Source organism: Cupressus sempervirens, chromosome 4 (genome assembly GCF_028749045.1).
Source record: "Cupressus sempervirens isolate cs-2001-9-10 chromosome 4, ASM2874904v1, whole genome shotgun sequence".
In the NCBI taxonomy this organism is placed as follows: domain Eukaryota; kingdom Viridiplantae; phylum Streptophyta; class Pinopsida; order Cupressales; family Cupressaceae; genus Cupressus; species Cupressus sempervirens.
Genome location: NC_143121.1, coordinates 225,040,387 through 225,112,475, shown reverse-complemented (window position 1 = coordinate 225,112,475; position 72,089 = coordinate 225,040,387).

Genomic DNA, 72,089 nt, shown 5'->3' with positions numbered 1-72,089 from the left:
TAGGTTTCACTAATTACAAGCTTTGGGTGCAATTTTATAAAGCATAAAACTAATTGAAAATCCTTTGTAGGGTCTTCTACAACTTTAAAGTAGAGTCAAGGATATAAAATATTTCAAATAAAATAGTGAAGACAAGGGAGTCAGTCATAAGAGATCTAAAATTTGAAGAAATTTTGTCAACCTAGAATGCTAATGCATACTGCAATATAGATGGATTCAAGTTAAAATGCCATCAAGAAAGTATCTTTCTTTAAGCCTAAATTCTCAAATGGATATGGTTATTACAAATGATAAAGAGAGATTGAAAGATACTTCTATTTTCTTAGCAGCTATTGATAGCTAGTTGTGATTTAAGCTTGCCCATCTCTTTCTCATCTAAATCTAAACCACCATCATCCTTTACATACTTGTCTTTCTTTGAACTTTCAATAGTTAGAGATTTCTTAAAATAATTCTCAATTTTAAGTACACTATTATCAATGTTACTTAACTCAAATGCAATCCATCTACTGATGATGACATCAAGAGTGAGAACATTACTAGACATATCTCTGACTTTGTGAATAACAGATACTCTAATAGAATAAATAGGAAATAAGGCTCTCAATAATTTATTAACAACTTTCTTTATTTAGCTACTATATCGAACAAATTTTTTCTCCTTCTTTTATCCTAATGTCATCATACTTCAACCTTAGACTTTTAGGTTTGGCTCATAGTACATTTAGATCACCTTTATGCATGAGCATCAACGCATCCCACATCTCTTTAGTAGTTACAAAGTCTTTGGCATCATTGAATTTAATCTCATTTAGTCCAGAAGCAATCTTAGTCATCATGTTGTTGTGTTCTTTTCATCAAGTAATTTCTTTTGATTTTCTATAATCTTCTTTTTTCAGCCTTAAAGGCTATCTCTTTTGATGTAGAACTATCTTGAATGCTAATTCTTATTTCATAAGTGATTAAGGTTACTTTTAGCTGATGTAAAGTCATTTCAAAAAAAAAATTATTCTCTTCTAATGTAGAAATCTTATTTTCAAATTTTGGTAGACTAGAACTTTTGAAACTATGCCACATTCTTCAATATGTTCTCCTAAACCTTTTCTAGCATTTATTATTTCATCAATTCTCAAACAATAGGTAGATATGTTTTCATCTTCACTCATCTTAAGGATATCAAATTGTGCTTTAAAAGTTAACAATTTTGACTCCTTAACCTTTTCATCTCCTTGATAAGTAGTCTCTAATTTAACCCAAATTACATTTGTAGATTTCCAATACACTACTTTGGCAAGCACATCTTTAGTAAGACCACATAAAACAACATATCTTTCCCTTTTGTCTAATTTATATGTAAGTTTATCATTTGGATCTGTAGGTAATGTTGTTGGAACAATATATTTTGTAATAATGAAATCCCACATTCTAAAATCTAAAGAGTGAATAAAATCTTCCATCATAACTTTCCAAAAAACATAGTCATTGCCATCAAATAATTGAGCCCAATTAAGAGAAGCTCCTTTAGCCTGTACCATTTTACTTCCAAGAAATCTCTAGAATAAATCCTATAGGTAGAACTAAGAAAACTAGGCTTCAATGATACCACTTTTTGGAAGTAATTGAAGTTCTAAGAGTGGGGGGTGAATCAGAACTCTATTTCTAAATCAAAATAATGTGCCTTTTTAACTTGACAATACATAAGTAATGAATGCACAAAATAGCTTATGATAATTAGTATGAAAGATGATAGAGTAAAAATAACAACTCATAGAAAGATAAAGACACAAAATTTGTGTTGAGTGGGAAACCAGAAAAATCATTATAGCTTCACCATAGGGAGAAAATCCACTCCATGAACCTACCATTTTATTGAGTTTCAACTCATTTTTATATCCGCGGCTACAATTGCTCCAAGCTACAACTCTTTTTTTTTACTTTTTTGAATTGTGGTTACAATTTGACATACACATATAACTATATCATCATACACCTATAAATGCAAGTAAACTCATAATAAATCTTTCAAATCAACTTGAATAACTATTACAAAAATTTGTTACTTCAACTGAACCAGTTTAAAGAAGTCATACAAGAACATATTGTTGAAGCAATATTGAGTTTTACAAACAAAACTATTAAAAGAATAACTATCAAGAATCCAGTAAGATTGGTTAATAGTTCTTCCCTTAACTTATTAACAACAAATAGCCATTCTCTCCTTTTAACAAAGTCATACAAGAACTGGACCATCTTTTTTTTCAAAATCCTCAAAAAACAAATAGTGATAATAGAGAGACCTAGTATCATTTTATTCTTTCATAAGAAAAATAGTTTCTCAAATCTAATACCTATAGCAGTGAAGATGCTTTACCTCTTTCTTTATGTGAAGATTTAACAAAATTAACAAACCCTTTTCTTTTCCCTATTCTTCTAGTGTTCTTCAAGATATGAAAAATACACACAATTTTTTTTGAATGAGCATATAAAGAATTAGAAGAGGCATAAAGAATTCATTTCCACTGAGTGTTTATTAGCACTTGATCAACTAAAAATAATACATTAACTTAATGAATATAAGGACTATTGTTTCAAACTTGACTATCATTAACCTTTCAAACTATCAGTGTCATAGAAATTGCCATGATAGAATGCTTGTTTTATGAAAAAAAAAATAGAGACTTCCTTTCGAAAACCAAAATCTAAAAACATAATTTCATAAACCTTTTAATTCTATCATACAATTTTGACACCTGGCATATTATATACTATGTGAACAAACTGACTACTTTCCACGATAAGAGGAGTATTGATAGCTGTCTTTCACATTTACCCTCTATCATAAATGTTAGCTCTTAGCTTTGACTTTTTCAACTATCATAAATGCCACATTCCCATCTGACATAAATGACGTAGCTATGTTTTAACATTCATTGTCAACTTTAAACTTTTGCATGAAGGAAAATATTAGTCAATGCATAATGGTATAACAAAGAGAAGAAATAGAGTTGTAATAGAGGCAACAAGAACTATGATGTTTAAGAATAATGTTTCAAATATATTCTAGAGAGAATCAGCTAATACAATATAATACACCATGAACATAGTACAGATCAGACTAGGCACTGCTTAGGACCCCTATGAACTTTGGTCTGGACATGCAACCTTAGTTAAGGATTTTAGAATCTTTTGAAGTAAGTGTTTCGTTAAAAGAGAAGATGAATCAATATTGGTAAGTTTGATGCAAGAAGTAATGAAAGTATGTTTCTTGATTATTCAGCAAAATGAAAATCATATTGATGTTTCAATCAGAGAACTAAGGCTATTATTGAGAGCACAAATATGAAAGTTGATATGAAGTTTAAAAATCAAGAAAAAATGCTTGATTATAATTCTTATAAAGAGACTTATCCAAGGATAACAAGAAGAATGTTGAGTTTTTTATGAGACTAACACAAATTTTCATAATGACATACAAATTGTGGAATAGAGAGAAGAAGAAAGGAGTGAACCTAGAGATGTAGTTAGAGTTGAGATAATGACACCCAATAAGATTATGATATAGAATCATTCTACTAATAAAATTATTGGAAGAAATAACAAAGGACTAATGACAATGAATAAGGTACAAAGAGAGGAATTATGTTTGATTTGACTAGTTGAAGCTAAAAGATTTGATGAAGCTAGTAAAGATGATTTTTGGATTAAAGCTATGAGAGAAAAACTAGATCATATCAAAAATAATGATACATGAGATTTTTTTCATACACCTAAGGAAAAGAATGTTATTGGTACTAAGTGGGTTTTCAAAAATAAGACAAATGAACGAGATGAGGTAGTGAGAAACAAAGCAAGAATAGATGTAAACACTATTCATAAAAAGAAGGTGTTTATTATGAGGAAACATTTAAAACTATTTCCAAAATAGAGGTAGTTAGAATGTTTTTTGGATATGCATGTAGCAAGGAATTCAAAGTGTATCTGATGGATGTCGAATTAGTGTTTATGAATGAAGAAATTGAAGAAGTTTATACTGAGAAATGTGAAGGTTTTCTTTGAAAGAAAGTATTATATGGATTGAAATAAGCACCTAGAGCATGGTATGGTAGGTCAAATAAGTATTTGGTAAAATTGGGATTTTCCAAAGGTACTACAAACATTAATATGTATTTAAAAGAAATTAAAAATAAGTTACTAATCATTGAAGTATTTTTGGATGATATATGTTGGAAATATTTATTAAAATTTATGTTTCTATTAATGTTACACAGATGTCAATATTAACCAAGAAATGATGAACTTGCAGTATTAACCATGCATATTTAAGTGTTGACTGAGCAATCGAATAATGAAGATCATTTCAACCTTCACTAAGTAGTTAGTTAATGAATGATATCTTGCTTTTAGTGTTGACCAATTGGTTGGGCATCAAAGGAATTCCAATGTTAATCAAGCATTCAATCTCAATATTGAGTAATTGACAACCAAATATAGTTGTCTAATAGTTAAGTGATCGAGGCTGACTATTTGGGTTTTATTTATTTATTTGAAAGGGTATTCAACCTGACTTGTCAAATCTTATGATATATAAGAAAGTTCAACTTGTAAGGATAAAATGTACAAGAGCAATATGGAATAAGATGGATATGTGAGTGAAGGAAAAGAAAGAGTAGGAAAGTGTGGAAGATAAGATAAAAAGAATATTCTGATCAGTAAGGATCTAGAGGTTAAGCCAAAATAGAGATTCAAATCTGCAAAGGAAGCTATTTCATAAACTAGGTTAAATTTCTATTACCTTCTAACAATTTTAGAACCATAGGAATCTCTTAATAGAGTTTATTTAATAATCATTATAAATCCTCTAGCAAGGTGACATTTCAATATCAAAGTGTTTGAAAACCTCTAACTAGGCCACTCCTAATAGAGATTACTTTAGAAGAGATAAAAATATTGTGACTAGTTGCATGGTGGTTTTCTCAAATTAGGTTTCCACATTAAATCTTGGCATCATCTATGTTCATGTTATTTTCTTTATGCTTTATGCTTCTACAACTAAGTTACTAAAGGCTAAAATAGATTAATATTCATAAGATTAATTTGTTAACTGAGCAACAATAATATCTTAGTTATAATTGAGCTCGACAGTATTGCATTATCAATGAAAATTTTTATTTGACATCTAGGGAAAGAGAATTATTTTTGTTGTAACTAATTCACCCATCCCCTCTTAGTTACTCTCTTCATTACAAATAATTGGTATTAGAGAATTTGATGCTTGCAAGAAAGGTTTCAAGCACCTAAGCTAAAGATAAGGATGTCATACAGAAGAGAGATTCCCAAGCTTAATAGAGACAATTTTTTAGTACAGCCAGAGTTGATCAAGCTACACCTATTAACCATTGGAGATGTTGGTCTATTCTACTTGAAAAAAATGTGCCACCGCCTAAACCTATGACTGTGGAATAGACAAGAGAAGCAAAGAATTGCAATATATTGATGATTAATATAGCTTCCTCAACTATTTTGAATTTGATGAGGTTAAATATTATCCTTCTACATATGAAATGTGGAATAAATTGGAAAAAGTCTATGGAGGTGATAAAAATGTGCAAAGAGAAAAGGTAGAAAGTTTGATCAAATGGAAATGAAAGCGAGTGAGAACATTGTCCAATATAGTGAAAGAATCAAAGAAAGTGTGAGTTCAATGAGAGTTGTAGGTGCAGAACTGGTAAAGTATTGGTTAGCAAGGTGCTACAAAATCTTCTTCTTATTTATGGAAATAAAGTTTTAGAAATTCAAGAGATGAGATGCAATCCTAAAAATAATATAACCCTAGATGAACTTGTGGGAAGATTGACTACTTTTGAATTAAATAACTTTGATAACTATACTCCTAGTCCTACCAACTTTGAATCTACATTGAAAGCAAAACTAACTCTTAGTAGAAAAGGAGGAAACTCAGAAGGCAAATGGGTTAATAGTGAAGAAGATGTATCTAATGAAGACCTTGAAGTCATTAAAGCCCTACTTGCAAAAAGAGTATCAAAAGGGAAAGGAAAATCAAGAGTCCAAATTTCATTGGTTTATTTTTCATGTGAAGAAGTTCATCATATTGCTACAAGATGTGCAAATAAAGAAGATAAATATGAAAAAAAGAAATAATTCAAGGCATATAAGGACAACATTTGAAGACAAATGTAAGAAATATTTTTACATTGCTAAAAGATTTGGATAGTAATGATAATGAAGAAGAAGTAGTTTACATTGTTTTTAAGGATGAATCTATTAATGAGGAAAATATAAAGATGACACTTATCTCACATGTTAAAAAAACTAATACATGAATTGAAAAGATAGTGGTTGTTCCAATCACATGACTAGTGATAAAACAAAGTTTAAACATTTAGAACACTATGATTTTGGAAGTGTTATATTAGAAACAATGAACCATGTTATGAAATGGAAAATGAATCATAACATTAATTAAAGGAATCAAATGTGAAAATTCCTACTAGGTTGAAGGATTAAGAAATAATCTAATTAGTGTGGCATAACTGAACAATATAGGATATAAGGTAGAGTTCATGAATGCAGGCAAGGCTAAACTATTGGATGGAAATGGAAACCTCATTAGAATTGGCAATAAGACAAAGGGTAAATTTTCTTACCTAGATCTCATTGGAAGTACATGTTTATTATCTCAAATAGAGGAAAGTTGGCTATGGCTTAAAATGATGTGTCATGTTAACTTTGATAACCTAGTTACCATTAAAAAGAATAAAAAGTTAAGAGGCATAGCTAATCTAAAGAAACTTGAGATGGGCATGTGCAAACAATGTTGAATTGGACAAATGAGGAAAATAAGTTTTAGAAGTAAGTCTTACAATTATGAATAAGTATTGGAACTAGTTCATACATATCTATGTACACCAATAGGTATAGAAAGCTACTATGGAGACATATATTTAATTCTATTTGTTGATGACTATTCTAGGATGATGACTATAATGTTTAAATCTTTCTACTCACAAATTCATAGAATGTGCAAAAGTGAAGATTGATGAGTTGCATAAAGAAGTTAAGAATAGAGTAGCAAGGAACCTAAAGATTATAGAAAGTTTGCTTACTATGAGGAGGAACTTGAGAATTCACCAAAACTAGTTGAATCCAAGCAGTAGCAAAGTGAACCTAGCAAATTACTAGTAGTACAACTTGAGTAATAGGAAATAAAACCTGAGTCATAGGCAATGCAATCGGAGTTGAAATCATAGATAGTGAAACCTGAGTTATAGTCAAATGAACCCAAGTTATAGGCAGATCAACTAGAGGATCCCGAACAAAAGGAAAAAGATCTTGGAGAACCAAGTCAACCAAGTTTAAAATCAAGAAAGAAAGATCCAATACTTTTAAGAAATGTTAGAAGACATCATGCACCTAAATAAATAATTGCAGGAGAGACAGATGTCATACCGACAAGGAACAAATTAAAAGATACATATTTTCTTAGTGAATTTGAACCTAGATTTGTAAAAGATGCTTTAAAAAATGAAGGTTTGATAGATGCAATGAATGAAGAAATTGAGCAAATACAAAAGAATAAAACCTGGTATCTTGTACCTAGATCTAAGGATAAGAATTCAAACAAACATATAAAAATTCATTCTTTCTTAAAAGAGTAATATTGTATTGAAAACTTCATTTGTAGTACATAATAATATAGAAAATATTTAATATGGAAAATGAAAGTTTATTGGAGATTTTAAAAATGAAATTTGACAAGTATAAGACATTATCCACATCAAGTCAAATTGTAATATTTATTAGGGCTCAAGTGAAAATATAAGGAACTATTTATGGAGAAAACATAACAAAGCTTAATAGAATTTTTATAATTTGATGTGTTAATTTTTTTTATTTCATATATATCTTAGTACCAAACTTTGTAAGGTATTTTATTAATAAATAGAAAGCTATGTTGTATTTTAATTTTAATTTATCAATAAATATGGATAAAGATACAAGTTTTTCAACAGCCTCTCATTTTACCAAAATATTTTAAAATAAAATACAAGAACATTATACTAAGTTTTTTAAATTCAATGTATTAATATTATATTTTATATTTTATATTTTTATTGAATATATATATATTAATATAATATTAAAATAAAAAATTATCAAGTAATTTAAAATTAGTAGTTTTGATTATTTTTATAAGTATTATGTAAGATATTTTAACATCTATAAACATTAAAATTTAACTTTTTAATTAATATTAAATTATTTAATATTATTTACTTCAACCTTTTTCTAAATTGTAATTATTTTCACATAAATATTTTTTTAATTTTCAAAATATTAACAAATCCTAATAAAATTGTGGTAGGAACTTTATTTCTATGCAACCTTGTTAACTATGATTTTAACATTGCTAATAATAAATTCTAATAAGTTTTTATTTCAATCTAAATTTTAGATCAGGCTTTAAGATCTATTATAAAAAATATATATAAAATGATTATTTTTTATAATCAATAAATATGATTCTAAATGTCACAAAGTTATACACAATTAACAATAAAAGCATATCTATAAACTAGCAGTCTCTCTACACTGAGTTCATATATGTTATCAAAGTATCCTCATTTAGTCATTCATGCTTTAAAAACATGCACTTGAAAAACATGTTTTCTAATAAAAGACATTAAAAAATCTTAATTTTGAAAAATATGTTTAAATAATTTGTCTTTTCTTGAAATCAATGATTCAACCTCAATAAATAAGGATGACCATTCACACAAAGAAGCTTTGTGCACATAACATAGTATGAAGTCATTTAGTCCTAAAAGCCCCACATATTTGTGAATTTCCTATTGAGCCAAGAAATCTACCATGATACAATTAGATCAGCCAAGAAATGCACTTTAAGAAAAAAAAAATTGACTAGTGCAAATTATTCAAGACATGATCCCTGTGAGCCATCCAACTTCACCAGTAGACCACGGGATCATTGGGGATCATTGACGTTGTATAATAATCTATCAAACATAGTTATTTTGGTATGTTAGACCAATGTTTACAAAATTTAAGATCTCCGACCACTATGCATATATGAGATAGGCAAAAAAACATTGACCAGTGCAAAATATTTTCTACATCAAGTCAATTTATGATATTACTATTAGAATCCAACTTTTGTGACATTGAATGGAATGGTGGATTTTGTGGAAAGTTGTTACACGTTTTTAATAGTTGAGATTAGCAATTATTTTGTTAGTTGCTAAAAATAGATTTGCAAAAAATTAGTTTAATTTTCTTAATCTTCAAATTTATATTTCAAAATCATATTATGATTTATGTAATAATTTTTTTTAAACTATGATTTTAACATTGCTAATAATAATTTTAATAACTTTTTATTTCAATTAGAATTTTGGATCAAAATCTATTATTAAAAAATTAAAATGATCATTTTTATTTAATCACAATTCAAAATATCATAAAAATTATACACAATTAATAATAATAAAATATATATATGTAAACTAAGAAATTTATCTTAATTTTATTTATAATTGTTATCAAAAACTCGTCATTTATGCTTAAAAAGCATCCACTTGAAAAACATATTTACTAAGGAAAAGAAATTGAAAAATATTGCTAAGAAAATCTTAATCTTAAAAAATAGGCTAAAACAATTTGCCCTTATTTGTGGTTACTTGAAATCAATAATTCTACCTAGATTTACAACAAGAAGCTTTGTGCTCTTTCAATCCAAAAGCTTGCATGTTTGTGAATTTCTTATGAGATATTTAGAAGAAATCTACCATGATACAATCAGATCAGCCAAGAAATACAAAATATTATTAGTTAATAAAGATCTATGGGAACATTCACAACTCCTACTAAGGCTTGGAATTTGATGGTGGTATTGGCTAGTTTAGCACATTTGGACCATAAATGAGAGGCTAGAGTTGATAGGTTGAATTTATAGAAAATTGACATTTAAATTTATTACTACATCGTCAATATTTATTAAACACAACTCAAGATTTACTTAATAATGTACTTAATATAATTTTATAATATATATATATATTTATATTAAAAATAAGTTGTTTCTATTTTGATTTATAATAAAATAGAATAAATTCTAATAAAAACTTAGTTTTAGTCATTTATATTAGCATGTAATATATTTATTTTTTATATTATTTGTTATATATTTATATTAATTTAAAGTACTAAATTTAGAAAATTATTTATTTTATTTAATATGTTTTAAATATTACTAATTTAAGTTAACAGGTTCATAAAGATTTTTTATATGCTGCTAATATATTTATTGTTTTTTAATTTATAAGATATTTAAATTTAAAAAGATTTGTCAAACTTTAAACTAAAAAAATTGACAATGAATTTTTTTTGGAAATGTAAAATGAAATAGACCAAACGTTTAGAAAATTTAAAATATACATAAGTGCAAAATATACTTAAAAAATGTATGAGCTATAAAGCAATCTTAGAACCACTTATAAAGGTATCAACTATTTATTGTTAAAGATATAAGCCAAAAAAAACTAAAACAAACTAATGTATAGTGTTAAAAAAATTGGTTTGATAGATATCAATTTTCAACTAATGTTTATTATTTTTCAAATATCCTCAACATTCCTTATATAAAATAAATAAATTTTCAATTAATGTTTATTGTTTTTCAAATTTCTTCAACATTCCCTATGTTACCTACGGTTTTGAAACCCTAATTATTTCCCTCCTACTCAACTATGTGAAAAGGTATTAAAAAAGAAAAAGAAAGCCTTTAAATTAATAATTTATTAATTAATTTTTTTAAATATAATATTTAATACATAAATATAATTTATGTATTATTTGTGTAATACATAAATTTTTTTTTATATATAATATATAATTCCTAAAAGAATTAAATATTAATATATTTAAATGCAAAAAAATAAGTGTCAAATTAATTTTAAAAGAACATTAATTTCTCACATAATTAATTCTACAAGAATTAATTAATTATTATTATGTGAAAAGAAGTGAGTTAGGTGGAGTGGATTAAATTTGAAGAAAAATGTAAAATAATTAATTCTTAATAGAATTAATTATTATTATAATGTGCATAGTGATTTGTGAAATTGGAGTGGGGGATAAAGTAAAGAGATAAAAATTAAATTAGTTTGGAAGAAGTTGGGGGGGGGGGGGGGGGGGGGGGGGGTAGTTGAACTAATTATTTAATAGGTGAAGAAGAATTGTAATGTCTTCTTCTTCTTTTGGGGTTTGGAAATTGTATGCACATTTTTCCATTTTGAGTTTTAAAAAAATGGTAATAGAGAGAGGAGGAGAAATTGTTTATCTTTTTGCAATTTGATTGTACTAGCACTAGTAGGGACAAAATGATTCTATAGTTATTTTGTTATGTTTCTTTGAAATAAAGAGAAATATTCCATATCAGATCTTAAGGTCTGGATGTTTATTTTTCTGATTGAAATCAATTATATAATTGTTGTGTTCTGATTCAAATATACAATCTTGCAGTATTATGTTTGTAAATCAGTTGGTTTGTGAATTTGTATTTTGTGGATCAATTCATATAGCCCCTTCATTTTTCTCTACAATATGGAAGACTTGGTAGATAGTCCTGTGGCTATTTGCTGGTGTTCCATTTATTACTGGCTTATTAATTTGATAATCACATTTGTTTCATGACGATGGATGAATGCTAGAAAATCCTTTGTGTCTTCAGGTTAAAGACATAATCAGTTTGTCACATTCATTGTATATCTTTTACGAGGGAGCTGCACCTCTCAATTTAGAGGAGAGTTATCAATCAATGATAACTCATCCAACTGTCAGTAGTCAAGTTTTGCAATTTATGTGAAAGACGAAACTATTTACCAATAGTTTTTGGCAACTCCATTGGGGAAAGAAAACAAGTTCCAGTGCTTTTCTTTTCTTTGAAATCTGAAGGTACCTCCCCGAGGATGGAGGTTAGCGACTCTAATTCATTTTGGTGAAAGAATTTCAGTGTTATGGATTTGGTTGTAGCCCAGCCATGGGGGCATAATATTGGGTTGTTTTTTAATCTCAATACTCATCCTTACCTTAGAATTCATTAGAATATCTCCCAAAGTTTTCTGGTGATGCAAATCAAGACCCTGATGATCACATTAAAGCAATTATAGTCACCTATGGGATTCTTGGTGCGAGGAAAAGAATGTCTTTGTTAGATTATTTGTGTGAAGCCTCATTGGAAGTGCAGTAGATTACTTCCAGAATTTACCTAATAGTTGCATCACTTGCTGGATTTTGATGTAAAATTTCTACAATTCTTCATTTAAAAGTGCAAACATTGCAAGATACACAAAGGGAAGCTATTGGATTAGATGATGACATGATCATGAGTGGAATGAGGTGTAAAGAAATTGTACAAGAAGAAATTGGTCTCTGTGAGCAACAACAGTATCCGAAGGTAAAGCCTAAACAAAAAGGGCATGTTCTCAAAGCAATAAAATCAGCGCCCACTATTTTGTTTTGTCAAAATCTAACAGTCTTTAATGATGAAGATTTCCTAATCCCTCCTATGTGTGAAATTACTCCTTGTAGCATAGCTAGAGCCTACCATTTACATGTTGAGTCAAAGGATGAATACGTCTCACAATCATCTGAATCAACGAGTGGCCTTGATGTACATCCTAATGAACAAGGGCCACAAGGTGGAAGATTAAATGAAAACCTATCAGATTCAAATGCAGAATTTGATTCTTTCATATTTGGGACTGCTATTGATATTTCATCAAATGATGTTATTCAAGAGGGTATGAAAGATTAACATACACAAGAAAAGATTGAAGCTGATTATGAATTGTCTTTGTTTGATCATATTGAAATGAATCAAGATTCTTTTTAGCCCAAGGCATTCAAAGATATTGAGAAAGATGAGATGAAATTCAAAGGAAACTCTTTTACCCCTAGACCAATTCCATGCACACAACCCAAATTAGAAGTCTTCAGGTTTGACTATGAGGATGGGTTGATGGATTTTGGTCCTATGCTGGAATCTTTTTGTTTTGAGATAGACTTCATAGATAGATTCTTGGAACCTAAATCTTTGAAGGAGGAAGTTGTAGATTTAAATGAGAACTATGTGGGTGATCACTTCAATAATTTTAGGAAAGACTATCACCATAAAGATTCCATTTTATTTGCCAAGAATCTCATGGAAGATGTCAAGAGTGCTAATAAGAAACAACCTATGCAAGAAGACATTGAGGTGCCACAATTGATGAGCTATAATGTTGGGTGGCTTCTTGATTTTAACCTACCATTCAGAAAGCTTATAGCTGTGGATTTTTTCTTTTCAATGGTTGCTCTCCAATTTTTAGGAATGGACTCACTTGCACAGCAACAATTATTTCGCACCAGCACATACTTCTCTCAACTAGTTAATGGTTTTCCATGAACAGCCAAGTACATTCTTCTGAGTATGGGCTACTTGCCCTATTCTTTGTACATAAAGTTTTTGTTGTGGCTAGGTGTAGTTTGCTCTTTAGTTTTGCTTGCTGCTAGTATCCCTTCCCTTGAGTCAATCCATTTTTCAGTCAAATTTTCAGAAATAAAGGCCCTCATGAATTGATTGGAAACACTCTGTAGTCACCTAGTTGTATTGTCCATGTTCAAATCCAGTTTCAATTTTAAACCTCAGCATGCAGTTTTAAAGTTCAGTTTAAAGTTCAAAGATTTGGATGCATGATTCGAGCTTCAGATTCAACTTCAAATTCAGTATAAGTGTGTGTGAATGGGTTTTAGAGTTTCTCTTTGCATTGTATTAAGAAGTTAGGGTTTTCAAAATAATAATAATGATGAGCAGCTTATATAGTAAAGTTGCATTTATCTTTTATGATCAAAAGAAATAATGTGAACCCTCATTTTAGTTAGAAAATGCATTGGATGGAAGAGAGAGATTGGCTGGAAATAACGTCAGTAGAGGGTAGTCACCTGTAATATTGAGCACTTGCAAGACTTCTTGGAAAGACAGGCCAAAACAACAAAACTGCATTACTTTCAGAAGCTTCTATTATATTTATTAAAGGTTTTGACCTTATAATTGATCGGGTGATAGGTAAAAACCTAAATCCTTTAATGACCTATAGTCAAAAGTATAAGGGATCAAGAATTTGGAGGTTTGTTTTGGTGCCAGTCTTGAATACTAATGCCGAGTTACGAGTTGATTTAGAGCATACTTCCAGGTGAGATAGATTGAGCAGCTTGGTTGCTTGTATGATAGAGAGATTGAGCGGCTTGAATATGTTCTCTGTGTTGAATAGGCGATAGCGTGAAGGTGGTCTTCAAGATCAACATGAAGAATAAGAATGTCTTGCTGTTGGAGTGCACGGATCTGTACACATGTTGTCAAGGTACGAGGGTAAGCAATTTGAAATGCTTTAGAAGGTAGCTATGCACAATGGGATTTACGTTTGCTGAAGGAGGTCTTTCTCATTTTCAGAATATCGAATTTATAATCAGATTATCAGATCCATGCGAGAGAAGGACAAATTCACTGCTAGGATTCTTGCGGTTTGCATCTTCTTGGTTACGTTATGTGATAGGATTAGAAAGATGATAGTAGGATGCATGGTTGGATGCTCAACAAGGTCAAAGTAGAGATACTCAGAGAAAATCTGCAGTGGAAACCCAAAGCTAGAGTGCTAAGAAGTTTGCGCATAGGGATATGAAGAAGTCGATGCATATCATCAGAATATGGCAACAATATATATATATAAAAGAAAATAAACAAAATCATCTTTGATTGATGGGTCAGATTAAGACAAATATATTCAACCAGGCTGCCGAGGGGATGTAGCACTCTGTAACTTTGAGGATGGGATTTTGATGCAGAAACATTGGACGTTGCCCATCTCTCTATTGCAATGCATGACACTGTACAGACAATTTGGTTTGCAAATGTGAGAATGAGGAGAACAAATATTTTGAAGATGACATTTTCACGTGTGCAGTACGATGATGCTTCACAAAGTTGTTATTTGAAGATTGGGCTTGAATGGGAAAAATGGCTCAAAATCTTTTCCATTTTTCATCGTTAGTGATGTACTTGAGCCTGAAGGGAGAAATTAGATGAAGAAGAAAATGTGAATGAGTCAGAACCCTACTTCGCTCGAGAAAGCACAAGAGGAGGTTATAAGGAGTACTGCAAGGAAGGAATCTACGATTTGCAGATGAGAGTACAATGATAAATGACTCTAGTGCTCAAGGAATCAAGGCACTCGACAGCAATAGACAGAGATCCCAGAGTTCTCTACACCTTGGCACAGAGTGCAGCCCCAAGAAAGAGCAACTGTTACCTAGGGTTTTGAAATCCTAATTATTTCCCTCCTGCTCAACTATGTGAAAAGTTATTAAAAAAGAAAAAGAAAGCTTTTAAATTAATAATTTATTAATTATTTTTCTTTACATAATATATAATTTCTAAAAGAATTAAATATTAATATATTTAAATGCAAAATAATTAAATGTAAAATTAATTTAAAAAAAATATTAATTTCTAACATAATTAATTATAAAAGAATTAATTAATTATTATTATGTGAAAAGAAGTGAGTTAGTGGGAGTGGATTGAATTTGAAGAAAAATGTAAAATAATTAATTCTTAATAGAATTAATTATTATTGTAATGTGCATAGTAATTTGTGAAATGGGAGTGGGGGATAAAGTAAAGAGATAAAAATTAAATTAGTTAGGAAGAAGTTGGGGGTAGTTGAACTTCTTTGAAATTATTTAATAGGTGAAGAAGAATTGTAACGTCTTCTTGTTCTTCTGGAGTTTGGAAATTGTCTGCATTTTTCAAGACAGGAGAGGGCATTTTGAGTTTTAAAAAATTGGTAACAGAGTGAGGAGGGGAAATTGTTTATCTTTTTGCAATTTGATTGTACTAGTAGGGCCAAAATGATTCTATAGTTATTTTGTTATGTTTCTTTGAAATAAAGAGAAATATTTCATATCAGATCTTGAGGTTTGGATGTTTATTTTTTTGATTGAAACCAATTATATAATTGTTTCTTTCTGATTCAAAGATACAATCTTGTAGTATTATGTTTGTAAATCAGTTGGTTTATAAATTTGTATTTTGCAGATCAATTCATATAGCCCATTCAATTTTCTCTGCAATATGGAAGACTTGGTAGATAGTCCTATGGCTATTTGCTAGTTTTCCATTCATTACTAACTTATTAATTTGATAATCGCATTTGTTCCATGACGATGGATGAATGTCAGAAAATCCTTTGTGTCTTCAAGTTAAAGACGTAATCAGTTTGTCACATTCATTGTATATCTTTAATGAGGGTGTTGTACCTCTCAATTTAGAGGAGAGTCGTCCAATTGTCAGTACATTATGTGAAAGACAAAACTATTTACTAACACCTAGACAGATAAAAAATTAAATATTTAATTTTTTTTTACAATTGTGCTTTAGTTTTTAATGTTCTATAACATTCTATAAATCAAACCCTAAAAAATACTAAATAAAGTCATAAAACATGTGAAGGGGAAAATAAATTCAATTGCTCAGCTAAAATTACCTAAGGCATAGGAAAAACAAGTAAAAGAAAACAAAAACACGAGTGTAATTTGCACTCATAGGGAACAACCATTGAGAGAATGAAATAGATTAACAAACCACTACGAATGCAACTAGAGTCTTGTGCACGGAACATAGCGTCAAATCATTTGATATTTGCAATTATGTACAGATTTATCAACATTGAAGAAAATAGCAAAGAAAGAAAATAGCAAAGAATTTTCCCCAAACTCGCACTATTATTATGAATACTAATTTGAAGAAAAAAAATATAGGCAATCTAACATGGTTTATCTATAGAATGAGAAAGTTAGAAGAAAACAGTGAAGAATTATGCCTAAACTCGCACTATTGTTATTAATAAAGCATAACAAGTGTTGTGTTTTTAGTCAGCACATAGCTCAGTTCTTTCACAAGTTGAAGACGAGAGAATGATCGAACTTGATAGAAATAGAAAATAATAAGTACTTCAATGTGGATAGGTGAGAACCGTGATGCCAAGTTATTGATTCTAATTTTGTAGAATTCAGTAGTTGAAAATATTCAAATGCTCTAGGCACATGAGGGGTAGTGAGGGTACTCAAATTCTAATGTTATACTTTGTTTCAAGAGGGATGAACAATCCTACCAAAGTAGCTTTCTGTACTTGATCAAATACAAGCAACTAGTGTACATCCAAATGCATGGAGAAATTATAAGAAATATTTCGCATTGTTGGGTAATACAAATTTGAGAGAGTAATCATGTATATGTTATTAGTGAGATTAGCATGTGATAATAGCAAGATGTTTAATTCCAAAGAAGCTTTCCCTACTTGATCAGATACAAGCAACTAGTATGCAGCCAAACACATGGAGGTAAATTATAAAAAATACTTACATAAGAAATTCTTTGTATTTATTGAAGCTTCAAAAAATAGGAAATTTAGATATTACTTGGGTCACAGTGGAGTTATGTACAATAGGAAATCATTGTTACTATTGGAGAAATTTAGTTCAAAGTATGTTTATATAGTATACATAAAACAAATATAAGTCAGGATACAAAATACAAGAATAGAGTGGGTTGAACTAGATTCTTTGTGCAAGTAGCTGGTTCAACAAGAAAAAAGAGTGACTTGAACTGGATTCTTTGTGTAGGTAGTTCCTCTTTTCATAGTTTCTATAGCTATGAACAAAATATAAAATGAAGCAATATATTAGAAAGTGAATATTGCAGTTATTGTGGTATAGAATAGGATAGGGCTATGGAGCTTAATTTTTTTGGATCCTTCCCAACCAAGATTATATTGCCATTGAGTGCAAATGAAAATGTACCATGTATGTTGACACCTTTGGCAACAGAAAACTATTGACATATTTTTCTTGTATTGCTCAAATGTTGTCTTTTCTAGTTTAGGAATGTGCTCTTCTAGTAGCTTACCATCCATAGTGAAAGCGTAGTTTCCTCTGTAGTCTCCATTACACATTCTGCATAGTCTGAGTAGTGGAAAGAGGTGGTTGAAAACAAATGGAAGGGTGGTTATGGTTGGTGGCAATTAGTGTAGCATAGTTGATAGGGTTGCAAATGGGCATTTTTGGTTTTAGTGTGCCAGTAACCTGCAAAATCAAACATGTAAAGAGACTTATATTTTCATGTAAATATATTTAGTGGCATATGAATACATGTCACATATCTAGACCAAATTATTTGAAAGTAGGACATGGAGTAATAGAAGTGAAGATATATTAAAGAATTTACCTTGAAGATGGCGAAGAGGAGGTTAGTAAGTGCAACTTGGCTACATTCATCATTTAGCTCATCAATGAAAGTTGCAGATGTGGATTTAAAACTACACTAGTCCTTACCATTGTTCTAAGTGACACTTTTTACAAGGAGTAATGGTGTTCTTGTGTTGGCAAGGAGTTTCTCTAGTCTAGCATATGCTTCTTTGTGGAAGTAGAAAATGTAGAGCAACAAATAAAAACCACATATTAGTGACTATAAATTCAAAGAGTGCATTTTTTTATGAATGAGGGTTTGAATAATATGTAGAGTAGTTAGTGTCTAGTTGCCTTATCTAAAATTTTCTCTCCATCTTGAACATGAAGCTAGTACTCATTTTCTAAATGGTTGTATCCAGTTACAATAACAACACCTAATGAACCGATGGCATAGTTGCTTTGTGAATTCAATGGATTTTTTATTGTTGTGTTGGGAATGAGTTTATGCTTCTTACAACCTCTATCGATAGTGTCAATAATTATGTCTGATCAAAGCTGGATATAGTATGTGACATGTCCTCTTTCAAACTAGGACCATTTCTTTATGAAGAAATTTGTTAACCATGCACTTTTGCCTAGTTTTAGCTTAGGCAGAACTTTCTAAATTAGATTGTTTTTTATGTTTGTAGTAATTATCATCTGACCTTCTCTATCAATCATATCTATGTGTTCTATTTGTGATCATGTGAACTTGGTTGCTCCTTAACAAATGTAGGGTGATATGCAATTAGTATGTCATCTTCGAACAAATTTCTAGATTGGGTTGTTTGAATGTCTAGCACATTTGATATTTGATCTGGTTGAGCCCTTGATCTGTCCATAGAATAGTGAGATTAATTTTTTTCATGGGAAGAACTACAGTTTGTACAATTATGTCATGAGATATAAAGACTACCTTTTTGAGTCTTGCATATCATTGATGTTAGAATGAGGTGCAAGAGAATTTGCATCTTGTGTGCTATAAAAGAAAAGGCATAATTCAGTGTGGTGGTGTACTAAGTATTGTGACATTTACCATAATGATAATATAAGATGGTAAGAAATAGAAATATACATAAGGTGGGCTAATGATGAGAAATTTTGTATTACTTGGTGTCTCGATGGTGTCGTTTTATATTTGCCTCATTGTGTTGCATCTTATCTATCATTTTGTTGCTGCTATAAAGAAATATATCAATATTTTAAGCATTTGAGCATATAATCTATTGCAATGTGGACCTGTACTATGTGCTAACCTATCTTATCTTCTTTAATTAGTGTTTGGTTAGAGGCATATGCATAATTTGGTAGCAACTGAAATTTTGATGAAAGAGTTATCAAAGGAAGAAGTTGTTGTGTTAGATGCAATCTGTTGATTCATATGCGTTGAAATTGTAAGGATACAACATTATGGTCTGTCCAATATGCATCTAGTATGGTGAATTTTGCATGTGAAATTTCAATATTGTGAACCCAGATGTGATCTATTGATCTTCCAACTTCTATTTTTGGCTTGTTAGTGGTCAAATAGAATCTATGGGAATGCATGAACTCAAGTAGGACTCATTGTGAGTTGGTGGGTTTTAACATGTCAATTTTGAAGTCTCCAGAAATGACATTTTCTATAAGGTTAAAAAGCTCTTCAATAGGTGCCATTGGTATCATGTAGTCATTTTCCAACATGCAAGAGAGCAGTGCTTATTGATTCTGAATGTTTTGTTGTAAATATTGTTTTTGTTAAGAAAAATAGGTTTTACATGGATCCTAAAACCCAAAAGTTCTTACATAACAAAGGGTTGTAAAATATTCAAATCAAGTCCTAAAAAAGTACTATGGCCAACCGAAAGGCCAAAACAAAAGATAGGCAAAAAGCCAAAGACAAAAAACTATAGAGACCAGGAAAACCAAAGCCAGTATTGATAAACCTTCACTTTATTGCCTTCCTTTCAAGATCCTACATGGTTTCTGCAACTTGATAGGCTTTCTAAAACTCCTTGCCATTTGCTCCTGGATCTTCACACAGGTCCCATCCAGTTGGCTCTAGGTTATGTCCTCCTCCATTGTGTCTTTTGCTTTGTCCTTTCCCTCATTCTCCTCAACAAAATCCCTGGCTTTTAGCTTACCAACAATGGTCATAATGTTTTCATTAAGAGAGTTCAGAATAGAGATCATATAGTTAGCCATGTTCTAGTTGTAAATTTCAAGATTATGCATCATTTTCTCAACTAACCTAATATGATCCCCATGGTCTATCAAATTCCCTTGCTCAGGCCTCTTCCCCTGGCTTTCCATCTCTCCCATTCTTTCTTTTACCTCCTCCAACTCATGAAAAAGCCATTTAATTGATCTAAAATTATCAATCATGCTATTTTTTGCATTGTTGAGCAAGTTCACTTCCACCTCCATTGCATTGTCAGTAATGGCCACTAGCTCTAGTTCAATTAGTTCCTGCATGTAGATCTTTCCCTCCTTATCCTCTAGGATTTGGGAATTCATGAGCTCTCTCACAATCCCCATCTTTGAGGTTCTGGTGTTGAAATTTTTCCAAGCCATATGCCTATCTTAAATAACCACCTCCCTACTTCCTTCCTCTATTTCCTCCTTTTCTTGCTCCTATGGGGGAATTGGAGAGGGAGGAGACACATAAATCTCTGGACCTAAATTAATTTTCCCTTCTAATGGAAAATCCTCCTCTTTCATCCTCCTCTATTTCTTCTTGGGATTTTTAACTAGCTCCTCTCTATTCTTATCATCCTCTCCCTTATTCTCATCATTTGTATCCATGTCCTCTCCTTCCAATTTATACTCTTCTTCACCCTAACTAGTAGCTTTGAGTCCATGGCCCCTAAGACTTTTCCTGAAAAAAACATTACTTGGTGTTGGAGTATCCTTATCTTTACCCATGGCCTTCTTTCTTGACGAAAGATAATCTTCCTCGTCTAAGCTTATACTCTAAACATCTTCAAAATCTAAGGAGAAGTTAGAGTCCCTCATCTCCCTAGAAGAAACCACAGCATAGAGAGGGAGTTAGTCCTAGATTGACCCTTAAAATGTTTATAGATCAAAAGAAGTAAACCCTCATGCACAATAGGGTTAGCACTAGGCTTTTTCTTGTACGCTAAGATGTTCTTGTTCATGAGAGAATAAAAATAAAAAGGAAAGGAAACCTTAACCCCATAATGAAAATGATTAAGCAAAACAAAATGATGGGTTCTAACCTTATCAAACCTTTTTGTCTCTATAGAACTTTAAACCCTCATGTGGAATCTCAGTGACATGGGTGATGACCTCCATAGTAACTTGATATGAAACCCCATCAATTTTGACCCTACCATCCTTCCAAAAATTTACCATAAGATTTTTAATCACTGGGTCATACCCATGAAGCTTGGAAATGTAGTTTCCAATGCCACCCTTTTCAAGTTTCTCCCAAACTTTTGTCCTCTACTTCCATTTCTTTGCCTCACCAACTGGTTCTTTCCTGCTCCATTCCCCCACCCTCTCAATAACTTGAGTGGTATCCTTTCTCAAAAACATAGTCCTGTCTTTACCTTTATCCACTATATGCTCCATTCAAAATAGCTTTTTCTTTCATCGCTTAGTCTTTCAATTCTAGAAATTTGGTTAAGAAAGTAAAGAACCCATAAAGCATGGCAATTTGACATGGAAAATGTCATATGCCCGTTCCTCTCAAATTTTCCATAAATGCATTGGCTTTTTCACATACTAGCATTAGTTTCCATAATTAACTTGGGATTTCACCTATACTCCCTAGATCCTCTCCTGATATATTAGGCTCTTTGCAATTAACAGTGCTTCGTTGGCAAACCAATCAGCCACCAATTTAGCCTTCCTATTGTCATGGCTAACATGAACACTATCAAATTGTCAAGGAGTTGTATAGATTTCTTCAATTATATTAGAAATTATCCAAGCAAGTTGGAGAACACCAGTTGTACATTTGATGATATTGTTTGAGTCCCCCTCTAGCCATAATTTTTTGACTTCCACTTCCAAGTCTAGTTTAGCAATGTGGAGAGTAGGACTGGCTTTAGCATAATGATTTTTCTAGATTCCCAAGGGGTAGGAAAGAGTTGGAACTCCCCCACCATAACAATTTCTTATTATGCCTCCACATCTCGAAGGACCAGGTTCCCTTTAGTTGATCCATCAAAGTTGGCTTTATGCCAACCCTCAGTTGGTTGTTTCCATTTCACCTCTTGTCTTTTAGTTCTATTTTCCTTTTCCCTTTCCTTACTATTGCCTCCTTCATCAAGATCTCCCCCCTTCCATATTTGGAAATTTTTCTTCATAATGTTATTGATTTTATCCACAAGCACATAAGCAGGTTCCTCCCTCTCTCTAAAAAGTTGACTATTTCTCTCCTTCCATACTCCCTAGTAGAAGTGAGGAAAAGTCCAAATTCTTATACTATGCAAATTTGTGCCTTTATACATATTATTCCATTGACAAAAAATCCAAAATATTACCTAGTTTTCACCAACTAACCCCATAGTTCTTAGTAAGAAAATCCCAAACCTCCATGGAATAAGGGAAATGGATAAAAATATGACTTACCAACTCCAATTGATGCTTGAAAATAATATACCTATTTGGGATATACTAACCTCTCTTAGCCAAATTATCTTGAGTGAGAATTTTATCTTGTAGCATCAGCCAAAAGAAATTGTCAAGTTTAGGGGTAAGGCCAGGCAACTAGGCCTTAGCCCAAAGTGGTTTTTCCCTCAGGCTTGAGAGGGAATTATACCCTAAGGCCATCGAGTAACAACCAATAAGATTACCCTCCCATATTAATTAATCCTCTTTATTATTCAAAATCATTGAATTCAACATCACCATTATTAGGTTTAGGTCATTCAAAATGAAAGATAGGTCTCTCCATCCCTGGTTTGTTTTGTAGTCACTAACTTTCATTCCAAATCTCCTAATATGAGTATCTTCTGAATTGTCATAAATAGGATTGTTGATGGGAGGACCCTGAAACAACTAGTTATCATGGCAGAAGAGGATGTCATCTTCATTTCCCACTTTCCACTTGGTCTTAGAATTGGCCAAGGCTCTTGCCTTAAGAATCCCATTCCGAATGATCGAGCCATTGGGAATATCAGGGTCATTGATCAAAAACCTTAGAGAAGGCCTCCTAATGTCTCTCCACTCCCCCATACAAGTAAAAATGTGCTAGACTTTCTTAGCTTGAAGAGTTTTATTATTATGTCTAAGTTTCTTGATTCCTAGACCTCCATAGCTCTTTGGGAGGTATATATTATCTTAGGCCACGAGAGAGTACTTGTTATGATCCTCAACACTAGACCACAAAAAAACTCTTTGGATCTTTTCCATTTTATTAGAAAATTTGGCTAGGACCCCAAAGAGACTCAATGCATACATTGGAAGATTCTAAAGAGTTGACTTCACCAGAAGACATTTTCTAGCTTGGCTTAGGGTGGTACTTTTCCATTCTACTAGCTTCTTGCTGAACCTATCAATAATGCCATTCCAAAAATAATCTGGCAGCTTAGATCCCAATGGAAGTCCAAGATAGCTAGTAGGTACGTTGCCTACCCCACACCCAAGAATTCCTCCAATCTTGCTTTTTCTATCTACTGGGGTATTAATAAAGAAAATTGAGCTTTTTTCCCAATTAATGAGCTATCTAAAATCCCTGGTATACACATCCAATAATCTCTTCATCTCTTTATCCTTCTAAACTGAAGCTTCCCCTACCATAATAGTATCATCCACAAACTATTGATGAGTAAAAGAAACATGCCTAGAAGAAGGCTTGATTCCTTTCAAGATCCCTTCTTGTCTTTTTCTCTTAATCATTCTACCTTTACACTCAGCCACAAAAATAAAAAGGATGGGCGATAGGGGGTCTCCTTGCCTTAAGCGTCTAAAATGCTTGATGAAATAAAAGGGGCCCCATTAATCATTATAGCAAGAGAAGAAGTAGAAACAAGTTGAGAATTGAGTTTACACACCTCAGGATCAAAGCCAAAAGCCTAGAGAATAGATCTAAGGAAGATCCAATCCACCCAATCATAGGTTTTGGAGGGATCCAACTTGAGGAGAAGACACTCCCTTTTACTAGCTTATAGAAAATGAATGACTTCATGAACCATCATAATAGAATCCAAGATCTGTCTACCAGGGGAAAAACCTATCTACTACTAAGAAAGGATTAGAGGAAGAACTTTAAGGATTCTAGTCATCACAATTTTTGAAATGATCTTGTAGAATAAATTGCAAAGACTTATGGGCCTAAATTGATCCATAGACTTTTCCCTTGGGACTTCAAGAATGAGAACCAACAATGTAGAGTTGAGCTCTTTTAGAAGTGTCCTGGCCATGAAAAATTATTGCACCACCTTGACAACATCCATCATAACCACTTCCCAATAAACCTGGAAGATGGACACAAGAAAACCATCTAGCCTTGGGGCTTTATTAGCTGGAAGAGAAAACATATCTTCTTTAACTTCTTGAGCATTAGGAATCACCCACAACATAATATTATGATGTGGTTGAATTAAATGGGGTAGAGATGAGACAATATCATTTTGATCCTCCACAGATAACATGGGGTTCCAAGAGAGAAGCAAAGAGAAAAAAGTAACTGCTTCAACAAAAATATCATTATCACTTGTCAAAAGAGATTGACCCTTCTTTATTCCCAAGATCCTATTATTAGCTCTATGCTTATGAGTGGAAAGGTGAAAAAATCCAGTATTTTGATCTCCCTCTTTAAGCTAGTTGATTCTGGAGCTTTGTTACAAACATTGTTATTTGTAGTGATATAATTGTTTTTGCATGACATGTCAATAGCCCTTGTATGGACATTGCAAAATAGTAATTGAAATGTATGCTAAGAAGTTGGAGGTGATCTTGTGTCATATGTTTGGTTTCCTAAAGGTAGAGTACAATTCTATTCATTAGATCATGGTCATGGGCTATTTCTTGAGCATGTATTATGAAGCTTTGTGTACTCAAGGAACATATAATGAAGTGGTGTAGTGGTTCAGAGGAAAGGTTGTATTGAGGAGTCCATGTGGCAAAGATTTGGAGCAAGTCCATTTCTTTGTCTACTTTTGGGCATAGTTTGAAGTTTTTATGTTTTGGCTCATGCATAAGGTAGAATCAGTCAATATTTTAGATGTTAGATAGAGAATTATAGGCAAGGCCATGCTAGAAGACTTTATAGGGATTAAGTGCAAGAGAATCCAAATATATTAGAATCAAGATTGAATAACCTATTAAAATTTCCTATGATAACACAAGTATAGTGAGTATGTCTAAGAATCATGTATTGCATTCTAAGACTAAGCATATATCTTTCAAGTATCATGTGTTGAGAGAGAAAATAGTAGAAAAAGAGATCATATCTGAGTATGTAAGTACTAAGGATGAAATTTCAAATGTCTTTATGAAGCCTTTTCCTAAAGATATTTTTGTGTATTTAAGAGGCATGCTTGGGGTTATGCCCTTGCCTACTTTTGAGTAGGTGATGCAGAGAGTGAATCAGTCCAATGGAACAAAGCAATATTATCTGACTAGCCTGAATGTCGATGCTTCCCATATGGGGAGTGTACTAGGTCATTAAGGAATCTTGGTATTTAGTATTTTGGTATTGAACAATGTCTTTGGACACTCAAGTTGGTTGATGACTTGGAGTAGCTGATGTAACAATTGGTATGTAAAAAATGGTTGTAACATTGAGATTGAGACATTCAGCATTGATATCAATGGGAGAAATAATATGCATTAAAAAAATCTCCTAAGGCATGGGGGAGAGTATGCATGAGAAGTATTGATGTTGTTCAGTAGCTGCAATAGAACATTATTTGGTATTCTTGGAACTTGGATGTTTTCCATCTATGTTGCCATCAATGCCAAAGAGTAAGATTGTTAGCAGTAATGTTGATGATACTACATTGAGGGAGTATCCTAAGCATTGGAGAGTACTGATATGTTGCATTCACAATTGGGTAAAAGTACAAACCTGTGTCACCCTTTTGTAAAGGAAAAGGCTAACGAAAATATAACACTTCACCTTCAATGACATAAAATTGGTATTATTATTTTGAAATTGGAAATGAAGTAAACTAGTGAAATGTGTAGAAATGGATGAATTTTAGGATTATAATTGTTAATAATTATTTTTAATAGAAATTCATATATTTTCCTAATTTTTATAGATAATTTTTTAGGTGCTGAAAAATGATGAAAATTAGGGGTCTAGTTCCCACCACAAAACTATATGCAAATAAACTTATTTCCCTTTGATCTCAAACTATGTTATGGATAACATATATATGTAGAACAATCAAAAATAAAAAATAGCTTTAGAACTATATTTTTTGTTTTATAAGGATTGAAATTTCAACTCGCTTGAAATCGATAGTTTTTGTCTCCCATGACATTTATCAAAATAAATCTATTCTAACCAGGAGAAAAATTATACATTCTAGAAGAGGACTACCTCCTCAACACATCATATAATTTTTAGATTTTTTTGATATAATTTAATATTTCTTTCTTTCTCAAAATTGACATCTTTTCAAGTGTTAAAATATATGGTTGTGAAATTTTTTAATTTCAATATACTATATCTAATTAAAACACTATAAACTCTACATGGGAAAATTCTTGACTCTGAGCTTAATAAAATGGTGTTTTAATGTTATTAAAAAAATATCATAAAAAATAGTAGGAATTATTGAAATGCCACTTTTCTAAAATAATTTTATTTCTTAGTAATTAGATACAAATTAGTATAAAACATGCATTCAAAAGATATTTCCAATTGGAAAAGTGCGAGACCATATATAACTTAGCTAGAATCAATTATCTAGATCATATGTTTCTAAAAAAATTGAATTTTAGCTAGAAATACTCAAATTCGGTCATTTTGATAAGTTAGCCTAAAAGGTGACACAGCTTTGTACTTTTACCAGACTATGTTTGTCACTAATATCAACATAGCATTGTTTCTGTAAAGATTAGCAGAATGGTAGAAAGAGATTGTAATGGTACAGACAATGGTTTGATTGTCTAGTGATGCAAAGTCATTGACATGTTTGAGATAGTGTCCTGATGATGTAGTTCAGAGCATAGAACCTAAGTCAAAGATGTACAGAAGTTGTACCTAATTTGCAGAGAGTAATTTAGAGACAAACATTGGGAAAGTAGTTCCTAATGTTTGTTGGCTATATTCCATAGGATATGAAATGAAAAGATGCATAGTCAAGCAATGATAGAAAATAGTTAGATGTTGACATCAGTGAGTACACAAGCATCAACATCACACATGTAAAGTTTTGTATAGACTATGAGCCGACAATGCTATTGTAATTATAATTAATCAATTATCTTATTTTAATTAATTAGGAAAGCCTCAAGACCAACTCAAGGGATTATTATGAAGATATGATATAAAGGAAAGATGTTTTTTCTTTGTTTGTAAGATGCGTTGGAGTGTATCCATCATTGAGAGAAGTGTGAAGGGTGAAAAAGAGAAGAGTAATTGAGAAATGCATGTAAGCAACCCAAGGGATTATTGGATGCACAGTTCATGACCTAGTTACAAGATCAGAAGGAGCAGGGGTCTAGTTGAGAGGACAGAGAAAGCAGAACGAACAATACAATTAAAATTCTATTATTTTGCAATGAATAATGTAGAGATCATTTGGATAGTCAATTCATTGGTCTTTCCCATGAAATTGTTTGGGAAGTGGGTCTAGTTGTCTTCTACAACTCCTAATAGGGTTGGCACAACTCTTATAAGGATTGGAATATCCTAATAGGGATTCATATGTACTAAATGTATTTATAGAATCCTAATAGGGTTTATCCTTCTAGCAAGGAATATTTATATTAGTACAACTTATGGGTACCATACCCACTAGGTTTTTCCCTCTAATCAAGGGTTTCCCTAGTTAACATAATTGGTGTCATTGTGTATGACTATCTTGTTGTGGTTTTAGTCTATATTGCCTATATGGTTAATATTTTTTAAGGCTGACAATTGTGAGTAAATAAAATCCATAATGTATTGGCCAATTTAAAACATTATTATAGGGAGTGAAAACAATCTACATGTAATACCTTAATGATCAATCATTAGTAATAAAGGCAATCTTTTCAGTAATCATCACATGCCTCCAAAAAATGATGGTGCTAAAATTGAAATTAGGATTATTAATTTCTGTACCCTCGTGTGATGCAAACCACATGGTTGATCCTCACAAAATGTCTTGTCAAATTCAAACTGATCTGAACCATGATAATAATAGAAAGGCTACCATATTTTCTTATTCTCCAAATTTGGGTAGTCGTCAAATATACTTTAGAGTAGTCTTTTCCCTATTAATAATGGAATTTATATATTGATGTAACAATTCAATACTCTCCTAGCTTTTTGTGTATACAAAATCACAACCCAACCCTACCAAAGCAACTGCCACCATATTGCCTTCTGTATAAGTGTGTTATAAGTCATAATGGTCAAGGAACATTAGGTATTTTCAAATGTCCCCCCATGATGCAATGAAAATCCCAACTTGGTTTAGCACGCCCTTTGACAATGTCTATGATGAGTTTAGAGTCACCTTCTATAGTTAATTTTTGTACCTTCATTTCCATAGAAAATTTTAGACCCTAAAGTAAGGTAATGGCCTCATCCATGTCATTGGTTCCCTAGCCCATATTCCCCAAGAAGGCTAACAACACATCACACTTTTCATTTTGTAGCACACCTCTTGTTATTTCCAAAACACCATGCATCACACCATTGAAGTTGAATTTGTTAGTGGCCACTATGGGAGGGATCCACCAGGTACTTTTTCTATCCAACAATTGTCAATTGTCAAATTTATGGAAGTTGGGGAGAAGATTCCAAATCCCAAAAATGTTCTCCTCCTTCCTACTTAGGGATTCTTGTGGCACTCTAAACTTAGCCATCATAACATTCTCCATAATGAAATTTATCAACATCTCTCCCACAACCTACTCTCCCCTTTACTTCCCCTGAAAGGCCCAATTATTCCTCTCCTTCTAGACACCCCAACAAACATGTGGGGCAAGGAGATTCCAAAGGATTCTATGATAGTGGTGGTAGAAGGGGCAATTCCAATTTTCCATGAATTGTTCCATGCATCTATTCATGACCCAAGCCAATGGGAACTTTTTCTAGATGTATGACCAAACCTTTAAAGTATAGGGGCATTCAAGAAAGAGGTGCATAATTCTTTCTTCTTCCATCTTGGAAAGGTAGCATCTATTTGTAATCAGTAAGTCTATCCTTCTTAGGTTGTTAGTAGTTAGGATCTTGTTGTGCATGACCATCCACCAGAAGAAATTAACCTTTGGCATCAAATGAATATTCCATATCTTTATCCAGTTGATTGAAGTCTAGTCATTTTCAAAAATAAGCTTGTGGAATGAGTTAACCAAGAACTAACCATTAGTTTTCCTATCCCAAACCACCTCGTAGGGTTGAGAATGCAAAGGAAGTAAATAGTGACTAATTGTTGAGATTATGGGTGTTCCACACAATGCATAATATTATTATATTGTATTATTTTATTTTATTATGTAATGTTTCACCTAGATAGATGTGCAACATGGAAAGATTCACATGAGATAGACTTGATGAGTTGTATTGTAATATTGTGATAATATTTCCTATAATTATTTAATATTGGAGAAAAGAATTAAATTATAATATTAAAAGTGGGGTCAATGGGTTAGGTAGCACATGGTTTTAGCACATTATTTGTGTAATAACACTTGGTGGTTTTGTGGGAACTGCTACAATATAAGCAGCCACAAGGATAGTTATAGTGAAAAAGTGAGAAGAAGAAGGAAAAAGCAGAAAGAGTCAAGCAAGAGAAGGATTGACAGGTTAGCCAAGGGACCATTTGTTAAGGTTTGAAGAATGACATGGGATGTGTGGGTTCATGCTTGTTCACATGGATTGGTTGCTAGTGGCTATGGCTTTGAAGGCTTCCATGGTTGTATTACAATGGTGTTTTTGGCTAAAGACTACATGGTGATGGATGCTTTTGGAGGTTGGGTTTTTCTCTAATGAGGGTTTCCCAAGGTATATCTTGTGTCACAACTTTTGTGGGTATATTGTCTATTCTCTTGCATGTAGATTTTAATTCCATTTTCATTTTCAAATTATGGGTTATGTGGAAATGGTTATATTTTTATGCACGTTTCCATACAAGTGGTATTAGAGCTATGATTGTATTGTTGTAACGTAGATTGAATCCATGGGAATGCATGAGAAGATAAAAGAAAGGGCAAGATATATGAGTTGTTTATTACAGATCTGATGGTTTTGTGTTTGTTGTTATGATGAGATATTGGTAGATTTTGGGCATGTGAAATTGTTAGACAAAAGGGTTTTTTGAATGTTTTATTTAAATGATGGTTTTAAGGGGTAGCTTACATAAATGACCTCCTGGAAAAAAATAGACCTCACTATTGGATCTGGGTCGATGTTTTTGTAAATTTTGATGTATAATATGCCCTAGTTTGGCCATGTTCAGAGTAAATGAGAGATTTTTTTAGTTTCAGCCTATGATGGCCATCAAATTTAATCCCATCAAAAATTTTTTAAAAAAAAAAATCATAGTGAAAATATTAAAATGACTGTCTTAGTAAAATCACCATATCTTTCTCTTAGGATATCAAGTTTCAGACTTCTTATAGGCATTGGAAAGTTGATTCAAAGCACTACAACTTGGTATAGGTTTGGTTCTATGATTTAGAAATTTTGTCTAGTTTTGAAACCCTAAAATTTAGATATTATTTATTTTGAGCACAGATTAGAGCATAACTTGAGCATACAGAGTCATATTTTGGACTTCAAGTAGTCAATGAAAAGCTCTTGAAGAGCTCTACACATTCGTTTAGATTTGGTGTAGTTTTAGCATGATTTATTTGGTGATATATTAATCTGAGTAGTTTATAGTATATATTGAACATGGTAACATTGTGAGTCTATGACATTCTATGTTGGAGATTTAAGATTTGATCTCATTATATACTCAATTCATATATCATATTGGTCTCATGGTGATATATTTATCAGTATTTGGTTTGGATATGTATGATGACTTGTTGGATCTACAAGTCGTGCAGTGTTGTAAGTAGTATATACTTACATGTTGCATTTATGGATTGAATATGGGTTTTCTTTACCCATTGATCTTTCATTATTGATGCATATTCAAATGTGGGACTTGGACTTGGGTTGTCTATGCCCTAAGTCACATGATTTACTATTTTTTTCTTCATATAGAAGGGATGAGATGTTCTTACCAGGTGTAGTCATGGTGGAGGATTATGTTTGACTATTTTATGCAAATGGGTAAAAGCACAAACCTGTGTGACCCTTTTGTAAAGGAAAAGGCTAACAAAAGTGGTATTATTATTTAGATTTTGAAAATGAAGTAGACTAATAAAATATGTAAAAATCGATGAAGTTTACAATTATAATTTTTAATAATTATTTGGAATAATAATTGATATATTTTCCTAATTTTTATAGATAATTTTTTAGTTGGTAAAAAACACTAAAAATTAGGGGTTTAGTTCCCACCACAAAACTATATGGAAAGAAATTTATTTTTATTTGAACTTAGGATATTTTATAGATAACATATATAGCTAGAACAATCAAAAAAAAAAATTGACTTTAGATATATATTTTCTCTATTATAATGATTCAAATTTCAACTCACCTAAAATCGATAGTTTTCATCTCCCACCACATTTTTCAAAAAATATCTACTCTAACTAGAAGAAAAATTATACATTCTAGAAGAAAAATCTATCCTCTAGGACGTGATATAATTTTAAATTTTTTATGATATGATTTAATATTTCTTTCTTTCTAAAATGTGACTATCATGCCCAAAAATATAGGGCAAAAAACAAAACACATTTAATTTTTTCTTTAAAGTAATGATAATTAAATCTACTGAGTTGAAAAGTTTAACTCAGTTAAGACTTATGTACCTTGCAAGATATCGACGAGTGATACCTATCAATACCTTGACATACCAAGAAGGTTTATAAATTAATGTGTAGGATTAGATCGTTAAATTTAAAATTTTGTTATCAAAATGATTTTGACATTTTTTTCATTATATATAAATTTTAAAATAATAAATTTAAAATTATTTAAATTACAATATAAATAAAGATAAATTTAACCATTATTACATAGTATGTTTCATCTCATACTATATTGATAATAATTAAAATAAATTTATAATCCTTTCATTAACTACTAACTTTTATTTTAAACCACATAACAAGTTTAAACTTTATTCTAAACAACAATTTTATTTAAATCTATAATTTAATAGAAACAAATTATTCCTAATAATAATAACAATATAAATTAAACTAAATATGACTAAACAATAAAACAAAATGAATTAAGATTTTCTATTATACTAACATATACCATACTACTATTATAACACTAAATTAATATGTATTAACACTAACTAAAATTAAAAAATAATTATAATTTAAAATATACTATTACTTCCAACAAATTAATTAAACTACTAATAAATTAAAATTAATTTAAATAAAAAACTTTTCATAAAAGCCAATCCTAAATAACAAATACTAAATTAAATAATCTTTTAAACTAATGTTAATAACACAATTCTAAAAATACTAACATTAATTTAAATCCACATTTAATACACTAATTTTTAGAAAAAAACTTAATTTAAAACATATTAACCTACACTAAAACTATTTAATAATTTATATTAACTGAACATTTAAAACAATCCTAAACTAATACTATTTAAAACTAAAACTAACTTAATTTAAAATAAAACTTTATTAAAACTACAAACTAACCTAACAACTAACCCTTCCCACCTACCTAACCACCCACCCAAAACTTTAACTACATGTCCTAAGTTTTTTTTTTTTTAAATGCAGCCCAAGCATTCTCCAAGAAAAGTATGTGGGTATGAAAGAAATAAACAAGGGAGTTTAAAACTTTTTAAAAAAAAAACAACTTGCATACCCAAAATCTCCCTTTAATTCAATTGGTCAACATGTCCATCATGTCAACTTGGGGCACATGGGGTGTCATGATGAAGGTCTATATTTCCTACATCTAGCAAGATAAAGAGGTAAGTTTTTTAAGTTTTAAAGATTTTTAGGTGAGATGAAAAGGGGAGAAAAGCTATGACAGAAAGATAAGTGGATAGAATCCTAGGATAAGAAGATATTAGTTAGATACATATTTAATTTATTTAAAATCAATTTTTTTTCAAGATATTGATTTAAGTAAGCAAGGTTAATAAGAGAATATAATAGAATATTCTTTCTTGCAACAAGGGTATGTGCAGATCATGGTGTGCCAAAAAGTGGCGATGTGAAAATAGAGTTTGAACACGTCTAAAAGCACTTCAAAATTCGCTCTGACTTTTTTCCACCTATCCAGGTATCAAGCCTGGAAGGAAAGGCCAAGCCTTATCGGATATTCGATCTAATATCGGATATCCGATATTATCGAATATCCAATAATCATATGACATTATTATTATAATATTATAATAATATAAAAACATTATATTATAATAGTATAATACATTATAATATAATATTATTATTATTATTATTATATTATAATCGTATAGTATTATACTATAATAATAATATTATATTATAATTTATTATATTATAATAATATAATATAATATTTAATATTATAATATATAGTAATGTAATATAATATATATAATATAATATAATAATAAAAGGCATAATATATTATAAACTATAATAATATAATATAATATAATACATTATAATAATATAATATAATAATAATATTATATTATAATAATATAATAATATAATATTTTATTTTATATTATAATATATATTAATGTATTATAATATATATATAAAATATAATATAAAAATATATATAATATAATATAATATTTCAAAGCTATATGTTATATATCTTATATATAAAATATAAGATATGCGGGCGATCGGATATCCGATACTTGTAGCATTACATAAAAAAAAAGACCAGACCCACGGGCCCTTATTTCTCACATTTTGGGGGCTAGTATTAGCACACGACCAGATATCAAATATAAGATCGGATATCGGATATTAAGGTATTTTTTTTGTCTTTTTAACTAATTTTTAATCTAAATTCGATAGATTTTAGCATGATTTTGTTTTTTTTAGTTGAATCTAGGGTTTTTTTCAAAAAAAAAAAAGGTTAAAATTAAGGTTTTTTTAAAATATATATTACGTTTTGCAATTCAATAGGAATGACTGATTAGAATGATGACACTGAGGCAGGGAATAATATTCCTTGTAATCCCCCACCAAACGATCTAGTACCCCCACAAAACTGTCCACCAAACGATTTCTACCCCCTCAAAACCCTCCTCGAATTGAGGATTTGATAAATGAAAATCTCACCGAGTTGAGAGGTTTGCATAGAACATATAATGATGGACCCGCATTGGCTCCCATGTTATCCATGTTAAACACCATAGTGGATAACATTGAAACCCTTACAAACCAACAAAATGCTGCTCTTCATTGGCGTGATCAAATGCACAAGATGTTTGATGATGGTTTGGATTATGATGAGGTTGCGGCCCTCAATATAAGCAAAGACAATTTGGCCAACCTTTTGGAAAACCTGAAAATAGGTTTACCAATTGACTCAAAAAAATCCAAACTATCGATTAAATGGTGCACAAATGATGCCATATGTGAAAACTTTTGGGATCATTGGTGGATGGTCTTTAATATCCCTCCACATGGCAATTTAGACATACCATTTTATTTCCTTAGAAAATTATATGTTGAATTTGTGTTGAAACTTAAAGTGAACTATTGGAGCATGAAGCCCAACATGGGCTTAGGACTAGGAGCTCCTCAGGATAGACCCTCTTCCCTGCGGAAGAAAGTTGGCACTTTTGTCCCCCCCACTGATATCTCCCCTCCTCCTTGAGTGCAGCATCCAAATATTATGATAGAGGCTAGCTTTTAGACTATCAAAGCCATTCATAGGCTAAGTAGCCTAATGATATCTCAGGCTAGGTCAATCCTGCCTCCTCGTGTTGATGATGCTAGTGCCAGTTCATCATCGGCTAGCTCATCACATGTTTGTGTGCCTCACACTTGTATTACGTGCAAGAATATTTTCCTAGGTCCCATAGGTGATCTTCTTGAGTATCATTTTGTATTAGATGAGGATACACCAGACACACATGTAGAGGCTACAAACCCTGATGTGAGAGAGGAGGGGAATGCAGAGGCATGGACTCCTTTGGTGTCGGTACATGTATATATATTTTTGTTATGACATATGTGATTTAAAGTTAATTTTTATAATAGAGTAATTTTAATTTTTAAGCCATATTGACATTTATATGTATGTGATCTTCATTTACGTTTAGTTGATGATCGAAGAGGAACTCAGACAAATTGATGATGCCACACTCTCGGCCATTTCATTTGGCCTTGAGACATCTACGGTACATTATGTTGTGTTCGCATTTTTTTTCTATTTGATATTGTAGCATATATGGTTGCTAATCTTTCTTTTATCTTGTAGGTAGCACCTATCTCGGAGGGACAAAGTGTGGAGGGTGAGCCAACACGCATTGACAACGAAAAGGTAATTAGGCACTTTCTATTTGATTAAATATCGATGCATTCTTATAAAATGTTTGTGGTAATCCCATTTAATTACATTCTTTATTGTATATAGGGCGTTGCTACTGGTGATGAACCTATACAGATTCTACGTCATAGACCATCAGGGATTTCCATTCGCACTGAGACCCCATTATATGTATAAGTATAATTTATTTTTTATTATCATTATCTTCATAAATAAATTCAAAACTGATTTCTGTGATATTAACAACTACTATTTTGTATCTCATAGGAGACTCCTAGTGCACATGAGATCCGACGGGAGAGTTATGTAGATTTGATGATGCAGCCACTCACTCCTGAGGAGGAGCCTACAATAGTAAGTTGTAGTTTGAATTCATGATTAAATATGTCATAAATTTATCATGCTATGAATTATAATGTTATAGTTTAAATTTTAGATTCATCTGACGAAGGTATTTGAACATATATAGCCCACAATCAGAGAGGTACCAACATTGCTGAGGGCATACGAGAGGACTCCTAACTGGTGCAGGAGGTCAATGAGAGAGGTATTTATTATAAAATTTTGATAGTATTAATCTCCATTACAAAAAAGATCATTATGCATTTGAGTAATTCAATTTTAGATACGTAGAATCATATAAATTTAGTAGTCTAACTTTGGGTTTTCCATTTTTGTTTATGTAGGAGACATCCGAACCACCTAGTGCAGCGAAGAGGCTACATTTTGATCATCCACCAGAACTCTAGGATAGTATAGTTGTCATAGGATGCATCATGATATTATATGCATATTCCACATTGATATTATACACATTCTGATGGCATGATCAGCCACATTTTGTATATGGATTTATGTATTTTGATATACATTTGAGTACTTTGTCTATGGATACATGATCTTTGATATATATTTGTGTAAAATTTTGTCTATGGATACATGTATTTTGATATATATTTTTTTCATTTATGTGCACAATGATATACCTATTAATTTAGTATCTAGTATTGTTCAATTTATCGTGGATCATGTGTCATGCCCTAAATTTTACTAGTAAAAACACAACAATTTTCTTTTTTTTTGTAGCTTATGAAGTTTCATAAGAAATTACATATTTTAAAACACGGTTATCATTGAATAGGAGTTCAAGACTCATGTGGATAGTGTCATCCGTTTGTAACATTTTAATCATAGGTAGTTTTCAAATAGATTGGATAACAGTCTAGTTCAAGTTAGCATCACGAGTCAAAAGAGAAAGTTCAAGATACAAAACTCATAAATTAGTTAGGTAATTCATATCCTAACAAGCCTCTGATACTAATATTCTATTAGGGTCTGTCAGTTGTATCATATGGACTAGGTCATGATTCTAGCATGTAAGGGAAGGGGATCAGAATTACTTATTATCCTCATTACCAATGTACACACATTCATTAATCATTACAACATATATTAATGTGACAATTACTATATGGTGTAGAAGTGTAGTATATATTAATCAATTAAACACACATATCTAGAGAATTTAGATTTAGTACTCATCACATGAGCACCCTTAGTTAAATAAGAAAATGTACACTTATCTACCACACTATATCGGATCTAACCATTGTAAATTAGAAAAGATATGCCCCAAATGTAGCTTTGAAGTCTACATGATGGAGAAGGGGCCACTTGTATTAATAGTATCCATCATTCAACACATACTATACACAACTTATGGAATAAACAATTTGTTTTATGTGCCAAACATGTGTCATGTGCTTGCATCCATATCTTATTGGTTACAGGTCCTCTCAAAGATTGGACCAATACTGAGTCATTTTCTCTCTCTTTACTCTATTTAGTCATCCTTATGCATTCTATCAACATTTCTTCCTCACCAAACTAGCACTCACTATAGTTTCCTAAACACAAAAATTACTATTTCAATACATAAATTAAACTCATTCTAACAAAAGACAATTACTAACTATCTAGCTCATCAACTACTAACTAATCTAGCTACATTGCCATGCTTTTACATTTAATATTTTAATTACTATAATTACTATACTATTACATTTACTTTTTATATTAGTACATCTAATTATTCACCATAAGCTTACTTTCTCACTATCAATATTATTATTATCAAAGCATGTTAAGATTCAAAGTAGTTTCATAGTACGAATTAGTAAGCATATAAAATGAGGAACTCTTACTAAGTCTAAGGACCAATTCAAAGTACTTAACTCAATAATAATTCATGATCAGTATTTAAACACATCCTACTACATCATCGTATTGAGTGTGTCAATTTAAATTTGTTAGATGAATTGTTTATGCAAGGATTAGGTGCAAGCATATAAATAAGGTTTATATATAACATACCTTGTAGTTCTGACATATATGTATTCATCATTTCATGCAACTAGCATAGTAAAATGTGTTGTACATGAATCATATTACCATTAATTATACATAGGGTACATGAGCTGATGAGCTACCTCTAATGACATGCCTATTGACCCTGATTACATACTAGCTAACTAATGCTTTCTTCCTACACTACATTTTCAAATTGGTATATATATTCTCTCGACTTTGATATTCTACTAATATCTTCAATCGAATCCACAACATTCATTATCTAACTAACATTCCCTCAAGCCAAATATAAAATTCACTTGACATTAAATCCAACATCTACACAAATTTTTCATGCATTCAATTCTATCTAGTAACTCTTATCTATCAATGTGCTTTATTGACTAGATAAAACTAGATTTGAGTTATTATTTTAATCCACCATCCATCCTTATCCTTGATTCTACAATCCCATCATCCTGACAACTTACTTCATATTAACCCTATTATATCTACATCCAACTATCCTAATTTACAGTCTTAACACTAATTTAATTAAACCCTCCGTACTTAACATCATGTTCAATTATATATGCATTCTCGTAAACTTATTTATTTCATTTAATTTATTTTCCTATATTGAGTTTTTCCATTACCATATGGTTTAATTGTTACATGTTTCTAAATGAGCTCCTTGATATAAACATTACCCTTAAACTAAGCTCAAATACACTAAGTGTCATTATCCTCTACTCAAGACTTGAAATGATTAAATAATTATCTGATAAAAATAAAAACAAATCTAAAGGGTGAACCTCCTATCTATCTTAAATCCTCATCATTCCCTAACTCTTAACAAGGCCACATTTCTTCCTACACGTGGTCCCCACAAGGTCCCATGTGGGTCATGTGCAGAATTTTGACTAATCCAAGCCTTAGGACATCTTTTTCCCATCCCTCCAATCAGCAATCCTAATGTGAAAAAGTCATATTAAATGTCAACATGACATTCTCCTAAGTACAAATCCCTTGGGATTGCTATCCCACTCCCCCTTAATTTCAAGTCGACTACCTATGCTTGGGAACACATGACCACTGCTGCAAGGAGGGGACAACTAGTGCATAAGACAAGGATGTGATATAAACCCTTTCTCCTATGCACCCAAGTATATTAATGGGGATGAAACCCCTTTTCAAGGAGGCAAGATCAAGGATAAAAGTTTTGACATGACATGTTAGAATGAATGTCAAATTTAACAATACACCTTGGGGAGTGGAGAAAACTTTTTGCATTATGATGGCTTAGGAAATGTTGGGGGCTACTCTAGAAGGGTGATCAAGATCAATCTTGGCTTTTATTTTATTTTTGAGTTAAATATTTAAATTTGTCATATTCTCTAACATGCACACTAATATGCCTTTATTTATTTAATTACTAATTTATTATTTGAGTGTTGGATGTGACTTAGAGGTCACAAGATTGTAATGTGTACCATTCTATCACTTAGGAAATATATTAGTCTAGGACACTCATTAGTTTCTATATGATATTTTTATTTTTATTTTTATTGGATAGTAGTCTAGAATTTGGGAATATTCTTTAATATTTTATTGCTCTGTATTAAGAAAGGGATTTATTTACCTTTATCATACATTTTCCAAAGAGGAAAATGCATGCCTACAACAATGTATCTCATAGATTTTATTATGTCTTCTCTTACAACAAACTTCATTTTGTTATATCATGAAATTAATTTGATGATTTCCTTGCTTAGAATTGCATTAAGCTTGGTAATTAAAATCAATGTTATCCATGCATGTGATATGAACATAAAATTTTCCTTCTAAATTATTGAGTGCACAACAAGATTGTAAGCAATCTACTAAGTTTTAAATTTATACAATCAATGGTATCACATAACATCTATGGATTGTTATTATCAACTAGTCATTTACAATACCACAAGGAGAAAACTTTCTTTCACATTTTCAAATGATAACAATGATGTCAAAGTAAATCTACAACTCATACCGATGCTTTCATAACAATATAAACTCCAAATGAAACATGCATATACAACCTTACCAATTATTTCCTCTACACATACATTAGGTAACAATGATACAATCTCCTTCCATCACAATGGGGCAACATAAGGGACTTTTCAAAATCATAAGGAACATGAACATTGAAAGATATGGACAATGAGTAGCATGAACATTGTCCAACATGATCATTGAGAACATGAACAAGCTGGTGAATCCTCCTTCACAAATGAGGGTACAATGTCAAGTTTTCTCATCCAACATCAGTTTGCAAAATGATCATTCCAAGACATTTCCATTGCTCCCTTGGACACAAATCTACATATGCAACACAACAAAACAACAAGGACCATGGGTACTTTCCACCCAACCATAGGCCTCAAAGAGACCACCCCCACACTAGGGAACAAGGCTCAAACTGGGATACACATAGAGTTCATCAATAGCCCTCATGAGCTCTGAGTTATTTTAGGCCTCAATATTACCATCCTATAGCATTCAACGGTTCATTGATAGCCCTCACGAGCTCTAAGTTATGAGCCTCAAAATATCCACCTCAAAATGCACTTAGAGCACCTTGGAGACTCCTCGGTATGGGGTGGCCACGGATGATGGATGGTCTCCATGGCTAGAATGAAGGTGTCACTAAGGTTCACCCACCCACCTAGAGCTAATGGCACTAACAATTTGATGCCAAGATCAGTGGTTTCAAAGTTACGCTATGGTGCACCTATGAACTGAGGCACACTACGAGTTTTGGCATCGAGCAAGATCGTTGTGTTGAATCCAAATGGAATGTGATCTCTCAAAAATGAGATATTTTATTTTAGGTCTCAATATCATCATCCTGTAGCATTTGATAGTTCATCAATAGCCCTCACGAGGTTTGAGTTATGACCGTTGAAAGATTGACCTTGAAATGCACTTAGAGCACCTTGGAGACTCCTTGGTATGGGGTGGCCGCAAATGATGGATGGTCTCCATGGCTAGAAAAAGGGTGTGACTAGGGTTCACCCACCCATCTAGAGCTAATGGCACTAAAAATTTGATGCCAAGATCAGTAGTTTCAAAGTTACGCTGTGGTGCACCTATGAACTGAGGCACACTGTGAGTTTTGGCATCGAGCAAGATCACTGTGTCGAATCCAAACAGAATGTGATCTCTCAAAAATGAGATAGGTTATTTTAGGCCTTAGTATCACTATCCTATAGCATTTGACAGCTCATTGATAGCCCTCATGAGCTTCGAGTTATGACCCTCGAAAGATTGACCTCGAAATGCACTTAGAGCACCTTGGAGACTCCTTGGTACAGGGGGCCACAAATGATGGATGGTCTCTGTGGCCAGAAAAAGGGTGTAACTAGGGTTCACTAACCCATTCAAAGCTAATGGCATTGACGATTCGATGCCATGATCAGCGGTTTCAAAGTTATGTTGTGGTGCACCTATGAACTTAGGCATACTGCGAGTTTTGGCATCAAGCGAGATCTTTGTGTCAAATCCAAATGAAATGTGATCTCTCAAAAATGAGAGAGGTTATTTTAGGCCTTAGTATCACTATCCTATAGTATTTGACAGTTCATTGATAGCGCTCAGGAGCTTCAAGTTATGACCCTCGAAAGATCAACCTTGAAATGCACTTAGAGCACCTTGAAGACTCCTCAATACGGGGTGGCCGCAAATGATGGATGGTCTCCATGGATGAAACAAGGGTGTGACTAGGCTTCACCCACCCATCTGAAGCTAATGGCACTGACGATTTGATGCCAAGATCAACAGTTTCAAAGTTACGTTGTGGTGCACCTATGAACTGAGGCACACTATGAGTTTTGGCATTGAGCGAGATCGCCGTACTGAATCCAAACGGAATGGGATCTCTCAAAAATGAGATAGGTTATTTTAAGCCTTACTATCACTGTCTTGTAGCATTTGATAGTTCATTGATAGCCCTCACGAGCTTTGAGTTATGACTCGCAAAAGATCGATCTCGAAATGCACTTAGAGCACCTTGGAGACTCCTTGGTACGGGGTGGCTACAAATGATGGATGGTCTCAGTGGCCGGAACAAGGGTGTTACTAGGGTTCACCCACCCATTCGGAGCTAGTGGCACTGACGATTTGATGCCAGGATCAGTAGTTTCAAAGTTACGCTATGGTGCACTTATGAACTGAGGCACAGTGCTAGTTTTGGCATCAAGCGAGATTGATGTGTTGAATCCAAACAGAATGTGATCTCTTGAAAATGAGATAGGTTATTTTAGGCCTCAACGTCATGAGCTCTAAGTTATGACCCTCAAAAATTTGACCTCAAAACGCACTTAGAGAACCTTAGGGACTCCTTGGTATGGGGTGGCCACGGACGATAGACGGTCTTCGTGATTGGAACAAGGGTGTCACTAGGGTTCACCCACCCACCCGGAGCTAATGGCACTAACGATTCAAATAGCTCTAGCTATTATAAGTTAGATTTTGAAAAGTTGTTTTGTGCTAAGACAAGTTTTATTGCAAATTTGATTGCAAATAGACTCTATAGACTCCTAGGGACCCTAATAATGTTCTAAACATCTAGAATAACCTAAAAAACATGGAATTTACCAAAAATCCACTTTATTGGACCAATTGATGGCCAAGGCTTATAGTTGCACCATGGGGTTTTGTGTCCATTACAAATGTGGATGGTTATAGGGAGATCATTAGATCTATCCCTAGACCTTATTACATCAAGGATAGAAAAATGATTAGGTGCTTTGCACTAGTGTTCCCTGTATTTCATAAAATTTAAACTATAGAGTTTCCTTCCAAAATGCTTATGTAGCCATTACATTCAAGATTTGAATTTTCTAAAGCAATAAGCTATATTTTAAGTGACTTATTGAATGTTTCAACTTATGAAATGACTTGAGATTATTATGAGACCTTATTAGGACCTATGTAATGACTCACTTACCCTATGCAAACCTAGACATTACTAAAGTTCAAATATCATGGTCCTTTACAACTTTTCAATATGAAAGTCTTTCAAAAAATTATACAATATTATGACTCTTTATGCTTTCAAATGCCATGATTGGTTGCAAAATGGAAGAAATCAAATATTCTAATTGTTCATCCATACTTTCTAGATTTTTCTGATTTGATTAGTTTGATAAAAATAGTTCTAATAATCATAATGTCAACTTTATGTCAAATAAGGAAAAAACCAAATTTGTAATAAGATATCCGCAAGCAATTATCTTTCATATAGTTATAAATGCTCTTAAAATTATCCTTATAGCCTTGTATCACATGCAAATATGATTTGCAAGAACTTGTTCAATATCTTCCTCTTATAATTCCTTACAAAGAACCTACCAAAATACAAATTAGAATGTGCAACTAATTTGACCTATCTTTTTCATTATTACAAAAACCATATACAAAAAAAGTTCACATTTTACATCATAATACATCATAAATCTTAGGGATTCTCCCCAATACCACCCCCCCAACTCTTCATGATGTACCTACATTCCAATATCATAAAAAAATTAGTAACTTATTGTATTAAACGAGATAATCATTAGTTCATTGAATCATTATAAAGAAAATAACATAAGAAGTAAATATACCTAGTCGAGTGTTCCAATAGGGTCCTCTCTTTGTTTTAGGGTCTCCAACAGAGCTTCATGATCAACATTAGCAATAATAAAAAGTTCTTTTACTTTTGGCCTTCCTTGATGCTTCAACAACTTTATATTTGTTGCTATAATAAGATGCAAATATATGAGAATTATTTTGTGCTTCTGATAGTCTTCGAATGTAGGAATTTTGTTCCTTCTAAGCATGTATGTCTGCATTCATGTTCCAGCAACAACCACTAAACTAGTAAGATATGTGAATCCATCATCATTTTTGATTGCTTGTGCAAGTTTTTGTTTACCTCTTACACAACGTGCTAACCAATAATCAGATTTCTCATCATTCCCTTGTGGTGCAACCAATGCAAAGACATGTCTTGGCTGAAGTCGATCTGATAGATGGTTATGCTCAAGTGAACTTTCCATGTCATCATTTCTAATAGAGGATATTATAGAAAATGGAGTAAGATAATGTGGATGTGTCCACCCACTCACTTGACTCACATTGATCCCAATCACACTGAAAAAAACTAAGACAAAAGCAAGCTAGCTATCGTGTCCAGATGGTCCATGTATTAGAATTAGAGCTCTAGAATGAATGCATTTTTTATGAGTCTCTCACTGTAGCACAATCTAATCTATTAGCTATGGACACTTCCTCAACCAACCAAAAGAACTTGTGTACCACTAAATCAAGAGTCCCCCCTGTGATAATGCTAAACTACATCAATCAACAATGCTACAAGCATCAAGAAGCTCTGTTGCTGAAATCTTTAGTTGCTCCTTGACTAGAGCTCTCTTCACACATGCCCCCACTCCATCATGTTCCCATTTTCCATGGCCGGACTAAAAAACACTCCAAATATGAGGCACCCCTCTCTCTACATGCATCCTACACAACCAATAAAATATGCAAGCATTCTTGAATTAACCTGTATAGTTATCTGACCAAATGATATGTCTATCCATAGCAATTGCATGCTCATGTAAGAAATCAAAATAATTCTCAAAACAATGTTGCACAAATTTGTGAGAGTGAGATCTATCATCACTCATATAAAAATGATACTATCTAATAATCTTCTGATTATCTTCCACACTATCAGGGGCATGTCTATATGTTATGTGAACAAAAATAGCAATTTGAATAGAGTTGTAATACTAAAATTGTGTCTCATTTTGAGGTTGCAATGTGTAGTTCTCAACAAAATCAACAACTGATATAATAGTGCCAATGGGAAAAGTCTCCTTACACATTCTAAATTGTTCATCCAACCATTGAGACTTGTGACTATGTCTTGCATACTTGTAAAAAATAAATTCCTTGAAATCTAAAATAAAACTAGCCACATATATATCTTTTCCAACCAATTCACATCTAGAGCTCTCACCTCCACTCTTCAATGTGTATTTCACCATTTCATATACTTTTTTTTCACTATTGTCTTTCCAAGATCTTGTTTGCACCCCTCATGGAAACATGTGTCAAACTTGGATAAGCCACCACATTCTGAACAGTTCTCATTTAAGCTAGCATTTCTATAAAAGAAACAACCATCAACTCTATGACATAAAATTTGATCTAGCAAGTCTCTTGGTGATTTTGGAAGCTCACTAGCACCACAATCCTCTAACATTTCTTTACTATGCAAAGTAGAATGGATGGAGCGTAATAGTTCATAGTGCATAGAAAACTCAATATGATATTTGCAACAACATGTATTTTGAATTTTGAGTGGCACACAATAAAATGGCTTCAAAGATTCAAAAGCCCTTTGTGATATATAAAGACTTGGATGACTCTCTCTAAATTGTTTGAACAACATAGTTTGACTTACCTCCAAACAGTGTTTAGGATGTGGTGTGCGGTCTCTAATGCCAATTTTCAACTTTAACACGTCTTTAGCATTGGGTGATACTCGTGATTCAGAGTGCCAAAATTGTGTAATTTCTTCCTTCACATCATCTGATAGCTTCTTATCAAAACGTGGAAGTCTCCCACCAAATGCCCATGTTTTATTTTGAAGAGGATCATCAATTTTCTCTCATCAATTAAGTGCTCTTCTCAAAGTAGTATGATTTAGATTCAAATCAATATAAGGTTGTCTCATATATCTACCCTTTCTCAAATGATGACTTACCAAAGAGGTTGTAATAACCCTTTGAGCAGCTTTGTTATCTTTCTCCCTATTATTTTTTCCAATATTATTGAGAGCACTGAAAAGATTCTTCACAATAATGGCATTTCTTTCCAACTTTTTATTAACACGAATCTTCAATTTGGAAAGCATAGGTCTCATCTTTTGCACCTTTAATCAGTGCATGAAAAACTGACATTGCTCTACCACTTTCTTGTTGCCGAAAAACATCTGATATAGTCTTGAAGCACATAACCGAATGGTTCTTTCTAATTTTTTTCCTTCCAAACTAGTAATAATCATTTCATCAATTTCAATTATCAATTTTGGTGTTTTAGAACCTTCATGTCGATTATAATTAGGAGATATCTAACGTTGTTGTGCATTAGGTTCCTGTGCATTGTCATGTTCGACATGGTCAATTATGCACTTTGGATTATGACTTGGTAGCATTTCATCTTCAAAATTTTCATTCTCTGAATTTTCAATTTCAGCATTATCATTTTCAATAGGTACACTTTCATTCCCCAACTGTACATATTCATTATCTAACTCTATAATTTCACCTTCGACTAATTCATCATCAACTTGACTAATATTTAGCATACCTTGTCTTTTTCTTCGGTGTTCCATTTTGTCTCTTTCCTTACATGCTGCAATGTTTTCATTGGATATCTTCCTTTTGCATTTATCCTTTCGACGACTGCTGCTTCCCACTGAGATGACAAATTTGAACACCTAAGGTTATAGTTTTGAATTTTTTTCGATTGGTTGGGCCCCAAAATGCACTTTTTTGCAAAACCCGTGAAAAAAGAACTAAAAAGGTGATGTTGTTGAGTCTACAGGGATAGGGATATGTTAGAAATTGGTGCCAATAAAAATTAGATAATCAATTTCAGATCGGATATCCGATTCGAAATTGGATATCAGATTTCAGATCGGATATCCAATTCGAAATTGGATATCTGATTTTCTACGATGACATTTGGAGGGAAAACAACCTTTGCTACAATAGTATTAATATCAGAATAGTTATTGGAGGAAAACCGACTTTGATTTATTAGTATTAATATATAGCATTAGAGCTATAAGAGTATTAATATATATTATTATTATAGCTATAGTATTAATATATAGTATCAATATTATTATTATACCTATAATAGTATTATTACTATTACTATAAATACAATAGTATTAATATTTAGTGTTTATTTATATTATTATAATTATTATACTACAATAGTATTAATATATATATTAATACTATGCCATAATAGTATTAATATATATATTATTACTATAGCTATAATAGTATTATTATTATTACTATAGATATAATAGTATTAACATTTAGTGTTTATTTATATTATTATTATTATGCTACAATAGTATTAATAGTATATAAATATGTTGTTATTTAATAGGTCAAAGCAGGTCATAGGTCACCCTATGACCACTTTTGACTCATATGAAAAATTATAATATTTCCCTAAGGACATATGTCATCATTTAATAGGTCAACGTGGGTCATAGGTTCCATTGACCATATGAACAATTCTAATGTCCCTAGGGATCCTAGGACCCCTAGAGACATATTTCGTCATTTAATGGGTCATAGGGGAACTATGACCCCATTTTGACCCATATGAACAATTATGATATGTCCCTAGGGGTCCTAGGACCCCTAGGGACATATGTCATCATTTAATGGGTCAAACAGGGTCATAGGTCACCTTCTGACCCCCTTTGACCCATATGAACAATTCTAATATGTCACTAAGGGTCCTAGGACTCGTAGAGACATACGTCATCATTCAATGGGTCAAAAGGGGTCATAGGTCACCCTATGACCCCCTTTGAACCATATGAACAATTCTAATATGTCCCTAGGGGTCCTAGGACCCCTAGGGACATATGTCATTATGTAATTGTTCAAAGGGGGTCATAGGTCACCATATGACCCACTTTGACCCATATGAACAATTCAAATATGTCCCTAGGGGTCCTAGGACCCCTAGGGACATATGTCATCATTTAATGCATCAAAAAGGGTCATAGGGTGACTTATGACCCCATTTTGACCCATATGAACGATTATAATATGTCCTTAGTTGTCTTAGGACCCCTAGGGACATATGTCATCATTTAATGGGTCAAATGGGGTCATAGATCACCCTATGACCCCTTTTGACTCATATGACCTATGACCCCCTTTGACCCATATAAAAAAATTTAATACATCCCTAAGGGTCCTAATAACCCTAGGAACATATATCATCATTTAATGGGTCAAAGGGCGTCATAGGTCACCCTATGACCCCATTTTACCCATATACATAATTTTAATATGTCCCTAGGGGTCCTAGGACCCTTAGGGAGATCTGTCCTCATTTAATGGGTCAAAAAGGTCATAGGGTGAACCTATGACCCCCTTCAACCATATGAACAATTATAATATGTCTCTAGGGGTCCTAGGACCCCTACGGACATATGTGAACATTTAATGGGTCAAAGGGGGTGATAGGTCACCCTATAATCCCCTTTGACCCATATGACTAATTCTAATGTCCCTAAGGGTCCTAGGACCCCTTGGGACATATATTGTCATTTAATGGGTCAAGGTGGCTAATAGGTTAAACCTATGACCCCCTTTGACCATATGAACAATTCTAATATGTCCCTAGGGGTCCTAGGAGCCCTAGGGACATATGTCATCATTTAATGGGTCAAAGGGGGTCATCAGTCACCCTATGACCCACTTTGACCCATATGAACAATTCTAATGTGACATGTCATCATTTAATGGGTCAAATGGGGTCATAGGTCACCCTATGAACCACTTTGACCCATATGAATAATTCTGATATGTCCCTAGTGGTCATTGAACCCCTAGGGACATATGTCATCATTTAATTGGTCAAAGGGGATCATAGGTCTCCCTATGACCCCCTTTGACCCATATCAACAATTCTAATGTCTCTAGGAGTCCTACAACCCATAGAGAAATATGTCATCATTTAATAGGTCAAAGCGGGTCATAGGGTGAACCTAGTACCCCCTTTGACCTTATGTACAATTCTAATATGTCTCTAAGGGTCGTAGGAACCTTAGGGAAATATGTCATCATTCAATGGGTCAAAGAGGGTCATAGGGGGAACGTATAACCTCCTTTGACTATATGAACAATTCTAATATGTCCTTAGGGGTCCTAGGACCCCTAGGGACGTATGTCATCATTCAATTCGTCAAAGGGGGTCATAGGTCACCTTATGACCCCCTTTGACCCATATGAATGATTCTAATATGTCCCTAAGTGTCCTAGGACTCCTAGGGACATATGTCATCATTTAATGGGTCAAAAGGGGTGATAGGTCACCCTATAACCCACTTTGACCCATATGAACAATTTTAATATGTCCTTAGAGGTCCGAGAACCCTTCGGTACATATGTTGTCATTTAATGGGTCAAAAGGGGTCATAGGTTAAACTTATGACCCCTTTTGACCATATGAACAATTCTAATATGTCCCTAGGGGTCCTAGGACCCCTAAGGACATATGTCATCATTTAATGGGTCAAAGGGGCCCATGACGCACTTTGACCCATACGAACAATTCTAATATGTCCCTAGGGATCCTAGGACCCCTAGGACATATGTCATCATTTAATGGGTCAAAGACCTATGACCCATTTTGATAGATATGAAGAATTCTAACAAAGACCCCTAGGGACATTTGTCATCACTTAATTGGTCAAAGAACCCATATCAATAATTCTAATATGTCCTTAGGGGTCCTAAGACCCATAGAAAAATATGTTATTATTTAATGGGTCAAAGGGGGTCATAGGGTGAACTTAGTACCCCATTTGACCATATGAACAATTCTAATATGTCCCTAGGGGTCATAGGACCTTTAGGGACATATGTTGTCATTTAATAGGTCAAAGGGCGTCATAGAGTGAACCTCTGACTCCCTTTGATAATATGAACAATTCTAATATGTCAGACCCCTAGGGACATATGCCATCATTTAATCGGTCAAAAGGGGTCACAAGTCACCCTCTGACCCCCTTTGACCCATATGAACAATTCTAATATGTCTTTAATAGTCTTAGGATCCATGGGGATATATGTCATCATTTAATGCGTCAAAGGAGGTCATAGGTCACCTTATGACCCCCTTTGACCTATATGAACAATTCTAATGTGTCCTTAGGCAACCTTGGACACCTAGGGACATATGTCATCATTTAATGAGTGCAAGACTTATGACCCAGTTTGACCCATATGAACAATTTGAATATGTTGCTAGGGTTCATAGCACCCTTAGGGACATATGTCATCATTTAAAGCGTCAAAGGGGGTCATAGGTCACCCTATGACCCCATTTCACCCATATGAACGATACTAATATGTCCCTAGCTATCGTAGGACCCTTAGGGACATGTTCTCATTTAATGGATCAAAGGGGGTCATAGGGTGAACCTATGACCCCCTTTGACCATATGAACAATTTTAATATGTTCTTAGGGGTCCTAAGACTCTAAAGACATATGTCATCATTTAATGGGTCAAAGGGGTCATAGGTCACCCTATGACCCCTTTTGACCCATATGAACAAATTCTAATATGTCCCTAAGGGTCCCAGGACCCCTCGAGATATATGTCATCATTTAATGGGTAAAAGGGGGTCATAGGGTGAACTTATGACCCCTCGTACTATATGAACAATTATAATATGTCCCTACGAGTCCTAGGACCCTTAGGGACATATGTCATCATTTAATGGGTTAAAGGGGGTCATAGGGCACCCTATGACCCCCTTTGACCTATATGAACAATTTTAATATGTCCCTGAGCATCCTTAGACCCCTAGAGAAATATGTCATCATTTAATGGGTCAACGGAGGTCATAGGTCACTCTATAACTCACTTTGACTCATATGAACAATTCTAATATGTCCCTCGGAGTCTTAGGACCCCCAGAGATAAATGTAATTATTTAATGTGTCAAAAGGGGTCATAAGTCTCCCTATGACCCCCTTTGACCCATATGAATGATTCTAATATGTCCCTAGGTGTCCTAGGATCTCTAAAAAGATATATCATCATTTAATGGGTCAAAGAGGGTCATAGGTCACCCTATCACCCCGTTTGACACATATGAAAAATTATAATACATCTCTAGGGGTCTTAGAAACCCTAGAGACATATGTCATCATTTAATGGGTCAAAAAAGGTCATAGATCACCCTATGACCCCCTTTGACCCATATCAACAATTTTAATATGTCTCTAGTGGTCCTAGGACTCTTAGAGATATATGTCCTCATTTAATGGATCAAAGGGGGTCATAGAGTGAACCTATGACCCCCTTTGACCATATGAACAATTTTAATATGTGCTTAGGGGTCCTAGGACTACTAAAGACATATGTCATTATTTAATAGGTCAAAGGGGTCATAGGTCACCCTATGACCCCCTTTGACCCATATGAACAATTCTAATATGTCCCTAGGGGTCCTAGGAACCCTCGGGACATGTGTCATCATTTAATGGGTAAAAGGGGGTCATAAGGTGAACTTATGACCCCTCTGACCATATAAAAAATTCTAATATGTCCCTAGAGGTCCTAGGACCCCTAGGGACATATGTCATCATTTAATAGGTCAAAGGGGCTCATAAGGCACCCTATGACCCCTTTTGACCCATATGAACAATTCTAATATGTGCCTAGGGGTCTTTGGACCCCTAGAGACATATGTCATCATCTAATGAGTCAAAGGGGGTCATAGGTCACCCTATGACCCCCTTTGACCCATATGAATAATTCTTATATGGCCCTAGGGGTCTTTAGATCCCTAAAGACTTATTTCATCATTTAATGGGTCAAAGGGATTCATAGTTCACCCTACGACCTCCTTTGACTCAAATGAATAATTTTAATATGTCCCTAGGAGTTCTAGTACCCATAGGGACATATGTCATCATTTAATGGGTCAAAGACGGTCATAAGGTGAACAAATGACCCCCTTCGACCCATATGAACAATTCTAATATATCTCTAGGGGTCCTTAGACCCATAGAGACATATCTTGTCACTCAATGAGTCAAAGGGGGTCATAGGGTAACCTATGACCCCCTTTCACCTATTTGAACAATTCTAATATGTGTCTAGGAGTCCCTAGACTGTTAGAGACATATGTCCTCATTTAGTGGGTCAAAGGGGGTCATAGGGTGACCCACTTTGACCATATGAACAATTCTATTATTTCCCTAAGGTTCCTAAGTCCCATAGGGATGTATGTTATTATTTAATGGGTCAAAGACCTATGACCCATTTTGACCCATATGAACAATTCTAATATGTCCTTAGGGGTCTTAGGACCCCTACAGACATATGTCATCATTTAAAGGGTTAAAGGGGGTCACAGGGTGAACCTATGAACCCCTTTAACCATATGAACAATTCTAATATGTCCCTAGGGGTCCTAGGACCCCTAAGGACATATGTCATTATTTAATGGATCAAAGGAGGTCATAGATCACCCTATGACCCCCTTTGACCTATATGAACAATTCTGAAAATGTGCTAGGAGTCCTATGACCCCTAGGGACATATGTCATCATTTAATGGGTCAAAAGTTGTCATAGGTCACCCTATGACCCCCTTTGACTCATATGAACAATTTTAATATCTTCCTAAGCATCTTTAGACCCGTAGAGAAATATGTCATCATTTAATGGGTCAAAGGGAGTCATAAGTTACTTTATGACTCACTATGACCTATAAGAACAATTCTAATATGTCCTCCGGGGTCCTAAGACCCCTAGGGACATGTCATCAGTTAATGCATTAAATGGGGTCATAGGTCACCTATGACCCCCTTTTACCCATATGAACGATTCTAATACATCCCTAGGTGTCCTAAGACCCCTAGGGACATATATCATCATTTAATGGGTCAAAGGGGGTCATAGGTCAGCCTATGACTCCTATTGACCCATAGGAAGAATTCTAATACATCCTAGAGGTCCTAAGAACCGTAGGGATCTATGTTGTCATTTAATGGGAAAATCGGGTCATAGATCACCCTATGACCCTCGTTGACCCATATGAATAATTCTAATATGTCCTTCGGGGTCCTTGGACCCATAGGGACATATGTTGTAATTTAATAGGTCAAATGGAGTCATAAGTCACCCTATGACTCCCTTTGACCCATATGAACAATTCTAATATATCCCTAGGAGTCCTAGGACCCCTCGGGACATATGCTGTCATTTAATGGGTCAAAGCCTTTTAACCATATAAACAATTCTAATATGTCCTTATGGATCCTAAGACCCGTAAGGACATATGTCATCATTTAATGGGTCAAAGGCGGGTCATAGGTCACCCTATGACCCCCTTTGACCCATATGAACAATTCGAATATGTCTCTAAAGGTCTTTGGACCTTTAGGGACATATGTCCTCATTTAATAGGTCAAAAGGGGTCATAGGTCACCCTATCACCCTCTTTGACCCATGTGAACAATTCTAATATATCCCTCGGGGTCCTAGGACCTCTAGCGACATATGCCATCATTTAATGGGTAAAAGAGCGTCATAGAATGAACCTATGACTCCATTTGACCATATGAAATATTTTAATATCTCCTTAGGGTTCTTCGGACCCCTAGGGATCTATGTCGTCATTTAATGAGTCAAATGGGGCCATAGGTCACCCTATGACCCCTTTTGACCCATATGAACAATTCTAATATGTCCCTAGGGGTCCTAAGACCCATAGGGACATATGTCATCATTTAATGGGTGAAAGGGCATCATAGGGTGAACCTATCACCCCCTTTAACCATATGAATAATTCTAATATGACCCGAGGAGTCCTAAGAACCCTAGGGACATGTCGTCATTTAATTGGTCAAAGGGAGTCATAGGTCACCTTATGACTCCCTTTTACTGATGTGAACAATTCTAATATGTCCCTAGGGGTCCTTGGACCTCGAGGGACATATGTCGTCACTTAATGGGTCAAAGGGGGTCATAGGTCACCGTATGACCCCCTTTGTCCCATATGAACAATTCTAATATGTCCCTAGGGGTCATAAGATCCCTAGGGACATATGTCATAATTTAGTGGGTCAAAAGGGGTCATAGGTCATCTTAGGACCCCCTTTGACCCATATGAACAATTCTAATATGTCCATAGGGTTCCTAAGACCCTTACAGACATATGTCATCATTTAATGGGTCAAAAGGGGTCATAGGTCACCCTATGACCCTATGACCCCTTTTGAACCGTATAAATTATTCTAATATGTCCCTAGGGGACCTAAGACCCTTAGGAAAATATGTCATCATTTAATAGGTCAAAGGACATCATAGGTCACCCTATGACCCCCTTTGACTCATATGAACAATTCTCATGTCCCTAGGGGTCCTTGGACCCTTACGGACATATGTCGTCATTTAATAGGTCAAATGTGATCATAGGTCACTCTACGACCCCCTTTGACCCATATGAACAATTCTAATATGTCCCTAGGCGTCCTTCGACCCTTATGAACATATGTCTTCATTTAATTGGACAAAGGAGGTCATAGGTCACCCTATTACCCCCTTTGACCCATATGAGCAATTCTAATATGTCCTTAGGGGTCCAAGGACATATGTTGTCGTTTAATGGGTCTAATGGGGTCATAGGTCACCCTATGAATCACTTTGACCCATATGAACAATTCTAATATGTCTTTAGGGGTCCTTGGACCCTTGGAAACATATGTCCTCATTTAACGGGTCAAAGGGGGTCATAGGTCACCCTATGACCCCCTTTGACCCATGTGAATAATTCTAATATGTCCCTAGGTGTCCTAGGACCCCTAGCGACATATCTTGTCATTTAATGGATGAAAGAGCGTCATAAGGTGAACCTATGATTCCATTTGACCATATGAAATTTTTTAACATGTCCATAGGGTTCCTCGGACCCTTAGGGATATATGTCATCATTTAATGAGTCAAAGGGGGCCATAGGTCACCCTGTGACGCCCCCTTTGACCCATATGAACAATTCTAATATATCCCTAAGGGTCCTCAGAACTATAGGGACATATGTCGTTATTTAATGGGTGAAAGGGCATCATAGGGTGAACCTATCACCCCCTTTAACCAAATGAATAATTCTAATATGACCAGAAGATTCTTAAAACTCCTAAGGACATATGTCATCATTTAATTGGTCAAAGGGGGTCGCAGGTCACCCTATGACCCCCTTTCACTGATGTGAACAATTTTAATATGTCCCTACGGGTCCTTGGACCCCTAAGGACCTATGTTGTCATTTAATAAGCCCATATGAACAATTCTAATATGTCTCTAGGGGTCCTAAGACCCCTAGGGACATATGTCATAATTTATTGGGTCAAAGGAAGTCGTAGGTCACCTTAGGACCCCCTTTGACCCATATGAACAATTCGAATATGTTTCGAGGGGTTCTAAGACCTTAGAGGACATATGTCGTCATTTAATTTGTCAAAGAGGGTCATAGGTCACCTATGACTCCCTTTGATGCATATGAACAATTCTAATATGTCCTTAGGGATCCTTGGACCTCTAGTGACAAATATCATTATTTTATGTGTTAAAGGGGGCATAGGTCACCCTATGACCCCCTATGACACATATGGACAATTATAATATGTCCTTAGGGATCCTTTGAACCTTAGGGATATATGTCCTCATTTAACGGGTCAAAGGGGACCCTATGACCCTCTTTGACCCATATGAACAATTCTAATATGTCCCTAAGAGTCTTAAGACCCGTAAGGACATATGTCGTTATTTAATGGGTAAAAAGATATCATAAGGTGAACCTATGACGCCCTTTGACCATATGAACAGTTTTAATATGTCCCTAAGGGTCCTAGGATCTCTATAGACATACGTCATTATTTAATCGGTCAAATGGGGTCATAGGTCACCCTATGACCTCCTTTAACCGATATCAACAATTCTAATATGTCCCTAGAGGTGTCTAGACCCCTAGGGACATATGTCGTCATTTAATGGGTCAAAAGGGGTCATAGGTCACCCTATGAGCCCCTTTGACCCATATGAACAATTGTAATATGTCCCTAGGGGTCCTAAAAGCCCTAGGGACACGTCATAATTTAATGGGTCAAATGGGGTCATTTAATAGGTAGAATGGGGTCATAAGAAACCTATTACGCCCTTTGACCATATGAACAATACTAATATGTCTTTACGGGTCCTAGGACTCCTAGGGACATATGTCATCATTTAATGAGTCAAAGGGGATAATAGGGTGAACCTATGACGCCTTGAGATCATATGAACAATTCTAATATGTCTCTAGGGGACCTAAGACACCTAGGGACATATGTCATCATTTAATGGGTCAAAGGGGGTCATAGTTCATCCTATGAGACCCTTTGAACTATATGAACAATTCTAATATGTTGTTAGGGGTCCTAGGACCTGTAATGACATATGTCATCATTTAATGGGTCAAAGGAGGTCATAACGTGAACTTCTGACCCTTTGAGACCATATGAACAATTCTAATACGTTCGTCATTTAATGGGTCAAAGGGGTTCATAGTTCACCCTATGACCTCCTTTAACCGATATGAACAATTATAATATATTTCTATGGGTCCTTGCACCCCTAGGGACATATGTCATCATTTAATGTGTCAAAAGGGCTCATAGGTCACCCTATGACCCCCTTTGACCCATATGAACAATTCTAACATGTCTCTAGGGGTCCTTGGTACCTTAGCGACATATGTCCTCATTTAATGGGTCAAACTTATGACCCTCTTTGACCCATATGAACAATTCTAATATATCCATCGAGGTTCTACGACCCATAGGGACATATGTCGTCATTTAATGAGTCAAAGGGCATCATAGGGTGAACCTATGACCCCCTTTGTCCATATGAACAATTCTAATATGTCCTTAAGAGTCCTATGACCCTTAGGAACATATGTCATCATTTAATGCGTCAAAGGGGGTCATAGGTCACCCTATGACTCTCTTTGACTCATATGAACAATTCTAATATGTCTCTATGGATCCTAAGAGCCCTACGGACATATGTCATAATTTAATGGGTTAAAGGAGATCATAGGTCACCCTATGATCCCTTTTGAACCATATGAACAATTTTAATATGTCCCGAAGAGTCTTTGGATGCCTAGGGACATATGTCATCATTTAATGGGTCAAATGGGGTCATAGGTCACCCTATGACCCCCTTTGACCCATAGGAACAATTCTAATATGTACCTAGGGGTCCTAAGACTCCTAGGGACATATGTCATCATTTAATACGTCAAAAGGGGTCATAGGTCACTCTATGACCTCTTTTGACCCATATGAAAATCTCTAATACGTCTCTAGGGGTCCTAAGACACCTAGGCACAAATATCATCATTTAATAGGTCAAAGGGAGTCATAAATTACACTATAACCCCTTTTGACCCATATGAAGAATTGTAATATATCCCTAGCAATATTAAGAAGTCTAAGGACATATGTCATCATTTAATGGGGTCAATTGGAGTCATAGGTCACCCTATGACCCCCTTTGACCCATATGAACAATTCTAATATGTCCCTATGGGTCCTTGGACCCCTAGAGACATATGTCATTATTTTATTCTTCAAACCCTATGACCCCCTTTGACCCATATGAACAATTCTAATATGTTCCTAGGGGTCCTAGGACCCCTAGTGACATATGTCATCATTTAATAAGTCAAATGGGGTTATAGGGTGGACCTATGACCCCGTTTGACCATATGAACAATTCTAATATGTCCCTAGGGGTCTTAAGACTCATAGGGACATATATTTTCATTTAATGAGTCAAATAGGGTCACCCCCTTTGACGCATATGAACAATTCAAATATGTCCCTAGGGACCACTAGGGACATATGTCCTCATTTTATGGGTTAAAGGAGGTTATAGGTCACCCTATAACCCCCTTTGACACATATGAACAATTCTAATATGTCGATAGGGGTCCTTGGAACTTTAAAAATATAAGTTCTCATTTAATGAGTTAAAAGGGGTCTACGTCACCTTATGACCCTCTTTAACCCATATGAACAATTATAATATATCCCTAGGGGTCCTAGCAACCGTAGGGAGATATGTCATCATTTAATTGGTGAAAGCACATCATAGGGTGAACCTATCACCCCCTTTGACCATATAAACAATTCTAATATGTCTCTAGGGGTCGTAGGACCCCTAGGGACATATGTCATCATTTATTCATTCAAAAGGGGTCATAGGTCACCCTATGACCCCCTTTGACCGATATGAATAATTTTAATATGTCCCTAGGGGTCCTTGCACCTCTAAGAACATGTGTCATTGTTTAATGGGTCAATGGGGGTCATAGGTCACCCTATGACCTGCTTTGACCCATATGAACAATTCTAATATGTCCCTAAGGGTCCTAAGACCCCTAGCGACATAAGTCATTATTTAATGGGTCAAAAGGGGTCATAGGTCACCCTATGACCCCCTTTGAACCATATGAACAATTTTAACATATCCCGAAGGGTCTTAGGACCCATAGTGACATATGTCATCATTTAATAGGTTAAAGGGGGTCATAGGTCACCCTATAACCCCCCTTAACCCATATGAAGAATTTTAATTCATCCCTAGGGGTCCTAGGAACCTTAGGGACATATGTCATCATTTAACGGGCTAAAGCAAGTCATAGATCACCCTATGACCCCCTTTGACCCATATGAACAATTCTAATATGTTCCTACGAGTCCTAGGACCCATAAGGACATATGTCCTTATTTAATGGGTCAAAAGGGGTCATAGGGTGAACCTATGGTCATAGGTTCACCCTATGACCCCCTTTGACCCATATGAATAATTCTCAAATGTCTCTAGGGGTACTAGGAGCCTTTGGGACATGTCGTCAATTAATGAGTAAAAGGGGGTCATACGGTGAACCTATGAGCTCTCTGACCATATGAACAATTCTAATATGTCCCTAGGGGTCCTTACACCCTTAGAGATATATGTCATCATTTAATGAGTCAAAGGGAGTCATAGGTCACCCTATGACCCCTTTTGACCCATATGAACAATTCTAATATGTCCCTAAGGGTCCTTGGACCTCTATGGACATTTCATCATTTAATGGGTCAAAGGGAGTCATAGTTCACCCTATGACCTCCTTTGGCCTATATAAACATTTTTAATATGTCCCTAGGGATCCCAGGACCCAAAGGGACATATGTTGTCATTTAATAGGTCAAAGGCAGTCATAAGGTGAAGCTATGAGCCTCTTTGACCATATGAACAATTCTGATATGTCCCTAAGAGTCTTAGGACCCCTAGGAACATATGTCATTGTTTAATGGGTCAAAGGGGGTCACAAGTCACCCTATGACCCCCTTTGATCCATATGAACAATTCTAATATGTTTCTAAGGGTAGGACCTTTCGGGACATATGTCATCATTTAATGGGTCAAAGGGGGTCGTAGGTCACCCTAAGACCCCTTTTGTCCCATATAAACAATTCTAATATGTCCATAGGGGTCTTAGGACCCCTAGGGACATATGTCATCATTTAATAGGTTAAAGGGGGTCATAGGTTCACCCTATGACCCCTTTTGACCATATAAACAATTCTAATATGTCCTTAAGGGTCCTAAGACCCCTAGGGACATATGTCATCATTTAATTAGTCAAAGAGGGTCATAGGTCACCCTCCCATTTGATGTATATGAACAATTCTAATATGTCCCTAAAGGTCCTTGGACCCATAAGGACATATGTCATCATTTAATGGGTCAAAGGGGGTGACACCCTATGACCCCCTTTCACACATATGAATAATTCTAATATGTCCTTAAGGGTCCTTGAAACTTTCAGGACATATGACCTTATTTAATGGGTCAAAGGAGGTCATAGGTGACCTATATGAACAGTTCTAATATGTCCCTAAGTGTCCTAGAACCTATAGGAACATATGTCATCATTTAATTGGTAAAAAGGCATCTTAGGGTGAACCTATGACCCCCTTTCATTATATGAACAATTCTAATATGTCTCTTAGGGTCCTACGACCCCTAAGGACATATGTCATCATTTAATGGATCAAAGGGTGTCACAGGTCACCCTATGACCCCCTTTGACCGATATGAACAATTCTAATATGTCCCGATGGGACCTAAGACTCTGAGGGACATATGTCGTAAGTTAATGGGTCAAAGGGGGTCATAGGTCACTTTATGACCCCTTTTGACTCACATAAAAAATTCTAATATGTCCCTAGGAGTCCTAAGAGCCCTAAGGACGTATGTCATTATTTAATGGGTCAAAGGGGGTCATACGTCACCCTATGACCCCCTTTGAACTATATGAATTATTCTAATATGTCCTTAGAGGTCCTAAGACACCTTGAGACATATGTCATCATTTAATAGGTCAAAGGGGTCAGGGTGAACCTATAATCTCCTTTAACCATATGAACAATTGTAATATGTCCTTAGGGGTCCTAAGACCCCTAAGGACATATGTCATCATTTAATAGATCAAAGGGTGTCATAGATCACCCTATAACCACCTTTAACCCATATGAACAATTCTAATATGTCCTTAAGGTTCTTTGGACCCCTAGGGACATATGTCATCATTTAATGGGTCAAAAGCAGTCATAGGTCACCCTATGACTGCCTTTCACTCATATGAACAATTCTAATATGTCCCTAGGAGTCGTTGGACCCTTAGAGATATATATCCTTGTTTAATGGGTCAAAGGCAGTCATAGATCACCCTATGACCCCCTTTGACTCATATAAACAATTCTAATATGTCCCTACGGGTCTTAGGACTCCTAGGAAGATATGTCAAAGATTCTTAAAGACATATGTCATCATTTAATGGGTGAAAGAGTGTCATAGGTTGAACTTATGACCCGATTTGACCATATGAACAATTCGAATATGTCCTTAAGGACATATGTCATCATTTATTAAATCAAAGAGGGTCATATGGTTATCATATGACCCTTTTTGACCCATATGAAAAATTCTAACATGTCCCTAGGAGTGTTAGGAACCCTCAATACATATGTTGTCATTTAATGGGTCAAAAGGGGTCATAGGGTGAACCTATGACCCTCTTTTGACCATATGAACAATTTTAATATGTCCCTACGGGTCTTAAGATGTCTGGGGACATATGTTGCCATTTAATGGGTCAAAGGAGGTCATAGGTCACCTTATGACCCCCTTTGACCCATATGAACAATTCTAATATGTCTGTAGGAGTCTTTGGACCCTTAGGAATATATGTTGTCATTTAATAGGTCAGATAGAGTCATAGGTCACCCTATGACCTCCTTTGACCCATATGAACAATTCTAATATGTCCTTAGGGGTCTTTGGACCATTAAGGACATATGTCCTCATTTAATGGGTCAAAGGATTTCATAGGTCACCCTATGACCCCTTTTGACCCATGTGAACAATTCTAATATGTCTCTAGTAGTCCTAGGACCCCTAGCGACATATGTCATCATTTAATGGATGAAAGAGCGTCATAGGGTGAACCTATAACCTCATTTGACCATATGAACAATTCTAATATGTCTCTAGGGGTCTTAGGACCCCTAGAGACATATGTTTTCATTTAATGGATCAAAGGGGGTCATAGAATGAACCTATGATCCTCTTTTGACTATATGAACAATTCTAATATGTCCCTATGGGTCATAGGAACCCTAAAAATATATGTCATCATTTAATAGGTCAAAGTGGGTCATAGGTCACCCTATGACCCCCTTTGAAATATATAAACAATTTTAATATGTCCATAAGGGTCTTTGGAACCTTAGTCACATATGACTTCATTTAATAGGTCAAAGAGGGTCATAGGTCACGCTATAACCCCCAATGACCCATATCAATAATTGTAATATGTACCTAGGCATCCTAAGAATCATAGGGACATATGTCATTTTTTAATAGATGAAAGGGCATCATAGGGTGAACCTATGACCCCCTTTGACTATATAAAAAATTCTAATATCCCTAGGGATCTTAAGACCCTTAGGGACATATGTCATCATTTAATGAGTCAAAGAGAGTCATAACTCACCCTATGACCCCCTTTGATACATATGAACAATTCTAATATGTCTCTAAAGGTCCTTGGAACCATAGGAATATATGTCATCATTTTATGCATCAAACAGGGTCATAGGGTCCTTTAACACATATGAACAATTTTAATATGTCTCTAAAGGTCCTTGGAACCTTAGAGACATATGACCTTATTTAATAAGTCAAAAGGAGTTATAGGTCACTTTATGATTCCATTTGACTTATATGAACAATTCTCATATGTGCATAGGGGTCCAAGGACCTATAGGGACATATGTCATCATTTAATAGGTGAAAGGGCATCATAAACTGAACCTATGACCCTCTTTGACCATATGAACAATTCTAAAATGTCCATAGGGGTCACAGGACCCTTAGAGACATATGTCATCATTTAATCGGTCAAAGGGGTTCATAAGTCACCCTATGACCCTTTTTGACGGATATGAGCAATTCTAATATGTCTCTAGGGGTCCTAAGACCCTGAGAGACATATGTTATCATTTAATAGGTCAAATGGTGTCATAGGTCACCCTATGACCCCTTTTCACCCATATGAATAATTTTTATATGTCACTAGGGATCCTAAGACCCCTAAGGACATATGTCATCATTTCATGGGTCAAAGGGGATCATAGGTCACCTTAATGACCCCTCTCAACCATATGAATTATTCTAATATGACTCTAAGGGTTTTAGGACCTCTAAAGACATATGTTGTCATTTAATAAATCAAAAGGGATTATACGGTGAACTAATGACCCCCTTTAACCATACAAACAATTGTAATATGTTTCTAGGGGCCTATAGAGATATATGTCATTATTTAATTGGTCAAAGGGCCTCATAAGTCACCCTATGACCCCCTTTGACCTATATGAACAATTTCAATATGTCCTTAGGGGTCCTTGGACCTCTAAGGACATATATCATCATTTAATAAGTCAAAGGGGGTCATAGGGGTTACCTATGACCCACTTTGACCCATGTAAACAATTCTAATATGTCCCTAGGGGTCCTTGGACCCTTAGGGACATATATCCTCATTTAATGGGTCAAAGGGGATCATAGGTCACCCTATGACCCTTTTTGACCCATATGAACAATTCTAGTATGTCACTAGAGGTCTTAGGACCCCTAGGGACATATGTAGAAGACCCTTAGGAAATATGTCATCATTTAATGGGTGAAAAAGTGTCACAGGGTGAACTTATGACCTCATTTGACCATATGAACAATTCTAATGTCCTTAGGGGTCCTAGGACCCCTAGGGACATATGTTGTTATTTAATGCGTCAAAGGGGGTCATAGGTCACCCTATGACCTCCTTTGACCCATATGAACAATTCTAATATGGCCCTAGGAGTCTTAGGACCCCTCGAGACATATGTTGTCATTTAACGAGTCAAAAGAGGTCATAGGGTGAACATATGTGATCATTTAATGGGTCAGAGGAAGTCATAGGTCACCCTATGCTCCCCTTTGACCCATATGAACAATTCTAACATGACCCCTAGGGACATATGTTATCATTTAATGGGTCAAATGGGGTCATAAGGACCCATATGCACAATTATAATGTCTCCAGAGGTCGTTGAACCATTAGGGACATATGTTGTCATTAAATGGGTCAAATAGGGTCACAGGGTGAACATATGACCTCCTTTTGACTATATGAACAATTCTAATATATCTTTAAGGTTTCTAGGACCCCTAGGGACATATTTCGTCATTTAATGGGTCAAAGGGTGACCAATGACTGCCCTTGACCCATATGAACAATTCTAATATGTCCCTAGGGGTTGTAGGACCTGTAGGGACATATGTCATCATTTAATGGGTGAAAGAGCATCATAAGGTAAACTTATGACCCCCATTAACCATATGAACAATTCTAATATGTTTCAAGGGGTCTTATGACCCTAAATGACATATGTCATCATTTAATGTGTCAAAGGAGGTCATATGTCACCCTATGACCCCTTTTGACCCACATGAACAATTCTAATATGTTCCTACCGGTCTTTGGACATGTAGGGACATATGTTGTCATTTAATGGTTCAAATGAGGTCATAGGTCACCCTATGACCCCATTTAACCCATATGAACAATTCTAATATGTCCTTAGGGGTCTTTGTACCACTAGGGACATATGTCATCATTTAATTTATCAAAACGGATCATAGGGTAATCTATGACCCCATTTGACCGATATGAACAATTATTATGTCCCTAGCGATCTTTAGACCTTTAGGGACATATGTCCTCATTTAGTAAGTCAAAGGGGGTCATAGGGTAAACCTATGACCTCTTTTGACCATATGAACAATTTAAATATGTCCCTAAGGGTCTTATGACCCCTAGGGACATATGTTATCATTTAATAGGTCAAAAGGGGTCATAGGTCACCCTATGACCCCCTTTGACCCATATGAACAATTTTAATATGTCTCAGGGCATCCTTCAACCGGTAGAGACATATGTCCTCATTTAATGGGTTAAACGAGGTCATAGGTCACCCTATTACCCTCTTTGACTCATATGAATAATTTTAATATCCTTAGGAGTCTTAGGACTCCTAGGGATATATGTCATCATTTAATGGGTGAAAGGGTGTCACAGGGTGAACCTCTGACCCCATTTGACCATATGAACAATTTTAATATGTCCCTAGGGGTCTTAGGACCCCTAAGGACATATGTCATCATTTTCTGAGTTAAAAGGGGTCATAGGTCACCCTATGACCCCCTTTGACACATATGAACAATTCTGACATGTCCTTAACAGTCCTTGGAACCTTAGACACATATGACATCATTTCATGGGTCAAAGTGGGTCATAAGTCACCCTATGACCCGCTTTGACCCATATTAATAATTCTAATATGTCCCTAAGGGTCTTAGGACTCATAGGGACATATGCCATCATTTAATGGGTGAAATGGCATGATAGATGAACCTATGACCTCCTTTGACCATATGAAAAATTCTAATATGTCCTTAGGGGTCTTAGCACCCTTAGGCACATATGTCATCATTTAATCGGTCAAATGGGGTCATAGGTCACCCTATGACCCCCTTTGACCGATATAAACAATTCTTATATGTTTCTAGAGGTCTTGGGACCCTGAGGGACATATGTCATCATTTAATGGGTCAAAGGACCTATGACCCCTTTTAACCATATGAATTATTCTAATATGTTCTTAGGCGTCTTAGGACCCTTAGAAAAATATGTCATCATTTAATAAGTCAATGGGGGGTCATAGGGTGACCTATGACCCCTTTTGACCCATATGAACAATTTTAATATGTCTAAAGGACCCTTAGGGACATATTTTTTCATTTAATGGGTCAAATAGGGTCATAGGTCACCCTATCACTCCCTTTGACCTATATGAACAATTATAATATGTCTTTAAGAGTTCTAGGACCCCTCGGGACATATATTGTCATTTAATGGGTAAAAAGAGGTCATAGGGTGAATCTATGACCCCCTTTTAACCATATAAACAATTCTAATATGTCCCTATGGGTCCTAAGATCCGTAGGGACATATGCCATCATTTAATGGGTCAAAGGGGAGTCATACATCACCTTATGAACACCTTTGACCCATATGAACAATTCTAATATGTCCCTAAGGGTCCTTAGAACTTTAGGGACATATGTCCTCATTTAATGAGTCAAAGGGGGTCTAGGTCACCTTATGACCTCCTTTGACCTATGCGAATAATTCTATTATGTCCCTTAAGGTCCTATGACCCCTAGCGACATATGTCATCATTTAATTGGTGAAAGAGCGTCATAGGGTGAACCTATGACCCCATTTGACCATATGAAAAATTTTAATATGTCCCTAAAGTTTTTCGGACTCTTAGGGATATATGTCATTATTTAATGGGTCAAAGTGGACCATAGGTCACCTTATGACTCTTTTTGACTCATATGAACAATTCTAATATGTCCTTAAGGGTCTTAAGACCCATAAGAACATATGTCGTTATTTAATGAGTGAAAGGGCATCATAAGGTGAACTTAACACCCCCTATAACCATATGAACAATTCTAATATGACCCGAGGGGTCATAGGAACCTCAGGAACATATGTCGTCATTTAATTGATCAAAGGGGGTCATAGGGTGACCTATGACCCCCTTTCACTGATGTGAACAATTCTAATATGTTCCTAGGGGTCCTTGGACCACTACGAACATATGTCGTCATTTAAAGGGTGACCTATGAACCCCTTAGACCCATATGAACAATTCTAATATGTCTATAGGGGTCGTACGACCCCTAGGAACATATGTGATAATTTAGTGGGTCAAAGGCGGTCGTAGATCACTCTAGGACCCCCTTTGACTCATATGAACAATTCTAAAATGTCCATAAGGTTCCTAAGACCCTTAGGGACATATGTCATCATTTAATACGTCAAAAGGGGTCATAGGTCACCCTATGACCACTTTTGAACCATATAAATTATTGTAATATGTCCCTATGGGTCCTAAGACCCCTAAGAACATATTTCGTCATTTAATGGGTCAAAGAGCGTCATAGGTCACCCTATGACCCCCTTTGACCCATATGAACAATTTTAATATGTCCCTAGTGGTTCTTGGACCCTTAGGGACATATGTCATTATTTAATGGGTCAAAGGGGGTCATAGGTTGACCTATGACCTCTTTTGATCCATATGAACAATTTTAATATGTCCCTAGGCATCCTTCAACCCTTAGGGACATATGTCCTCATTTAATGAGTCAAAAGAGGTCATAGGTCACCCTATTACCCCCTTTGACCTATACGAACAATTTTAATATGTCCCTAGAAGTCCTTGGACCCCTAGGGACATATGTTGTCATTTAATAGGTCAAATGGGGTCATAGGTCACTCTATGACCCCATTTAACCCATATGAACAATTATAATATGTCTGTAGGGGTCTTTGGACTACTAGGGACATATTTCGTCATTTAATTTGTCAAAACGGATCATAAGGTGATCTATGACCCCCTTTGACCCATATGAACAATTCTAATATGTCCCTAGTGATCCCTAGACCTTTAAGGACATATGTCCTCATTTAGTAAGTCAAAGGAGGTCATAAGGTGAACCTATGACTCCTTTTGACCATATGAACAATTCTAATATGTCCCTAGAGGTCATAGGGACATATATCATCATTTAATGGGTCAAATAGGGTCATAGGTCACCCTTTGACCCCCTTTGACCCATATAAACAATTCTAATATGTCCCTAGGGGTCCTATGACCTCTAAAGACATATGTCGTTATTTAATAGGTCAAAGGGGGTCATAGAGTGAACCTATGACCTTGTTAACCATATAAACAATTCTAATATGACCTTAGGGGTGGGGACATATGTCATCATTTAATAGATCAAAGGGGGTCATAAGTCACCCTATGACCCCCTTTGACCCATATGAAAATTTTTAATATGTCCTTAGGGGTCTTAGGACCCCTAGAGACATATGTCATTATTTAATGGGTCAAAGGGGGTCGTAGGTCACTCTATAACCCTTTTTGACCCATATGAACAATTCTAATATGCCCCTAGAAGTCAAATATGTAGGTCATATGACCCTTTTTGACCATATGAACAATTATAATATGTAGGTCACCTTATGATCCCATTTGATGCATATGAACAATTTTAATATGTCGCTAGGGGTCCTTGGACGCCTAGAGACATATGTCATTATTTTATAAGTCAAAAGGGGTCATAGGTCACCCTATGACCCCATTTTCCACATATTAAAATTTATATTATATCCTTAAGAGTCCTCAAAGCCTTTTAAGGATATATGTCATTCATTTAATGGGTCAAATGGGGTCATGGGTCACCCTATAACACCGTTTGACCCATATGAACAATTTTAATATGTCCTTAGGGGTCCTACGACTCGTAGGGATATATGGTGTCATTTAATTGGTGAAAGGGAATTATAGGGTGAACCTATGACCCCCTTTGACTATATGAACAATTCTAATATGTCCCTAGCAATCCTAAGATTTCGTAGAGACATATGTCATCATTTAATTAGTCAAAGGGGTCATAGGGTGACCTATGACCCCCTTTGACCGATATGAATAATTCTAATATGTCCCTAAGGACTTTTGGACCTTTAGGGACATATGTTATCATTTAATGGATCACTTTGATAAATATGAACAATTCTAATATGTCCATAAAAGTCCTAAGACCCCTAGGGACATATGTCATCATTTAATGGGTGAAAGGGGGTCATAGGTCACCCTATGACCCCCTTTGAAGTATATGAATTATTCTAATATGTCTCTAGGGGTCATAGGACCCCTAAGGACATATTAGAATAATTCATATACTTCAAAAGGGGTTATAGGGTGAACCTATGACCCTCTTTGACCATATGAATAATTCTAATATGTCTTTAGGGGTACTAGGACCCATAGGGATATATGTCATCATTTAATGGGTAAAAGGTCGACATAAGTCACCCTATGACCCATTTTGACCTATATGAACAATTCTAATATGTCCTTAAGGGTCCCTGGACCCCTAAGAAGATATGTCATTATTTAAGGGGTCAAATGGGGTCACAGGTCACCTTATGACCCGCTTTGACCCATATGAACAATTCTTATATGTTCTTAGGGGTCCTTGGACCCATAGGGACATATATCCTCATTTAATGGGTCAAAGGGGGTAATAGGTTACCCTATGACCCCCTTTGATCCATATGTAATTTTTAGTATGTACCTAGGGGTCTTAAGACCCCTAGGGACATATGTCATCATTTAATGGGTGAAAGATTGTCATAAGGTGAACTTATGACCCTAGTTGACCAATGATCAATTCTAATATGTCTTTAGGGGTCTTGGGACCCCTAGAGACATATGTTGTCATTTAATGGGTCAAAGGGGGTCATAGGTCATAAGGTGAACTTATGACCCTAGTTGACCAATGATCAATTCTAATATGTCTTTAGGGGTCTTGGGACCCCTAGAGACATATGTTGTCATTTAATGGGTCAAAGGGGGTCATAGGTCACCCTATGACCCCCTTTGACTATATGAACAATTCTAAGATGTCCTTAGGAGTCCTAAGACCCTTAGGGACATATGTCATCATTTAATGGGTCAAAAGGGGTCATAGGCTAAACCTATGACTCTTTTTGACCCATATGAACAATTTTAATGTCTCTATGGGTTCTAAGACCCTTAGCAACATATGTCATCATTTAATGGGTGAAAAATCGTCATAGGATGAACCTATGACCCTATTTGACCATATGAACAATTTTAATATCTCTTTATGGTTCCTCGGACCCCTAGAGATATATGTCATCATTTAATGGGTCAAAGGGGGCTATAGATCACCTTATTACCCTCTTTGTCTCATATGAACAGTTCTAATATGTCCTTAGGGGTCATAGGACCCGTAGGGACATATGCCGTCATTTAATGGGTGAAAGGGCATCACAAGGTGAACCTATCACCCTCTTTAACTATTTGAACAATTCTAATATGACCCGAGGGGTCCTAGAACCCCTAGGGACATATCTCCTCATTTAATGGGTCAAAAAGGGTCATAAGTCACCCTATGACCCCCTTTGACCCATATGAACAATTCTAATATGTCCTTAGGGGTCCTAAAACCCCTAAGGATATATGTCATAATTTAGTGTGTCAAAGGGGGTCGTAGGCCTGCCTGGGACCCTCTTTGACCCATATGAAATTTTTTAATATATCCATAGGGTTCCTAAGACCCCTAGGGACATATGTCAACATTTAATAGGTCAAAAGGGACCTATGACCCCTTTTGAACTATAAAAATTATTCTAATATATCTCTAGAGGTCCTAGTCATGATTTAATAGGTCAAAGGGGGTCATAGGGTCACGTTTGACTGATATGAATAATTTTAATATGTCCCTAGGGGTCTTAAGACCCCTAGGGACATATGTCAACATTTAATGGGTCAAAGGGGGTGATAGGTCATCCTATGACCCCCTTTGAACCATATGAATTATTCTAATATGTTCGTAGGGGTCCTAGGACACCTAGGGACATATGTCATCATTTAATAGGTCAAAGGGGGTCATAAGGTGAATCTATGACTCTCTTTGACTATATGAACAATTGTAATATGTCCCTAAGGGTCCTAAGAATCTTGGGGACATATGTCATTATTTAATTTGTCAAAAGGCGTCATAGGTCACACTATAACCCCCTTTGACCCATATGAACAATTCTAATATGTTCCTAAGGGTCCTTAGACCCCTAAAGACATATGTCATCATTTAATGGGTCAACAGGTGTCATAGGTGACACTATGACTCCCTTTGACCCATATGAACAATTCTAATATGTCCCTAGGGATCCTTCGACCCTCAAGGACATATATCTTCATTTAATGAGTCAAAGGGGGTCACAGGTCACCCTCTGACCCCGTTTGACCCATATGAACAATTCTTATATGTCCCTAGGGGTCTTAAGACCCCTACGAACATATGTCAAAGATCCGTAAGAACATATGTCATCATTTAATGGGTGAAAGAGTGTCATAGGGTGAATTTATGACCTCATTTGACCATATGAACAATTCTAATATGTCCCTAGGACTCTTAGGACCCCTTGGGACATATGTCATCATATAATGAGTCAAAGGGAGTCATAAGTCACCCTATGACCCCCTTTGACCCATGTGAACAATTCTAATTTGTTTCTAAGAGTACTAGGACCCTTAGTGACATATGTCATTATTTAATAGGTGAAAAGGCATCATACGATGAATCTATAACCTCATTTGACTATATGAACAATTTTAATATGTCTCTAGAGGTCTTAAGACACCTAAGGACATATGTTGTCATTTAATGGGTCAAAGGGGGTCATAAGGTGAACCTATGACCCCTTTTTGATCATATGAACAATTATAATATGTTCCTAGGATTTCTAAGACCCTTAGGGACATATGTCGTCATTTAATGAGTGAAAGGGGGTCATAGGTCGCTTTATGACCCCTTTTGACCCATATGAACAATTTTAATATGTTTCCAAGGGTCTTTGGACCTTTAGGGACATGTGTCTTCATTGACTAGGTCAAAGGGGGTCATAGGTCACCCTATGACCCCCTTTGACTCATGTGAAAAATTCTAATATGTCTTTAGGAGTCCTAGAACCCCTAGGGACATATGTCATCATTTAATGGGTGAAAAGACATCATAGGGAGAACCAATGACCCCATTTGACTCTATGAACAATTATAATATTTTTTTAGGGGTCCTAGGACACCTAGAGACATATGTCATCATTTAATGGGTCAAAGGGGGTCATAGGTCAACCTATTATCCCCTTTGACTCATATAAACAATTCTAATATGTCTCTAGGGGTCCTAGGACCCCTCATGACATATCTTGTCATTTAATGGGTCTACCCACTTTTACCATATGAACAATTCTAATAGGATATATGTTGTCATTTAATGGGTGAAACGAGGTCATAGGTCACCCTATGACTGCCTTTGACCTATATGAACAATTCTAATACGTTCCTAATTGTCCTAGGACCCCTAGGGACATATGTCATCATTTAATGAGTCAAAAGGTGTCATAGGATGAACCTATGACCCTCTTTGACCATATGAACAATTCTAAAA